General features: G+C 33.5%; 5 protein-coding genes across 8 annotated transcripts; 3 read left to right on the forward strand and 2 right to left on the reverse strand.

Moving 5' to 3' along the window:
• Positions 1–6,844: 6,844 nt before the first annotated feature.
• On the forward strand, positions 6,845–9,338 carry Hsp83 (Heat shock protein 83). The gene has a single exon (XM_085202033.1). The coding sequence runs from the start codon at positions 7,034–7,036 to the stop codon at positions 9,191–9,193; it is 2,160 nt and encodes a 719-aa protein (XP_085058159.1). The 5' UTR covers positions 6,845–7,033; the 3' UTR covers positions 9,194–9,338.
• Positions 9,339–13,691: 4,353 nt separating this feature from the next.
• On the forward strand, positions 13,692–15,854 carry LOC146529559 (heat shock protein 68-like). The gene has a single exon (XM_085202034.1). The coding sequence runs from the start codon at positions 13,813–13,815 to the stop codon at positions 15,700–15,702; it is 1,890 nt and encodes a 629-aa protein (XP_085058160.1). The 5' UTR covers positions 13,692–13,812; the 3' UTR covers positions 15,703–15,854.
• Positions 15,855–19,261: 3,407 nt separating this feature from the next.
• On the forward strand, positions 19,262–26,661 carry LOC146529560 (facilitated trehalose transporter Tret1-like). The gene is made up of 3 exons (XM_085202035.1): positions 19,262–19,414; positions 24,205–24,340; positions 25,229–26,661. The coding sequence occupies exons 1-3, from the start codon at positions 19,376–19,378 to the stop codon at positions 26,554–26,556; spliced, it is 1,503 nt and encodes a 500-aa protein (XP_085058161.1). The 5' UTR covers positions 19,262–19,375; the 3' UTR covers positions 26,557–26,661.
• LOC146529561 (facilitated trehalose transporter Tret1-like) lies at positions 26,656–39,256 on the reverse strand. Its single transcript, XM_085202036.1, has 5 exons — positions 39,119–39,256; positions 30,567–30,708; positions 30,057–30,192; positions 28,878–29,050; positions 26,656–27,926 (listed from the first exon to the last, which is right to left on the reverse strand). Exons 2-5 carry the CDS (start codon positions 30,639–30,641, stop codon positions 26,817–26,819), a joined length of 1,494 nt encoding a protein of 497 aa, XP_085058162.1. The 5' UTR covers positions 30,642–30,708; positions 39,119–39,256; the 3' UTR covers positions 26,656–26,816.
• A 4,491-nt stretch (positions 39,257–43,747) lies between these two features.
• Positions 43,748–55,675, reverse strand: LOC146529562 (uncharacterized). 4 transcript variants are annotated; one of them, XM_085202037.1, is made up of 6 exons: positions 55,420–55,675; positions 51,861–52,169; positions 47,226–47,276; positions 46,307–46,421; positions 45,441–45,623; positions 43,748–44,736 (listed from the first exon to the last, which is right to left on the reverse strand). In XM_085202037.1, the coding sequence occupies exons 2-6, from the start codon at positions 52,074–52,076 to the stop codon at positions 44,363–44,365; spliced, it is 939 nt and encodes a 312-aa protein (XP_085058163.1). In that variant the 5' UTR covers positions 52,077–52,169; positions 55,420–55,675; the 3' UTR covers positions 43,748–44,362. The 4 variants fall into 4 exon arrangements, with proteins under 4 accessions (XP_085058163.1, XP_085058164.1, XP_085058166.1 ...); XM_085202038.1 differs by having other exon boundaries at positions 55,615–55,672; XM_085202040.1 differs by lacking the exon at positions 47,226–47,276 and having other exon boundaries at positions 55,420–55,674.
• Between the last annotated feature and the right edge of the window lie 1,727 nt (positions 55,676–57,402).

Consider the following 57,402-nt stretch of genomic DNA (forward strand, 5'->3'; position numbering starts at 1 on the left):
TTTAATTATGTAGGTATAAGTAATGTATAAGTTCTTAACATAAGCTTCATGCAGAATTCTGCATATGGCAGGGTAAGCAGAAGGGGACCTGGGAATCTAGTGTTAAGATACTTAGTTTTTATGACATGCGGGACTCAATGCCGCGCTTTGCCTTGTTACCAGAGCGAAGAAGTGAAAATATTAAATAGTTCACTCCCTCTTTGAGTGGGAATCGAACCTACAATCGTAATGGTGATAGTCATACGCTAATGTCACTGCACCACGACGGCCTAATCATAATACAAATAAGGTATTTTTGTACGAGTATATGATTAGAATTAATTTGGAACACACTCATCCCTTGTGCTAATACCGCGTAAATATCTATTTAAATTTAGGTAAGTAAGTATTTTTAGGATTGTTGGAAGACTTGGTTAAAAATAACATGAAATAGGTTGGTTTTTTTTTTAATCACAATATACTACTTATATTATAATTAAAATTAACCCTAATTTACAAAACTATTTTCTAATAATAATATTTTTTTTAAAGATATTATTTATGTACTTAAGAGTATAAAAATATAGATTGATTTTTTCTTTTTAATTGTAATAATGTAAGCTTAAATGATTTACTTACTGCCTTTACTTTGACTTACGTTAAAGGAGTTCAAGTACACATTACTTAAGTATAATTATTTATTCATTTGTTATTTCCGTAATTTAAAGTCTGACTTATACAATATGTTATACAATACTTGATTCGTGTGAACTGTATTAGATATACATTTATTTTAATATTCATAGATATTTTTATATTGGTTGTATTTATTATTATCTATTATATATACATTTATTTATATATATATAACATATCTTTTTATTTATATATATTATTATTTGAACATTACTTAAATTACAATAAGTTTATTTATATATTAGTAATTTGTTTGATAATTTTTATTATTATTTGCTATTATATATACTGCTGCCATGTATATTGGACATAATTCTGAATGTGATGACTCACATGACGACGTTTTTTCTCAATGTAGTTCAGATGATAGTTTCCAGAGTATCCATTCCTTGCCACTTAATTCAGCATTAAATACGACTTTTGAAAACCTTGGGAAAAATTTTAATGTCGTACATATAAATGCACAGAGCATACCTGCCCACTATCCCGATTTACTCAGTTCATTTGAAGCAACGAATATCCATGCGATCCTGGTTTCGGAAACGTTTTTAAAACCATGTTTACCATCGACATCGTTTGCATTGCCAGGGTTTCACTTAATACGCAACGACAGAACTGAAAAGGGTGGTGGAGGTGTTGCTATTTATATGCGCAGTCATATTCCTTTTAGTATACTGGACAAGTCGCCATCACCGTACTCAAGAACATCTGAACATTTATTTATCCAAGTACTTTTCGGGACCTTCAAACTGCTACTCGGAGTATTTTATAGCCCCTCATCTCAAATTAATTACTTCGAGACATTTGAAGAATTACTGGAAAATCACGTACCAGATGCGGATCACGTTATAATAATGGGCGATTTCAACACCTGTCTGCTAAAAAATGATTGGCGTACAAAGCAGTTGTCAAATATCATAAAAAGTGTCAATTTAGATATACTTCCTTCCAATCCTACTCACTTTTTTCCACACTACCCTCCTTCTTTACTGGATTTAATAATAGTATCGTCTACTGATAGAGTTCTAACGCATGGACAACTGGGAGCAGAAGCTTTTTCGTACCACGATCTTATATACCTCTCATATAAAATTCGCCCGCCAAAACAAAAACCAACAGTTGTGATGCGTAGAACTTTCAAGAACTTCAACAACGATAGTTTTTTGCAGGATCTGAACCGGCTACCTTGGGATACTGTTCTAAACGCACCGACAACTGACGATAAAGTTAGTATATTTAACTCATTGCTAATTGACCTTTTCGATGTACATGCTCCTTTACGACCTGTCAAGCTAAAACATTTACCAGCTCCCTGGCTTACGGATGATATTAAAATTCTTATGTCGAAAAGGAATAGAGCAAAAACCAAATTTAAAATAAGTCCTACGGATGCTAACCGCTCCAAATACAAAAAACTACGGAATCGATGTTGCAAAGTCTGTAGGGATGCCCAACGAAAACACATACAGTCAGTCAGTCACTAATAATAGTCCTGCTAAAGTATGGAAGTTTCTCGATTCTATGGGTATTGGGCGACAACGTAAAACTACACTCATAAACGACAGAATGGATCTTGATCAACTTAATAAGCATTTTACTGCTGTGAACCTCTTAAGCCAGAGAATGAAATCCAGTACTCTCTTGTCACTTTCCTCACAACCTTTCCCGTCTTTTACTCCTTTCAATTTCTCTTCAGTTACTGTCACGGATGTTAGACGGCATATTCTTGCCATAAAGTCGGACGCAATTGGCGCTGATGGGGTGAGCCGTAAAATGATTCTTATGACATTGAATGTTGTGCTTCCTGTACTTTGTCATATTTTTAACTGTTCCCTTACTACCAATTCCTTCCCTAGCTCTTGGAGATTTGCTTATGTTATCCCTATACCTAAAATTACCAATCCTACATCTTTCACACACTATAGGCCTATTTCTATTCTTCCTTTTCTATCCAAAGTTCTCGAGAGAATTGTACATCACCAACTCTCGCTGTACCTAGTGAAAAACAATATATTATCATCTTTCCAATCTGGTTACCGGCCGGGACACAGCACTGTTACAGCACTTAACAAAGTATGCGATGATATAAGAAGCGGAATAGACAAGCAAAATATTACCATATTAGTCTTATTAGATTTCTCTAATGCCTTTAACACAATTGATGTCGATATACTTTTAGCTTTACTTAAATCTATTAATATATCGCAAAACGCTATTGAATGGTTTTATTCTTACCTCGTCGATCGTGAACAATGCATTCGTGCTAATGACAAACAGTCCTCATACAATCGACTCAGTGCTGGGGTACCTCAGGGTGGTGTACTTTCTCCGTTACTTTTTTCTATATTTATAAACTTGTTAACTCCACTGCTGACATTGTCCTTTCATCTTTATGCTGATGACTTGCAGATTTATACGACCACGGCAGTTGATGATATTGCTGATGCTATACGGCATATCAATTTTAACTTAAGCATTATTAGTACCTGGAGCAAATCATTTGGTCTGTCGATAAATCCTACCAAGTCTCAGCTGTGCATCCTCGGTAACTCAAAGCAACTCTCCAAAATTGACTACTCCCTCCTTCCTTCCGTAATGCTTGATGATTGCAAGATGGAGTTTGGTACTTGTGTGAGGAATCTGGGTATCAGGATGGATAGTTCTTTGACATGGGTTCCTCAAATAGCAGAGTTAAGTCGAAAAGCTTTTGCTGCTATTGGGAGAGTAAAGAGATGGAAAAATTTATTGCCGCTTAAAACCAAAATATCTTTAGCTCAATCCATTCTCTTTCCCATTCTGGATTACGCAGATTCCTGTTACCTAGATTTGTCACAGCAATTGCTAAACAAGCTCGAACGTCTTCAAAATGTAATAATTAGGTTCATTTTTGGATTGCGGAAGTATGACCATATTACTCAACATCGAGTTCAACTTAAATGGTTGACCATCAAGCATCGACGCAATTATCATGCACTTATCCTTTTATACTCTATCTTGTATCTTCCTTTAACTCCTTCATACCTCAAACAAAGATTCACTTTCCTGGGCTCCCACTCTCAGTCTTTCAATCTCCGTTCAAGATATGACAACGTATTGGAGGTTCCACTATGTCGCACCAAGTGCTACAGTGAATCATTTACCGTAAAAACGGCGAAATTATGGAACGAGTTACCCAGGTGTATCAGGCAGTCGACATCAGTTGGTATCTTTAAGCGCCGGCTAAAGGAGTACTACCTATCGTTATAATCTATGTATCTGTTTTGTGCATATGTATATGTAAGTATTGTATCTCTATATGAATGTATATATGGTATCTATGTGTGTATTTATGTATATATGTATGTATTTATGAATGTATGTATGTATTTATGTATGTATGTATTTATATATGAATAGCGTATGTTTATATGTTTGATATAATAAAGTACAAAATATCTTTATGCAAAGTTAACCGCCACCAATTGTATCATACTATTAGTTTTTGTTAAAAAAAGGGTTGCCTGTAAGAAATCACTTACAGTGATAAGGCCGCCTATGCACTGTATCTAAATTACAAATTTAACTGTGTAATTTAAATCTTCTTTGTGCAATAAAGTGTTTTTGATTGATTGATTGATTTTTTTTTCAGTTTTAAGCTGTCAGTGCCCCGCATGAAGCAGGGTAGGCGGAAGGAACCTATAATAGAGTTAAGACACTATTCTCCGCTAACCAAGACAATAGTCGCTACGTTTTATCTTAAATTTAAAAGAAATATATAAATATTTTTTTTCATTTATAATAAATAATAAAATTTATTCTTTTAAATTTAATTATTACTTTACTACAAATAGACTGCTTCTTGATATATGGGTTAAAATGTGAAATAAATTGCAAATAAACTATTACTAATTAAAAATTATGTGTAATAATATTATGTCTTTTAATGTCTTATTATATCACATTATAGATATTATAACGTTTTATCATTTATATAATAATAATAAGAATTGCAAATGAAAATATAAAATAACTAAGTTAAAATTATAATTTTTGATGATCGGTTGGTTGACTTATCTATTCAACGATAAACGTACATTTTGAGGTTATGTTACACACACCGGCAAATGATGAAACAATATCAAATATATGTATAATTATATCTATTTATGAAAGAATATACTGTAAAATTAAAATAAGAGAGATATTAATTTAGAATATTATAAAAATGGCGCTTTTTTAAATTATATTTGTATAATTTAAGCCTTGTAGAGTATTTAAGGTTAGATTTACACAATTTTTTCGTATATTTAGTCATAAGATGGTGATTATTAATAATAATTATAAGCAAAAGTTAATTTATATAATGTAATATATTTTTTATGTACTTTGAATATTTTTATATTCCTCTCTATTTTCATTCAGTAATAACTAATAATGACACGGCACAATCTTTGGTTTTCTTTTTCATAATAAAAGTATTGTTTTAAGTTAAATACAGTTAGAAATCAATTAATAAACTTATATTAAAGTATTTTTGTCATTTTTATTCTAAATTATGTGAATATTTATATTTAAAATGCTTACTCTACAGTAAATAGCTTTGTCTAATGCAACAACATGGTAATATTGGTTCATATAACAAAATAAATGTATAAATGGTTAATATAGCTAATAATACATTATATATAAAGTGCATACAGTCATTTTAGGCTTTTATGCACAAAAATCAATAATATCTTGGTATAAGAGTCTAGAAGATTCACGCCGGTAGTTACAGTAGAGGAAATAGGAAGTCGCTAGCGCTCCAAGCGGCGGGAAGACGCAACACACACCGGATATAGGCCGAATGTTCTAGAAGAAATGCTTATTTTATTATTTAAATTATAATTTTAAATGAAGTATCTTCAAATAATATTATTTAGTAAAAGTGCATGTTAAAATCTATTTATATGTATATTAATATCAATACATTTCGTAGTTGAAGTGTATTTTTAGAAAATATTCATGGAAAGATCTCGAATGTTCTAGAATGTTCCATAGATTTGTAAGCGAACGCTGGTGCTGCAATGTGGTTTTGAGTAGCGGAACTAATAAATTTGTGTTCGTTGTAAGTAACCTTTTTCTAAATGATTAAAATTTCAATATGTTTTGATAAGGATGAAATTATGTTTAACTTCATTTATATTCAATAGAAAAATGTGTATTTTTATCCGCAATAATGAATTATATGTTTTTGTTTTCTACATTCTTTATAATTATATTAAAAAAGCTTTCAAAAAAAAATATTTGGAACATCAATATTACATGGTTATGATTTTTTTATATCTCTACACTATATATGGTTTTTAATAACTATGTTTTGAGTTACATTACATTTTTCAAACGTGTCATTTAATGAAATTTATTTACAAAATATATAATATGGAGATTTGAGAGAATATTATAACATCAGCATTCAGCATAATATTTCTTATAGAATTTACCTATTATTGTAAAACAAATACTATAAAATGGTGTGTATTAATTTTCTTGTAAGTCTATTTATGACGTTTCTTAACTCATGATTTATACTTTATAGTTTTATAGCATTAAAAATATAAATTTCAAAAGATATCAATTTAAGACAACACGAAAATTACTGATATCTGTTATAATAGACATATACCTATTAAAATGTAGTTAAATCCATACCTATATTATAAATTCGAAAGTAACTCTGTCTGTCTGTCTTTTACGCAATCAGGGCCAAACCGCTAATTTAATTGTGATAAAATACTCATAGAGACTTACTTGAGGGTCTCGGGATGAACTATTTTTCTCATATTTGTAATATTTTCGATATACACCAATATATTAAAATACTTATTAATTTGACATGCAATTTATTCCGCTATGTTAATAACAGCACCGTTGCTAAGCAACGATTTGGAAAGTTTTTGTTAGAAAACGCCACCCAAAATAAGCTTGCTTGACGCATCTCTCTATTGAAAACTGAAAATAATTTCATAAATATATTTAATAAATATTCGTATAGTTGAAGCGGGCGTAGCCGCGTTCGGGTCCACTAGTTAAAATATATATATATTCATAAAAATAATACTAAAACACTTATTAAAAGTGTTGCATACATCTGTAAATAAAGGCGGCAAGTCCAGAAATTTCTATTCGTTCACAGATGTCGCACCAATGCGCACTGTATATAAGTCCATGAGGTATCGCGCCGGCGTCATTGAGTAAAATTGAGCTGCGGCAACAGCGTTTCAAGTGTTCTGTGATAATTATACACGTGCGAGTACAAACCACGCTACGGATACGAAGCAAGAAGTAATTCATACAACTTTCAAATCAGTTGAAAGGTATATATTTCTTTATTCTATAAATGCCAGAGGAAAAAATGGAGACTCAATCCGGTGAAGTTGAAACCTTCGCCTTCCAGGCGGAAATTGCCCAGCTTATGTCATTGATCATCAACACATTCTACTCTAACAAGGAGATCTTTCTTCGTGAGTTGATATCCAACTCTTCAGATGCTTTGGACAAGATCCGATATGAATCTCTCACTGATCCATCAAAGCTCGACAGTGGAAAGGAGCTGTACATCAAGATAGTGCCCAACAAGAGCGAGGGTACCCTCACCATCATTGATACCGGTATCGGTATGACAAAGGCTGACTTGGTGAACAACCTCGGTACTATCGCGAAGTCCGGCACAAAGGCGTTCATGGAGGCGTTGCAGGCGGGCGCCGACATTAGCATGATCGGTCAGTTTGGTGTAGGTTTTTACTCCTGCTACTTAGTCGCTGACCGCGTGACTGTTCACTCAAAACACAATGACGATGAACAATACATGTGGGAATCTGCTGCTGGTGGTTCCTTCACCGTCCGTTCTGACCCCGGTGAACCTCTGGGTCGCGGAACAAAGATCGTACTTCACGTGAAGGAGGACCTCGCAGAGTTCATGGAGGAACACAAGGTCAAAGAGATAGTCAAGAAGCACTCTCAATTTATCGGTTATCCAATCAAACTTGTAGTTGAGAAGGAACGTGAGAAGGAGCTCTCTGATGATGAAGCTGAGGAGGAAAAGAAGGAAGATGAGAAGGAGGACGAGAAACCCAAGATTGAGGATGTAGGTGAGGACGAGGATGAGGACAACAAGGACAAAAAGAAGAAGAAGAAAACCATCAAAGAAAAGTATACTGAGGATGAGGAACTGAACAAGACCAAGCCCATCTGGACACGCAATGCAGATGACATTACCCAGGAAGAATATGGTGACTTCTACAAATCTCTCACCAATGACTGGGAAGACCATCTAGCTGTCAAACACTTCAGCGTTGAGGGTCAACTTGAGTTCCGTGCCCTCTTATTCGTTCCTCGTCGCGCTCCCTTCGACCTCTTCGAGAATAAGAAGCGCAAGAACAATATCAAATTGTATGTACGCAGGGTGTTCATCATGGACAACTGTGAAGACCTTATCCCTGAGTACCTGAATTTCATTAAGGGTGTAGTTGACAGTGAGGACTTGCCTCTCAACATTTCTCGTGAGATGCTCCAACAGAATAAGATCTTGAAAGTAATTAGGAAGAACTTGGTTAAGAAATGCTTAGAGCTCTTTGAAGAGCTGGCTGAGGACAAAGAAAACTACAAGAAGTATTATGAACAGTTCAGCAAGAACTTAAAGCTTGGTATCCATGAGGACTCTCAAAACCGCAACAAGATAGCTGACCTGCTCCGCTACCACACATCTGCCTCTGGTGATGAAGTTTGCTCTCTCAAGGAATATGTTTCCCGCATGAAGGAGAACCAGAAGCACATTTACTACATCACTGGTGAAAATAGAGACCAGGTGGCCAACTCATCCTTTGTCGAGAGGGTTAAGAAACGTGGTTATGAAGTTGTATACATGACTGAGCCTATTGATGAGTATGTAGTTCAACAGATGAGAGAGTATGATGGCAAAACTCTAGTCTCGGTAACCAAGGAAGGCTTGGAACTCCCAGAAGATGAGGAAGAGAAGAAGAAGCGCGAGGAAGACAAGGCCAAATTCGAAGGCCTATGCAAAGTAATGAAGAACATTCTAGACAACAAAGTTGAGAAGGTAGTTGTATCCAACAGGTTAGTCGAGTCACCCTGCTGCATTGTCACTGCTCAATATGGTTGGACAGCCAATATGGAGCGTATCATGAAGGCTCAGGCTCTCCGTGACACATCCACCATGGGCTACATGGCGGCCAAGAAGCACCTTGAGATCAACCCTGACCATTCCATTGTAGAGACACTCCGTCAAAAGGCCGATGCTGACAAGAATGACAAGGCTGTCAAGGACTTGGTCATCCTATTATACGAGACTGCTTTATTGTCCTCTGGCTTCACCCTTGATGAGCCTCAAGTGCACGCTTCTCGCATCTACCGCATGATCAAGCTTGGTCTCGGAATTGATGAGGAAGAGCCAATTCAAGTTGAAGAAGCCAGCGCTGGTGATGTTCCCCCTCTAGAAGGAGACGCTGATGATGCGTCCCGCATGGAGGAAGTAGATTAAGTTCCCCGCCTACTCCTAGCCATGTTATAATGGTATCTATGTGTATTGCAAGTTTTTTTTGTGCACTGGTGTACAGCCAAAGACTGATTTTAGTTCAAATTCCATTTAATTAATAAAGGATTACATTTAATGTAACTAATAATAATTTTGTAGTTTTATTTCCTTATTTCATTTAAGATATCTCTGTAAACTACTAAGCCTTAACTATTATTGTCTAGCTGTTGTTGCTTAGAATTTCAAGTCAATAAAGAATTTTAAAATATGAGTATATCAACATGTTTTACTTGTTTTTTATTATTATACTTGATGAAAATTTAATTATTAGTATAAATTTTTGACAGTATTTTATAAATTTAATAATATTTGTAAATCAATATAATTTTTAAATAAACTAAAAATAAAATAATATATATTATAAAATTTAATAACTTTCCAACTTATCATAATTAATATTTTAAAAATTTTAAAATGGGTACCTACATAAACTTATAATTGGCATTTGACATATAACATTGTCAGTAGTTCAGTGCATGCCTCAACAGGTGGCAGCACATGTCATGAAAACATTTATGCAGTCTTCGGTTTTATCTACAATCGATAGTACATTTTTAGTTTTCGTATTTAAAGGGCAAAGAAGCATCGCCTTGCTCTTTCCTTTTCTTTGAATTATTGTTTGTAATGATTTTGTGATTCTATTTATAAATAAATAATAATAAAGTATTGATATGTTATATTCCAATCATATCTTTTGAGCTTCGTTCGTTTTCGTTGTATATACTTTCGATATTTTTATTATTTCTATTAAAAGATCTGAGAATTATGAAAATATAGATTTCTTTCGAAGTTAACTTTACTAAAAAAAATAGCAAAATCCAAAACAATCGAATTTGCCTCGATCTCATATCCATAATGTAATTAATTATTTAATTTTCATATAAAGGTAGCTTATACAGGTTAAATCTTCTAGAACATTCTCCATATTTTCGGGAGTTCCACCTATCAGTATCACCTAGGCACTGCGCGTGTCTGACCTAGATGCAGGCCATCGATCGGGGCCCGCCCAGATTCATTTAGCATGCAACTTCCCAGTTGATTGAATTGCTTTATAACGCTTAATTAAAGCTATTTGTAAAGGAAATTGATTTAAACCAACAAATCAAAGGTACAGATATCCATGCGTGTAGATTCTCATTGGCTTGTGTAGGTTCTGTAGGTGATATATTATGAATTATAATAGAAATTAGGCCGTTGTGGCACAATGGGATATCGACTTTTCGACTAACGCCGAGTTCTGGAGGCATTGCGTGTTGAGTGGCGGAACTCAACGCCGCGCTGTGCCTCGACGCCAGAGCGAAGACAATAACATACAAATGTAAATAAATATTTCATTTCTTTGAGTGGGGCTCGAACCCACAACCAGTCTTTCACTTTGTGCTCGCTCCTGTGCGACGACTGGTCGGAGTCGAAGTTGGATTATGCTAATATTTTTTATTTGTATAAGTCTTGCATAACGCTGTGTAACCTGAAAGGGCGTAGTAAGACATTACTGCGTTTCTGCATTGCCCATAATCGAGAGTAGGAATCGAACCTACATATACGTATGTATACTTCGATAATATTATTTTATTATTGTCCTTGCCCACCTTTAATTAATAATGAGCATAGAACGACGTTTGTGGGTGTATATTAGTGTAATTATTATTATTACGTTCAGAAACTGGCGAGTCTCCACATTTATATGTGGAGATGACTGCAATTATTACAAACAGTGATTTTGACAAACTAATTCACTCGTGGTTACAGTATATTATTAAAATGTTGAAATAGCTAAATTAGTAAATATTTAAAGCTAATAAAATAACTTATATTTCCACTACTGTGCGGTTTCGTAGGAAGCCTTCCTTTTTTCCTTCTACACGCCACACCTCAGTGGCAGAGCTTAACGCCGCGCTTTGCCTCTACACTACTAAATATTTCACTTCCTCGAGTGGGGATGAAACCCAAAACCGCGCGTTATAGTCACACCCTTGTGCCGATACCCCACGACGGCCTTAATAAATAAAATTATAGCCTCTTAATTTTTCCGATAAATTTCCTAATCAGAAAAATTGTTTTTTGTTAGGGAGAGATCAGAATAATACATAGGATACAGTTTATGTAAAGATTTTGTATAATTTGGGAAACCACGCAAGCTCGCTAGTTTGTCCATATTCTCGAAAATAATATTTAGAGAGAAAACAGAAAAATTAACAGAATAATTTTTATAAGCGTATAAACGTTATAAGAGGTGAAATACAGACATAGTCCATAGATGACGACGAAAATAATTCATATATGCACCTATGTACAGACAGAGTTGTTTTGAAATATCAATTTAATCTTTATATTTTTAGAACATTATGATTCATTCACCCACGTTACTAGCTATTTGTGTTCAACTAGTGTGAATTCTTATGGTTATAAACATAAAGTTTATTATTCCTTAAATTATATTTTAAACGACCTATTTCGATGTGATGAGATTTCTTTACAAACATCTAATATTTTATAGATACGATACAAATGTATACAATTTAAAAACGTAAAGGAATTAAAAATTAATAAAGTTAAAAGTTTTTTTATATTTAGTAATATTTTATTGTTATTGGAACATTTTACAATATAGTAAAATCTATACGGTTGAACGTGTAAATCTCAGGAAGTAATTACTACGAGAACCCGTTGTAAAAATTTGTAGGTATCTGTTTTTTTAAATAAAAAAATAATTTAAAATATGTTTTTATTTTTAAGGATCTGCAGTTTTTGTAGTCGGATTTTAGGCAAAATTTTTGCGTTTGATACTCCATTTATATATATATCGATATCGATGAATGCTTTATGTTATATAACATCACTTTAATTCTTTCTATATATAAATGAAATCTACTCTATCACTTAGAATATGTCATATGAATGTGTCATGACGGCAAAGTACTTGGGAGGCGATTATTTTATAAGTAACAAAAATAATTTAAGATATGATGCACAACTGATCTACTGTTACACTATTCTAGAAAAATCTACCCTTACTGTTATTGAACGTGAGTGAACATGTTCCTACAGTACTTACAAAAGCGATCCCCCTCACCCTAACTTAAATTTCAAGGGCAAGTATTAAGAATTGACAATCGATTTTCTAGATTTAGATTAAAGAACTACATTGCTATTATTTAGTATTGTAAATAAACTGCAATAAATTATAATAATAATGCTTTTTTAAAAAAACATGGTTGGTAATGGGTTAACTTTATTAAATAAGTACTTGTAATTTCAGTATCATCTACTATTAAACAAAAAAATGACTAAGTTAAAAATATTTTAATTGTTTGCATAATGCCTATAATATAATCAATCTACATCATATAGGTAAATAAATATTTTATTTAAAAAATAGTTTACACTTAGGTATGTTTCATTTACATTTTGTACACGAAGGAACATATTGAAAAAAAATAGTCTTTTGATAGATATTATTTAAAAAATAAACAAAATTGTACCATAGGTTTATCTATCTATCTATAAGTTTATTATCTATCCATAAGTTTAAAAACTAATTAGATGCACAGATTAACACTCCATGTAAGAATATTTTAAAATTAATAAATTTTAACAATGATCTAAGATCCCATTGCATAAGGTTTTTCATTGCGATACTATTTATTGCTCACTGACATTATTTTATATTATTTTGAATTATTCCAAATTGTAAGAAAATAAATTTACCTCTATAAAAATCAAAAGTTTTATTTTAAATTTCATTCAAAATAAAGATAAATCTAGAATTTTCCAGTCCTCGATCCTTGTTTGTTACCATAAAAGAGAAGAGACGTGATGACGTGTTGCTGTCTCGCTCTTACACTGACGTCATGACTGGAGTTTTCTTTGGTGTTGCCAGGTACTGTTATGATTTTAACATAAGAATATGATACATAAAGTGAGTACTTAAAAAGTACCAAATTTCAAATAATTATAATTTAAAACGTTCTTTGAATTATTAAAGTTCATTGTTTTAATTAAAATTATTATATATCTAAAAATTTATCTAAAAATTAAATCTAAATAAATTGATTTAATATAAGTGAAACTATACTTTACATTTAAAAAAAATCTATATAGTTTTCGAAATATTTTGTAAATTAGGTTAAATAAAAATCTTAAGAAATGAAACTACTACTAATTATAACCAAAAAATGTATAATATAAATAAATAATATTAATTTGCTGACACAAATAAAATACAACCATTATTTACATTCCTTACAATCATGGTAGAAATATTATGCTGGTAGCTCTATAATGCGATAAAAAATATTGCTATCTCATTCTACCGCGATTCTATTGGTCACTGGAATGACATTCTAGAATATTCGACGATTGCTGTGACCTGATTGGTTAGTTCTAGTAACTTGTAGAATGTTCGAGATCACCCATTTGCTTAATATATAAACGGCCGACTTGGCGCGGAAAATCAGAATAATTTGAAATACGATACAGTGAAGACGTGAGATTTCGGTATACACCGAAGCTATTTTACTAAGAGTATTATTTATACGAGTGTGTTTATAAGCAATTACATCAACATGCCTGCTATTGGAATTGATCTTGGCACCACATACTCCTGTGTTGGTGTGTGGCAACATGGTAACGTGGAAATCATCGCCAATGACCAAGGTAACCGTACAACACCTTCATACGTCGCTTTTACTGACACCGAGCGCTTGATTGGCGATGCGGCGAAAAGCCAAGTGGCTTTGAACCCCAACAACACAGTTTTCGACGCGAAAAGGCTGATCGGACGCAAATTCGACGACCAAAAGATTCAACAGGACATGAAACACTGGCCATTTAAGGTAATCAATGATTGCAGTAAACCAAAAATCCAGGTTGAATTCAAAGGCGAGACCAAACGATTTGCCCCTGAAGAGATCAGCAGCATGGTTTTGACAAAGATGAAGGAAACCGCAGAGGCATATCTTGGCACATCAGTTCGCGATGCTGTCATCACAGTTCCCGCTTACTTCAACGACTCCCAGCGACAGGCAACCAAGGATGCTGGAGCCATAGCTGGCTTAAACGTCCTAAGAATCATCAACGAACCCACCGCTGCAGCTTTGGCATACGGCTTGGACAAGAACTTAAAAGGCGAAAGAAATGTACTAATCTTCGATCTTGGAGGAGGTACTTTTGACGTGTCTATTTTAACAATCGACGAAGGTTCCCTTTTCGAAGTCAAGGCAACCGCTGGAGATACTCACCTTGGAGGCGAGGACTTCGACAACAGGCTCGTAAATCACCTAGCCGAGGAATTCCAGCGTAAATATAAAAAAGATTTGAGAACTAATCCACGCGCGTTGAGACGCCTCCGCACCGCCGCCGAGCGTGCCAAACGCACTTTATCATCGAGCACTGAGGCGTCTATTGAAATTGACGCATTATATGAAGGAATTGACTTTTACACAAGAGTATCACGGGCTCGTTTTGAAGAGCTTAACTCCGACCTTTTCCGTGGTACTTTGGAACCGGTGGAAAAAGCTTTGAAAGATGCGAAAATGGATAAAAGTCAAATTCATGACGTTGTGCTCGTGGGCGGGTCTACTCGTATACCGAAAGTTCAGAACCTACTGCAGAACTTCTTCGGCGGCAAGAAACTTAACCTTTCAATCAATCCTGACGAAGCCGTAGCGTATGGAGCGGCTGTACAAGCGGCCATTTTGAGTGGCGAAACTGATTCAAAAATCCAAGACGTCCTCCTCGTCGACGTGGCTCCACTATCCTTGGGTATCGAGACCGCGGGCGGAGTGATGACAAAGATCGTTGAACGCAACAGCAAAATTCCGTGCAAGCAATCGCAAACCTTTACTACCTACTCCGACAACCAGCCGGCCGTGACCATTCAAGTTTACGAGGGCGAGCGAGCCATGACCAAGGACAACAACCTGCTTGGTACGTTCGACTTGACTGGCATTCCACCAGCACCTCGTGGAGTGCCAAAGATTGACGTGACATTTGATCTTGACGCGAATGGCATCCTTAATGTATCGGCTAAAGAGAACAGCACCGGTCGTAGCAAGAACATTGTCATAAAGAACGACAAAGGTCGACTTTCTCAGGCTGATATTGACCGAATGTTATCTGAAGCAGAGCGTTATAAGGAAGAAGATGAGAAGCAGCGTCAGCGAGTAGCAGCGAGAAATCAACTTGAATCCTACATCTTCAGTGTTCGCCAAACATTGGATGACGCTGGAACCAAACTATCTGACGCAGACAAAAGTAGTGCAAGAAGCGAATGCGACGAAGCCTTGCGTTGGCTAGATAACAATACTTTAGCTGAAAAGGAAGAATATGAGCACAAGTTGAAGGAAATCCAGCGTGTCTGCTCCCCAATCATGAGCAAGCTCCATGGGGCCGGCAACCCCAACCCCACCCCCGGAGCTCACGCTAATGGACCCACCGTAGAAGAAGTCGATTAATCTTATTTATAATTATTGTTTATTTACTTTATTTACCAGTATTTTTGTGATATTATGTGTTAAGACTGATAATTTATGATCTGTTGAAATTTATTTTTCTTAAATATTATCTGTTGGATTCATCAATAATAAATAATTATTATTTAGGTAAACTTTGGATTTATTTTATTTATCCCTACTTTTATTTGAAGATTTAAGAACTGAAAAGAAGTCTAGCATTAAAATGACTGAAGATTTTAAATATGAATGCAATTAACACTTTTGATTGTAATATTTTTAAATGTATTCATTTATATATTATTAAATAACATTATTTATACCTATCTCCGCCTATCTAAGCCTGGTCGAACATGTGAAGCGAGAATTTTTCACATGCTGTTGTAACTGAACAAAGATTTGTCTTTTTTGGGTGGAAGTATAAAAAATAAAATATTTTTAATTACTGTTCAATAAATATAAAATCTATTAAAAATATTTCTTTTGCGATTATTATATGTGGTTTGAGAATTGCAGTCTGCATTAAGATATAGTATACCTGTTTGCAATTACTCGCTCGGCCAAATGACGTGATTGACATGTGACTACTAAAAAATTGAAAATGAAAATTACTGTAACATTATTCAATAATAAATTATATGGCCACTACTGGCTTAATATACTTATTTTACTTTCTATTCAAAATAATAAAAAGCTAAAAGTTATGAAAAAATCAAATAAATAAATTTAATAGATATAGAGAGATATCAATTAAAAAGTATTCTATTTATTGTAAATATAAAGTTTGTGCTATCATGATTTATATAGATTAAATTGGAGCGCCACCTAGTGAGGAAAAGCGAATTTATTTTCACATACAGTTTTGCTATATTATAATAGATGGTATTCTTTTATAATAAAACAAAAAAAAGTGACTTCAAAACTATTATATTAATGTAAGTACTTAAATACAGTGTGTTACCGACAATCTGTAAAATTTGAATTCGGTAACCATAGCTCGGCAATATACAGAATACTGAAGATGTAAAACGTGCCTTCCTGCTGAACCTACTCCACTTTGCACTGTCTGTTACGTCTTCGGTGGTTGGCTCTCATATTCTGCATCACCGGCGTTGGGCGTCCGGGAGGTCTAACTCCAGGAACAGACAGCAAGGCACTTCCATCCGACATAGTTCCTAGGTCATACCATCTCAGGTATACGAAAAATATATTTAATTTAAGGTACATTATTATAAAAATAAAATCGAAGTTAATTATTTATCTAATCATGTCACTACATTTGAAACACATTTCACACTCGACGAAGTGGCTATTATTAATAAATCTCAATGAAATGAAAGCCCTTGCTTTGTAAACTGATAAACATATTGATTTAAATCTTAAAATAAGTTATCTTATCGTACAATACATGCTTGAATTTCGAGGACATTAGCAGACCTAGACCAGTACTACGTAATACACAAAGATCTTGGGGACAAGTGGGGACAAATGCACTAGCAAGCATGCTTAGCTATATACTTATACAGCGAGAGCTGTATTCCATATATAGCACGGTATGCAGAAGGAACCAAGTGTTAAGATACTCCGTTCCCGACTCGGCGCCCGATCCTTGTTGCCTAATAATTATTATTAATGAGATCTACTTTGAGCTACCCAACAAGAGTTTTACAAGGGTTGAGTAAATCCTGATAGATCTTGTCAATAGGTATGTTCTTTCTGTATAACCTGCCATGTTGTAAAAGCATGAAGTTATTTTTTCTATTTTATTGGTTCCATGGAATCTCCCACTCATTAGCAGGTTCAGCAGAGAGAACCAATTATTAAGTTATTCTATTTTTGCCTTTACGCCTAACTTTGGGATATTATCATGGAAGAACCTAGCCGTGGTCAGGTTTTTCTGGGGAGGACACTAAGATTTCTAACATTTTAATAATTTACCAACAATTAATATACAGTAGGTACAACAGTACTGTGCAGAATATGTCAATATTTTCTATACAAATATAAAATTATTCTATTCACATGAGATTTAATTAAATATAATTATTTAATACAAACTTCATACAAAGATTGTTACAAATTAATTTTATGACTTCGCTCATTGGGATCAACACGACAGTATTTACACATTTTGAAATTCTACAGTTCATATTTAGGAACTTTACCTCTGAAGAAAAATTGTTCTATAAAAGTGCAAATATATCATGCAATATGCAATATGCGCTGTTGAACCAAATGAGAATTTTAGGTTAAAAAGTAACACGTTTTCCAATTGCACTTTATATCTAAAATAAACATAAATTAAAAAATAAAACAGTTAAGTCGTTTCAGTCAAAACAGATTAACCTTGACAATGACAACCAATAATATGCCACCATCAGTTCACTTTCCTTTCCGAAAAACAGAAACAAAAGTTTTACAATTATTGTCTGTCTGTCCTTTTGTTTGTACGGGGTAATCTCCTAAACAGTTAAACCGTTTATACGGGACTTTCACTGGAAGACAGAAAAGGTTGTAAAACAACATATAACATAACTTTTGTCCCGGAGTCTTTTGTAAAATAAGGGAAAGGGATGGGCAACATATTTTTTTCCCATAAAACTAGGGGATCAAAATCACGCCTTTAAAAAATATAATGAGAATTCATATCGAATCTACAACATAAGCGAGGTAGCGGGTGAAAACTAGTTTTAATATTCTCCAGCTCTATATATTTACTGCGAAGTGCTATTTCAGCACCACGAGTCACGATTACTCGTCCTTTGTTCTCGACAGTTAAACAAGTGTCTATACAAGTGAGATTATCTTCAACGAGATAAAATCATTTTTAAATGACCGTCGCGTCGCGTCGTTATTGCCATATTAAATAGCGCGGTTTTGCTATACAGGTACTTATTATTTTAAATTTTAATAGCCAAAATGTAACGTTGTTACTGATTTGTAAAATTTTTATTTTTATAGATTCGATTAAAATCACGAATAGAAAAGCGCGGGTCCGTCTCGCCCACTGAGGGTTCCGTACAAAAATTGGAGGGTAGAGCACTTTCATCTGTTCCTCACTAGAACTAGCGGCTTTAATACCAAATTTTGCCTTCCTTGTAAGGCTATTCTTTTTTAAAATTTAACCACAAATGTATAGTTTTCATATTTCTTCTAGGAAGTACTACCTGTAGATTCTTGCTGCCTAATTTCATAATTCTAGGTTACCCAGAAGTACCCCATTAATTTAGTAGGACTGTCTGCAGGCAGCTATCATCGGCCCGGCATTTGTTCTTCCGACTTTGAATTTTTCTTCTACATTGAAGAAATGTTTGTTCTTACATTTCTCACTATCCGTCAAATTCTGGAGGTATTACGTGTTGAGTGGTGTCAACTTCTTTCTTAACTGTTACTTTCTTTTCATTGGTGCTAAACGAATGTGACATCAGCATTGTCATTACTATCATCATTACTATCATGATAATTATCAATTGATTATTTTATCACCGGATTTAAAAAAAGTAAACTATTAAAAATTAAAAAGTAACACTATCAAACGCACACACAATCAACAAATTATAATAACATATTATATCTAATCACTTTATCAATATCATTGACATGTTCAGTCTTTGCAAGGATACGGTAGAAGGAACTGTATCTTAGAACAATGTTGGCAGTGTGATCGTACTTCAAGATGGAGGGGAAAAGGAGTTACGTGCCTTTATTACGACAGGTAATTTCTTTTTACCTCGGGTATAAGGGTACCTAGTATTAGCGTCCGTTCCCTACGGCTCAATTTTTCAAATTAGGTGTTCAGTGGCGTAACTCTACACCGCTCTTTATGTTCCATTTTGGGGAAATAAAAATATTTATATATTTAATATTTATAAATTTTAATACAGTCATTCCCACGAGTAGGAATTGGATGATGACGAGTAGAAATCCGAAAGCCACCTCCAAAAGTAGGTACTTATGGTTGATATAATATGAAATATTTCTTTATATTATATTTTTATTATAATACTGAAAGTGGTTTTTAACATTGTTTTGTGGAGAACGGAGTGTCTTAACATTTGGTTCTCGGCTGCTGTATGTCGGTGGCTATTTTAATATGTTATTATTAATTTCATGTTAAGTTATTTATTAATATTAATAGTGAAATATTAATTACTGCAGATATATTTTTTTATGTATGTATGTATATACAAAATTATAAGTATAATATTTAATATTATAGATAATAGGCAATTTATTCGCGGTTGTTAAAGGTTCGTCACTTAGGTGAATGTTTTTTGTTTTTTTTTTTGTCTCGTTGATGTTATATCGACACAAGATTATTAAATTTCTAAAAATACAGGTACATATGTAGGTACAAAATTACATTGTCCAAGCTCTAAAGTCTACATATGGTCATTGATTTAAATTTCTTACAAGAAATATATAAATATTTCTAACATTAGTGTTTCTCAACAAAACATAAATACAAACTAAGCATTATCTTTATTGAGTTCCTATGTGAATTATGAATCCTAAGTTTTATTGTTTAATTACAACGTTATATATATATATATATACAAAACAAAGAAACAAAGAAAATAAATGTCAATATGAGGTTTTTTTATGCAGCGTTAGTGATACGTAGTTATTTATAGAACATTTTTAACGTTTTTAAATACTTATAAGGTCATCTTGGCGTTATGGTACTGTGACTTATTATCAACACAATAGTTGTTGAATCTTCTCCACTCAACACGCAGTGCTTAAAAAATTCGGCGGAAATTGGGTAACAGAAGTGTCTTAATGGAGACAGAGTGTTTTAACACTAGGTTAAAAAAGGAATCCTTATAAGATCTTCTCTAAGAAGTTGACCTAGACATATGAAATTTGGCAGCTGGCATCCACGGGTTGTTGTTAAACCCTAAAAAACAATAGCCTTAAAAGGGGGGCAAAATTTGGTATTTATGCTTTGGTAATAAGGCTTGTTATGTATATTAGTTTTGAGCTATCCGCATTTGAGTCACCTACCCTAAGGTCGTTGTCATTAAGCAAATGTCATAGTCAAACATTAAAATGATCCTTTTATGGAAGTCGGTTAAAAAAATACAAGATATTGCCACTTATCTTACAGTATTATGATGCAGATTGTCCTAAGTATTATTCTATAATTCGACTACAGATATAGTGCTTAGTGGCAACAGTAGCATATTGATATCATACATTGCATTAGTAAATTATTGTTATCTGCTGTCAATTTCATAATAATATATATGTGTAATAAGTACACGTGTTACCCAAATTTACCTAACCGTATAGGTTTCAATCTAAGTCTAGGTATTCTAAATAAACAAAAAATGTAAATTCAAGAGATATTAAACTAGACTTTTTTTTGTGACGTCATTTTCTTCTTCATAACTCTGTAGTATGATCAATAACGTCTTTCTGCAATAATAATAGATTTTTTTTACTTAATTTAACTTATTGAAATTAGTTTTAAACAAATTTATTTTTTATTGCATAGTACGTAGGCATTATAATCTTATTTTCATTGTAATTCGCTATCGTATAAGCATGTTTTTTACATTTACTTCATAACCACCCAGCAACCGATAATAAGCTGTAAATATATCTATAGGTGTCTTAGATAGGTAAAATAAAATATAACCTGCCAATTCTTCTCCTTTTAACTTTTTTCCGTTAACTTTATGTTAATTCGACGATTCATAACGTGTTATTAACAGTCTGTTTGTGAGATAGCATTAAGTATATGATTATCTATAACTTTTTTCGTAAACGGTGACAGTGGGCCTAGACTTTTACCTCGTTATTCAAAGCGATTTCTCATTAAGCCAAAAAAGAGCATCTCGATAAGAATTAGTTTTCGATAATTTTTTAACAACCATACATTCGTAACCTACTTTTTTTTTAATTGTAGATAGGCAAGCATTCGTCCACTATCTCATCTGATGGTAAGTAACGATGCGAACGATGGTGGAGCATGCTTGCCTAGGTAGTGCCTATTCACTTGTTCTTTAAAGAGGGCCAGGTTATCCTTGTCGGAGAACAGTTCAGCAGGCAGAGAGTTCCACTCCTTAGCCGTTCGCATTAGGAAAGTGGAGGCGAAGCGCTGTGTACATATATCATGATACTCATATATTATCCAATTCCAACAATATTACATAAGTAGATATTTCCATATAGACCACACTGATAACCTCCTTTTTGAAATTAATTGAAAAGAAATATGTCTCATTTATTTTCCAGTTGCAACTAAACAGCTTTATATTATCAATTTAAATAACAATTAACAATTGGTAGGCAAGATTAGATATCTGTTGAACACGTCTCAAGATGTTATCTATACCTATGTGGATTTATAAAATAAATCGTAGCATATCAATCAAGATTGTCAATTTATTCTAAATTATTAAGTACGTATTCAATTGACACTTATGTATACTTTTTAAGTGTTATTTTTTGTTGGCAGTGGCAAATGCTTTTTTTTATGTTTACCCTGCTATGTAATGTCTGGATGTACCAGGGAAGGCAGAGGGAACCTGGGAAAATAGTGTTAAAACACTCATTTCACATTAGAACACTTCCGTTTCCCACTTTCCGCCGAATTCTGGAGAAGTTGAGTGGTGAGTGGCGAAACTAAAGGTTAAAATTAAGTATTTCATTTTTTGTAGTGTAAATCGAACCAACAGCCTGTAGCGTCACACGCTACGCCACGAATTAAAACGATCTAAGCTTAAAACATTTCTTTTTATAACATTTTTTGGACATACTTTTTATGTCTTCTTCCCAATTCAATAATAAAGAATCGAAAATAATAAATTACTTAACGAGCGCCCATCAAAGCTCGTTTTTCTTCAGGGGCGAGAGTAGCTTCCCGCCCGGTGACACTGTCAAGACCAGTCCAGGTTAACATCAATAAAGCCAAGTCGAAAAAAATACATAAATTTTTGACTAGACCAGAAAAAATCATCATATACGAGGGGCATTCAAAAAGTAAGTTTCGCTGGTCTGGCATTTTTAATGAGCACCATGTAGCGGGCTCACACTGAACATAGTTTCAGTTCTGGGTCTGCTGGTAAGATCGGCACCGATATTGATGACCAAAAATAATTTTTTTAGCAATCTATCCTTGACAACAATGGAGGTATCATTGGAAAACGTGTCCAATATTGAATTGCGTGCAGTTATTAGATTTTTTACTGCTAAAGGACTAAATGGAAACGATATTCACAGTAAATTAGTGCAAGTTTACGGTGACACTGCATGAATGTGCAAATGTGCGACGATGGCGTACGATGAACAGCGAGCAAGACGGCCAAAAACAGCCATTACGGACGAAGCTATCGATGCTGTTGAAAAAATCATTCAAGATGACAGACGACTGACTATTGATGATATTCTTGAATTGATTCCTTCTGATATTGAGATTTGCCGAACTTCAATCTTTACAATCTTGAGAGACAAACTGGGTTACCCCAAAGTGTGTGCAAAACAGGACACGTCGTTTTAAAGGAAGGTTTGCTTAAACTTCAACACAGACATAAAAAATGTATCCAAGTCGAAGGCGACTATGTAGAAAAATAGTTTATGTTTCAAATAATAAATAAATATGCATTTTTTAACCTAAAAATTGTTTTTAACATCATTTAAAAAATAGGGAAACTTACTTTTTGAATGCCCCTCGTAGATATGATGAAACAAAAAGTAACGTTCAGTTCCTCCAATCAACTTGTAATATCTGTAATTCAGAAGAAAATAGAGAAAAGTAAGGGTAAATGTTAAAAACATTTACATTTTCTTTTCTCCATTCTCCCTAAGTTCTTTTTACCTTATTCTATTTAAATGTCTACAATAATGGCGTTCGGTGCCACATGTTATGTCTACGTCACAAATTTACACGTTTTTAAATTGAATATTATTAAATGGTTATAATTGTGTAATTTATATTATTTATGATAACGTATCTTGAATATAATATTTGTAAATTACTTAATAATTGAAACTATCGCTTTACATTGAAGTAATGTCTGTTTGTACACGTGTTGGCAGTGGTGATGACACAGAGGCACAAGTTTGTGACTACAAACGCGACTGGTCGTGGGTTCAATCTCCAGTCGAGAAAAAAATATATGTATTTAATTTTATATTTTCATTTCTTCGCTCAAAGCTCACAGACATTGCATTCCTTATTAAGATAAGGAATGTTGTATCTTAACAATTCCCTATAAAGATACATTTCCTAATATAGTGTTAAACAACTACATTATCTATTAAGATAGAGAATCTAGTACTTAACACTTAACCGTTCCCCATTTTTCGGCAAATTCTTGAAACATTGCGTATTGAGTGGCGGAACTTAACGCCGCGCCTCAATGTCTTGACACCAGATCTAAGTACTCATAATAATTCGTTTCCTCGAATATGGATAGAACCCACAAGCGTTTACAGTCAGACAAATTTACTTTTGAATATTGACTTTAGTATAATTTTTATATACATATTTTCCAGTGTCTACTAACAGCAAGTGTGGCACTCAACATCACAGCGCATGGCTGCGTCATCGGGTTCTCAGCTGTACTGATACCAGCGTTGCGACGCCCTGAATCTCATATCCAAGTCACTACTAGCGAGGAATCATGGATTGGTGAGTTTATGTATTATTTGAAGTTTTATTAATTTCTAATTGGTAAAAATGTGGCTCTAATAAGAATAAAGAGGCTGTCGTGGCGCAGCGGCACAAGGGTGTGACTGTAACGCGCCGGTTGTGGGTTCAATCCCCACTCGAGGAAGTGAAATATTTATTTTTGTTTATATTTCCATTTCTTCGGTGTTGAGGCAAAGCGCGGCGTTGAGTTCTGCCACTCAACACGCCAAGCCTCTAGAATTCGGCAGAAAGTTGGGCCCGGAGTGTCTACACTAGGTTCCCTCTACCTACCCTGATATGTGCGGGATACAGCGTGAAGCTAATAATGAGAATAAATGGAGAACATCCATGCAATAAAGAAACTGTAATTATTTTTTATTGCATGGATGTTCTCCATTTTTTTCATAAAAAAGATAATAATAGATAATAATATATATTATATAATATTTAATTATATTTCATAAGATTTGCACTGAGACGTTGTCCCCTTTCTCCTCATTACAATTTTTCCGTAATGTTTCAAAGGTTGTCTGGTGGAGATTGCTTAAAGCAATAAGACCGCCTTTGCATACGTGTTTTTCTTTAAATTTTATTTGTGTTGTTCTTTCTATATATTTCTTTTATGTGTGCAATAAAGTATATTCTATTCTATTCTATTCTATCTTGTGGGCTGGGTAATTGAACTAAACAACATTCTATGGTATTTGGTAATGATAACTACAATATTTTATGTGAGAGCCTTTCAAATTATTATTGTTTTACTCAGATTATTACAAATTGGTGAATTATACAATGATGTGTCGTTATACAATCAAAACTAGATGTAAATCAAGCATATGTAAATTAAATAAGTATTTTAAATATAAATATATAAATAAATAATTTCAGCTTCCATCGTCGGATTCGCGCTGATCGTGGGGAACTTCATAATCACTCCCTTGATGGACACCATTGGCAGAAGGAAGTCACATTTGCTAACAATATTACCAATGTTCATAGGATGGTATATGCTCCTTCTCGTAAATACTGTTGGAGGACTGATTGCCGCTAGGTTTCTCCAAGGGATTTCCATGGGAATGCTTGGACCCTTAGGTTCAATTATTATAGGAGAAATGACAGATCCTAAAAATCGTGGTGCTTTTCTAACTAGTGTATCCCTATCTTTAACAATGGGAGTCATGACCACTCATGCCCTGGGCACCTACTTTAGCTGGCAACAAAATGGTCTAATATGTTCTTTTATTACGTTCACAAGTCTTGTACTTATAATATATTGTAACCCTGAGTCACCGTCGTGGTTAATTTCCAAAGGCAGGTATCAAGAAGGAGAAGAAATATTTTTATGGCTACGCGGTAAAGGCTCAGAGCAAGAAGCGGAATTAGAGGACATGATAGCAGCTCAGAAAATGCTAAGGAAGTCAAGTTTAACTGATCAAAAAATACCCCTAGGCGTGAAAATCAAACGATTTTTCAAGTATTTAAGCAGCACTAGAAAAAAGCCTGAGTTTTACAAACCGATTATCATAATGTTCTTATTGTACACGATGTTCCAGTTTGCAGGAATCAACGTTATAAGCTCATATGCGATGGATATTATTCACAAAGTAGTTGGACCTGACGCTAATGCTAAGTTTATGATGGTGATGCTGGATGTGGAGAGAGTTGTTTGTAACATTATCGCGGTATTCCTTATGAGATCATTAAAAAGACGGACGTTATTATTCAGCAGCGGAGCTGTTTGTGTCTTATCGTATATTGGTAAAAGCTTATACGTTTATGGTAGGCAAAATGATATGCTGCCTTTCGACCACCCGTTGATACCTATCGCGTTGATTTCCTTGTACATGGCGTCTTTGACAGTTGGAATATCGTCAATCCCATTTGCAATTTCAGGGGAAATTTTCCCATTGGAATACAGAGGGTTGGGTGGTGGATTGAGCATTTTGGCATTATCAATGAACTTTTTCATAGCAGTCAAATGTTTCCCCGTACTTACGACCGCTGTTGGTCTTCCTTTGACATATCTAATGTATGCTGGCGCTGTGGTGCTATGTTTATCTATATTATATTTCATGATGCCAGAAACAAAAGATAGGACCCTACAAGAAATTGAAGACAGTTTCCGCGGAATTTCATCCGCCGATCGAAAATTTACGGAACCTTTAAATGGTAATGTTAATGAAATGCGTAGATGTAGCTCACATATATTGTACTGATAAAAGTTTGTGATACAGGATATTAACGTATTGTGTGAAATAATTTATAATAGTTTTAATATATCTCAAGGTATTTATGTGATTTAAATAAAAACAATGTTTGTATTATTAGTTTTATTGAAGTTTACAATTCTTTCAACAAATCCTTTCAGAAATGTGTCGCAATAATATTTGCTTATATTAAACGTCATAAGATCTCCTAACTACGGGGCCAGCTCTATAAAGCTGGAAGGCGTTTCCTATGTGTTCATTCTGTACGATCATCCCTCCTCCACTTTCTGTAACTCCAACATTTTATCTTTTTCTGTATCTTTAGTTTGGTTTTGGTCATTCTTAACGCCTTTAAAATGGCATTCTATTTCGTACAATGTTTTGCCTTTAGTCTCTGGCAGAAGAAAGAATAAAAAGATCCCACAAATTGCTATACATAACCCATATACGCAAAAAGTTCCCTTCACACCAATTTGCCTAAACGAAGTTGGTGCAGTTTTTACAACAACGAAGAACATTATAGATAAAAACATTCCAGAAATTCCACTTCCCAAAGATCTATAGGCTAAGGGAAATACTTCACCAGCGATTGCCCAAGGTATAGGCAAAATGCCTAGCGTTTTACCAAAAATGTACAATAATGTTGGTATAACCGGAGTCCATTTATATTTATCGGGTATGTAACCGAAGTCTCGTAAATATAAAAGAAATGAAGTCAAGAATAGAGACACCACACTAATATATATGCCCAAAAATAGGACAGTTCGTCTCTTAAACTTATTCACTACATAACATGCTAATATTGCTGTCGCAAATCTCACAAAGTCTACCATTAACATGCTGGTGTAAGACTCAATACCTTTCCCCGTCACTTCCTCCATCATGGGCACTGTATATGAAGGAACGACCGTCATACCAGAAATTTGGAAGAGCACAAACATAAACATCATAATCACCGTTGGCTTATAGAATTCAGGTTTCATAATGATTTCAGTGAACATTTTAAGTTTGGATACTTTAGTAGTAACCATCTTTCGTTTTTGACTACTGAGAAGAATTTCCAATTCCCGTTCTGATTCTTCATTGTAGCCTCTTAACCAACGGAATGAGCTTCTACACTCATTAAATTTACCAATAGATGCAAGATACGGTGGGGTTTCGGGGGTTAGAGAAATCAAAATTAGGGATAGTACGTAGAAGCTCCCACAGGCTAAACCAGCTGGTCTCCAATATAGCAAAGTACCGAAGATATGTGCCACCAACATACCAGTTGCAAATGAAAATGCAATGGTCGCGAGAAAAGCTCCACGATATTTAGGAGCAGAGTATTCAGCTATCGAAACCGGTGCGCAGGCCGCTTGGATGCCCATGGCGAAGCCCTGAAATAAGAAATAAGTATCTATAAAATATTAAATATTTATTTTTTCCTTCACGTTGTTACCGCCCATAGCATGGTTCGCACGGGGAACCTGGGCACCTAAAATATGACACTCTGTTCCCATTAAGGCACTGCCGTTCACCACTTTCCGCCGAATTCTGGTGACTGGCGTGTTGAGTGGTGGAACGCAACACCGTGTTCCCAAAAATTACTGAGTAACCTTTGCTTACTCTGCTGTAAAACATATTAACATAAATCCAAAACTAAAGATTTTTGTATATAAATCTATCAATAGGGAATAATAATAACTATTATTATAATATAAGAACAGAATCAAACACAAGGCTGCTCGTATGTTACAGTCTGAGGTAGGTACCCAAAACCGCAATCCTAAGTACTGGCTAGGTATATTAATCTAAATGGTGGTAATATTATTTATTCAAGTGTCCTACTTTAAATACAATACTTTATATTTTATTGGTTTTAAATAGGTTTTATAAAGCATAATAATTTAAATTGGTTTGTAATTTAAAAATGACTTATACATATACCTAAGTCTTTCCATATTTCTTGTTTTACATTTATTTATAGCACCTGAACATTTACGTTTACGTAACAAAAAACCGGCTATAATAACCAAAAAGTTATAGCCTAAGTACTGTATAGGATTTGAATGTACAGCCAAAATAGTCAAAATAGTATGTGATATTTTCTAATCTCTAACTAAATAAATTTCTAATCTAATGAACTTGCTAATCTCAGTAACTACCTACTGGTTCGAATGGAAAATATATTTTTGAGTTTAATAGTCCATTTATCTAGACAGATTGTAATAGGCTATGTAAGACCACGTTAAAACGTTTCTTTGAAACCCAAATACAGCTGATATACAGCTCTTAGTTACTTTATCCATTTGACTACGGGTTCAAAGTCAGTAAGCACATATACACACCTGCAAAGATCTGCTAACAAGCAGAGTGATAGGATCCTTAGCAGCTACCAAGAGAGCCCACCCGCCCACTGCTGGAAGTGTGCTCAGTTGGTTAGTCATACGACGTCCCAGCTTTTGTAGACAGAATGGTGCTACCAGGATACCCGAGATTAGGGCCAGACCTAGGATTGATGCTGAAATAAAACAATATATATTTTAGAATAGAAAAAGTTGATTTAGATATACGTATATTAAGAACAAGCAACTTGTTAAGTTATTGTATAGCTTATGTGTTTTTCTCATGTGTAATTTTGTTTTATAATATTAGTATATCTCTAGTGTATGAAGTTTATTTAAAATATATTATAATTTATAATTTTAAACTGACGGAGTTTTCCTTGCTTTACATATTCCTTGTACGTACATCTATGTAATATTGCAGTTTATAATTTTCACTATGTTTTTCCTTTATATTATTGAATATTTATAAATGTTATTTGTACTTGTATTCTATATTATATATATCTATTTATGTATGTTTTATATTTCAGATTTCGCAATGGGTAGTATGCAATAATTAACGATAACAACAACAACAACAAATAACTTGTACTTATTTATTTACGTCATACATAAAAAAAAACTATTTTTTTAGGAGTAAAATGTTTGTTCCAAAGTGCCAATTTCATATAACCTTGTATTTTCTTCTTATAATTAGACATACGATAAATAAATATAATTTTTCTAGAAGTGAGCAAGAAGCGTTTAATATAGCATTTATAAGAACATAAAATTATAATTTATACTACATGTCGCGGGTCAATTATATATTATTACTCGAATTGACTCGACATAATGACACCGGAAAAATCTCATAGTTTTTTATGACAGTAATTTTACAATAATTTTTTACTTGAAATAAAAAATGTAAGGAGTAAAAAACTACTTATATAATATATTAGTCATCCCCTATAACTTCGCTAACGTGATCTATAAAATTATCAATAAGGACGAAGCATACAAGAAAGAAGATCGGGATTTACCTTTCGAAGGTCTTCTAAATTATTTCAGTCACGAGGCAATATATTAACATTAAAGATCAAAAACGGTAAGGACAAACTAACACCGCCACCACCGTTTTGCAGAAATTTCTAGAACTCCTTTAAAAAAATAGCGTTGTTTAAAATAGAAATAACATACCAAACCAAGATTCATGTTCCGCGGTCATACGCACGGCGGTGTCCGGCTGCCTTAACTGCTGGAGGAGAACTCCTGGATATGCGATGTTAGCTCCAGTGCCGATCATGTACATTACAATTCCACTGACTGCTAATAGCTGGACAATAAAGATGGATGAGTTAGTATAATCAAGTAATAATAAGGCCCTGAACCCGATTTTCGTGGATTCAATTCTCATTCACGGAAATAAATTATTTTCATCGGCACCTACTCTTGTAACGAGACACATTCGAAAATTCTGTTGGAAAAAGTTCCGATTTGTTGAAAACTGTGAGCTGAGTAAATGAACTGTTCCCTCTGCCTGCCCTGGTAAAACACAGTGATGCAGTAGGGCAGTGTCTGTTTATGTGATGGTCGTGGATTTTTCTCCTATTCTTTTTTTCCCAGCTCCGCAATGTCATGTCATAAACAACTCTTAGTTACTTGAATTTGCAAACGCTAGTGTATCTTTTTAAGGAAGAACTTACGAACCTGTCTCATGAACGGTGAAAACCGTTGTTTCTCATCGATATCCCCCATCGCAATTTCCAATTTTTTCTCCGCCATTCTACTATTTATGGTTTTCTGTGTTTTATTTAGACTTAATCAATACATGTTTTGTTTAAAATTTTCTCTGAAAAGAAAATATTTTTATAATTATTAAGATTTTTCGCAAACGATTATTACACAAACATAATACCAACAATAATTTTATTTTCATCTTCATGCTTTATCAGGGCGGCCACGATTTGAACATTTTTAGCTTCACGCTGTATCAAGTACCTAGTGATAACACATTTCTCTCCCCACTCTCCGTCCAATTTTCATGAGACATTGAGTGGCGGATTTCAATGCCGCGCTTTGTCTTGTCACAAAAGCGATGAAATAATAATGAATTCCTAAGAGTGGGAATCGATCTTATAACCGTCAGGTTTACAATCAATCGGCCTCATAATTGTACAAAGTTCTAATTTTTATTATAAAAACTTGTTTTGCAACCCAAAATAGCAATACAATAGAATTAATTTGTAAAAAACAAGTTAATTTTTGAGGTCGCTTTTTTAATTTATCGCCAGTGTTTGAATTATTCATAAAATTAACGTAATGCACCTATTTAAATGTAAAATATTTACTAGTTCAATAATGTTGCAGTGAACTCAAGTTCATTTTTTAGTAAGGTAGATAACCTAACCAACCTAAATAGTGTCTAAACATTCCGTTTCCTCGTTCCCGCCGCGTTTATAGCGGCGAGTTGGTTAAAGATATAAGTAAATTAGATAAAACCCTAGTAACCCTAGAACCCTAGTTTGTACCATCTCCAAAGAACAATATACCAACCATTTAAACTATAAATTGTCGTTTATAATTGCTGTCATCAGTTAGTCATAAATCATAGTGATGTTATAGGCAGATCAAATATCACGTTCCGATTGCATTCACTATTTAAATATACATTATGGTATGGTAGTGGTACAGTAGTGAGGTATCTTAATTTATGGGAACGTAATGGGTTCAAATTCTCATTATTAATATGACATAGTGACAGTGTTTTATTTAATGTAGCAAAAAAATAGAATTTTGTCAGCGTTGTGGGTTCAATTCATACTTAGGGGATTGAATTATTTTCATTCGCTCTGCTAGCATGGTCAAGTGTGGCCTTAAGTTTCACTCGAAAAGTGGAGAACGGAGTTAAGAGTAAAGATAAAAAAGATATAGATAGACCTATGCTAAAAGTCTAAAATCCAGTCCCTGTATATAACTATCTGGCTGTTTATTGCTGTATATTTGCAAGTTAATACAATAGCTACTCTATTTATTTATGTACGTTAATGCAAGCTTGACCCAAATAAACATTGAATCCACGACCTCAGAGTTATAGGGCATATAGTTCACACACACGCTGTATCCCGCATGAGCAGGGTAGGCAGAGGAATGAAAACATTAAATGATTAATTTCCCCCAGTGGGAATCAAACACACAACCGTCGTTAACAGATACACGCTTGGGCCACTGTGCCACAACGGCCACGGCCAAGGGCATAATTTTTATTTCTTTGTATATTATTTACACACTTAATTATTATTACAAGGACACGTACGTCAAGACAGAGTCACGAGACGAACGCACCTTTCTTTATTCAGTAGCTCGTTTAAAGATGTTAAACAATTGTACAATTGTTTGTGCATATTTACGCAATACTGTATAGGTACAGTATACACTGCAGGCAGTGGAGGTTTCTAAAATATCCTTTCACTTTGCCATTTTAAAATATCATGGCATAGTGTAGTGATGTTATAAACCAAAAGATGTGACTAAATTACTCAGCCGTCGTGTCATGGCGCAGCGGCTCATGTGACTGAAAGTGTCAACGCAGCGGTTAAATCCCACTCGGGAATACCGGGATACGAGGGTTGATGTTGAATTCTTGGGCTTTTGTACTATGCAATTAAACTGGATTGAAAATGTATATAGTGGAAAGTAGACCCTACACCACTTTGACTATTGTTAAGTAACAATTACTAAATTTGACCCAAACAAATAAACAAACGGGGTGAGCTAAATAAAACCGTTTAAAAAAGGTTAAAAGTGTTATTTATTTTAATTCGCAGTAAGACATTTTTTTAGACCTTCGTTGCGCAGAAACAAGGGTGCTTTTGTAAACGCGACTTATACACGAGAATGAAATATTTATGAAGAGCCTCAAGAACTGCCGGTGAAGATGCCTGCCGGATGAAGAATTCGGCGGAAAGTGCATGACAGTCTCTTAATGGAGAACGGAGTGCCTTAACACTAGGTTTCCAGGTTCCCTTTGCCTACACTAATTGTATGTTACACTGTTAGATACACACTAACTTTTCCTCGCAGCTCCGTCCGCGTGGTCAAATGGAAATAATTAAGTTGTGTTACACACATATTATGACACATCCTATGCACAGGAGGTAGCTTCGAGAGTTACAGACATTCTCGAAAAATAGACTAACAAACACAAAAATTACGTTTCCATTTAAACCATTTCTGAGATAGACTAAATGCATTGTGGTTGGTATCTATGTGTCCCAGTTCGTTAAATATTAGGAAGCTTACAGAGCTTGCAGAAACTTGTCTAACCCGTTCTTTAAGGATCAGTCGTTGAACTTATATTGTATTGAAATTAACACAATTCTAGGTCCTTCTGCATGTATGCATGCATACTATATTTTAAAACTAGCTACATAACTAGTTTTAAAATATAGTATGATCATTTAAATCACTTTATATATAGTTATGTCAATGTTAATAAAAGAGCTCAGTAGTTTTTGCATTATAATGTAATATCTTTACTGTCAAAACAGGATCTACTTTTTTTCTCGATATCTCTCTCTCTGTCTCTCGATATCTACTAGTAAAAATAATTTTCAGTCTGTGTGTCCATCTGTAGCAGTCGTGTTCCGTCCAGTTGTTTTTACTTGATGGATTGCAAAGCAGGACTACATCTGCCTCGATCGGGACAATTAGTTTTAAACTTAAAATTGGGGTAAATTTGGTACTACTGGTATCGCTACATATGTCATACAAAAGTCTAAGGCCCGTATTTAAATGACTCTCAGTACTGAGATCGATCTTGGGATGACGTTTTCATTCTTAGATATGTCATTCATGAAGGACCACGGGGACGAAGGACATTCCGTTCCTATTAAGACACTCATTCCTCAGATTCCAAATTTAAGTTTTTTTTTTGCATTCTCTCCGCCAAATTAAGTGAACGGCGAAGTGTCTTAACACTGAATTTTCTTTCTACCACAGGCTATAGCTAAAGGATATTACTACATCGGACTCATATACGTATATATGCAATTATATACTATTGACAAACCTTGCATCAGAATATTGCACAATAACTTTTAATAAATATATCTTGTTCTATAGACCGTATAATTAAATGTCACAAATTGTTTATAATGAAGTCTAATTAAAGTGTATAGCGTAATGTTTGATGGCGTGTTAATTAGTTGTAGGTTCGATTTTTTTTGTTAGGTATCTTGTATAGGAAATGATTAAACCTCGTTGTGCCTGTTGACTTTCCTGTTACTTTTAACTCGACGACGTCTGTGTGTTTGTCTGTTTATTTGTGGCATTGTAGCTCGAAAACGGATGGACCGATTTCGATGTGGTTTTTTTAGGAAGCCCGTCCTTTGGAACGTTCTTAGCTGTGTTTGGTAAAAATTGGACTACCTGCATGAAGAATATAATATCTTTTCCAAAATAACAAAAGGCTTTTTAAACGGTTTTATTTAGCTCACCCCGTTTGTTTGTTTGTTTGGGTCAAATTTAGTAATTGAAATTTAACCCTCTTCCCGTTAACCGATTGATCTGAAATTTGGTATACGCCTTTGATTCTGGTGACAATACAATTATCCATATTCAATATTATTGTGAATCCAAGATGGCCGCCGCTACAAGATGGCGGACAACTTAGTTTTTTTCAATTCCATCAATATGGATATCAAATGAAAGGGCTTGTCAAGTAGAATTCAGTGGACTATACAAAATCAAAATCCAAGATGGCCGCCACTATAAGATGGCGGACAAGTTAGTTTTTTTCAATCCTATCAATACGGGTATCAAATGAAAGGGCTTGTCAAGCAGAATTCAGTGGACTATACAAAATCAAAATCCAAGATGGCCGCCGCTACAAGATGGCGGACAAGTTAGTTTTTTCGATCCCATCAATATGGGTATCAAATGAAAGGGCTTGTCAAGTAGAATTCAGTGCACTATACAAAATCAAAATCAAAGATGGCCACTGCTACAAAATGGCGGATAATGTAGTTTTCAATCCCATCAATATGGGTATCAAAATAAAGGGCTTGGTAAGTATAATACAGTATACTATACACAATTACAATATGAATCTCCCACCTAAGTCAAGATCTGGTATCCTGTCGAGGACTGTGTGGCTATAGGGTGCCTAAAAATGATACGTCGCTAGGGGTACCACCCAAGGTAAAAGGTAAAAGCGCGCCGAGAACTGTATGGCACTAGGTGGATAAAAATGATATGTCGTTAGCGTTTTCCCCTCAAGATTCAGGCACATCTTGTTGTACATAGCCTTGTCCCTCTATTGGACCTCTGGGGGGGTCGTTCGTAACATTCTCCATTAACCTTGCAATAATGAGACATCGAGCCTCATTTCAACGAATTGAATAGCATGAGAAATAAAAACTAAAAACTTAAAAATAAAAAAGTATAAAAAATTTTTTAAGTTAAACGGTTTTATATTGCAGATAAATGTACTAAAAGCTAAAAAATAATTTCATAGAAATTATGATTACTAAAATAAAATCGTGGGGACACTTGCTACTTACCACTAGGTGGGTGAAGTCTCACGCTATGTCTTTCAATTGTAGATATTGGACGTGCCCCACGATTAAATTTTAGTAATCATAATTTCTATGAAATTATTTTTTAGCTTTTAGTACATTTATCTGCAATATAAAACCGTTTAACTTAAAATTTTTTTTATACTTTTTTATTTGACATAAAATTTAGTTATTTTTTGCTTCAGGGTTTTTTTAATTTCGTGTTATTTGCGATGTAATACTTATACAGGGCAAGTACTGGAAGCGTTAGCGCTTCTTTTACGGGAACAGCATATAGGGCTAAATATTTCAAACCCATACTTAAAGAAAGTAATCAAGATACCTCAACAGTTTTAGTATTTAATTATTAAATTCTTATAGTAATGGAAGCCGGAGGTCGACAATTAGTAATATGTATAAATAAAACAATCGAGATATAAAAACTGAAGGCCATACATAAAAATGTTTAAACTAAACTGTCCACTCATGTCTCGTGACATTTGACTTTTTAATATCCATATCGTAATTACGTGATAAGCGTATAAATCTATACAGCCCATGTCTAATTTAAACGTCTTATTTATAGATTTTAAAGAGTTTTTTTGCTTTAAACACCTAAATGTCTTAATTAAGATAATATTATTAATTGCTGATGCACTACTGCAACGGTAAATTTTGACCATGAAGTCAAAATAAAAAAGGATTAACTCCAAACATAAAATTGCGCCAAAAATAATGACATTAGAGCCTTTTAAGGTGTATCTGTCCTTGTCATTCTAAGTATGTCTTATTCATTTTAAATTTTATATAACAAAAAATATAATATATTTGTTACATAGAATTTTATAATATTTAAATATAATAACCTTGAAATCTTTATTAAATGATATTGACAGAGTAACGTAGATAGTAATAACAATAATAGATCATAGAAATATGTATAATTTTTATAATTACATACATACATAGACTGACAAACATTTATATGCTGCCCCACAACCTCTCTATCTTTCAGTGAAAATCCCACAAAAATCGGTTGAGCTGTTCCGGAGATTAGCCCGGACTAACAGAAAGACAGAGACAGATAAAATTTTAAAATTGTTTGTTTTTTTTAGTATCGCGTAAATAACTCCGTGCACTCGAAAAAAACACGGTTATTTTAAAATCACAGACAGACACTTCCAATTTTATTTATATGTGACTGTGTCTAGAACTAGATGTATTAAAACAAGGTACATTATTAAAGTAATGTCTTTAAGCGTCATTAAAATATTTTTGGAATTAGCATCTGTTATACGAGTATTAACCAATTGTCTTTAATCGTTAGCATAATATAATAGATAATTACTGCATAAATTTCTATTTAAAAGATGCACCATCATTTACGGTAGGTACCTACAATGTATAATCAATAAATAGGATCATAGGTTCCGATCGAGGGAATATTTATTATAACCGAAAAAACAACCAGTAGAAATTTTCTATTCGACGCGTAGGTATATAGTTTATTTTTGATGTATTTTTTTTCGTTTTTTATCAGCTACAGTTTAGCCTAGAATCTAGGCCCTAGATTATATCAATACTGATAGTCATTTTTAAAAACAGCTTCACGCTTTTTCTGTAAAGAACTCTTAGTTTTAACTTTGAGAATTTCTCTGTCTCTCAGTTTTCGAGATACTAAACGTTTTATTCACGCTACTTTATTATATCTCTGACAATCAGTGCTCTAAGTTCTAGATTTATTAAGTTAAAACTAAAATAGGAAAGACAAGACTACTTCCTGTCACCTAAACAAAAACAATACAATAACCAGTATCAAACAAGGTTTTTACAGTTGATAAGTGTCGGCGGAGAATGGCAGAATTCCGCTTCCTTTTAACTATAACACTGAAGGTATAAAGTAATCTAAGTAATCTAAGCTATACTAATATTATAATACTAAAAAGTTGGTTTTTGTTAGTTTGGTGGTTTGGTTAGTTTTGATGTTACTCTTTGTAGTTTCGATATTGTCATACAAAGTTTTTAGTTCTTTCTATTTGACCAGGCATGGCTACAAGTAAGAATGAATTGGAGCACCCGGTATAGGAAAGTACCTATATATATTTTTTTAATATTACGTGTACTCTTTATATTTTTTACTTTGAGGTTTATTTGGTACTTACAGTATTCCCCGCATAGTAAAGAGTGTCTTAACACTAGGTGCCTACACCACTATATCCGGATTTGAATATACAATGATTAGAAGCAATAAACATGACAACTCATACTTAAGCTTAAGTAACACTTATGAAAACATTCCATAAAAGTTCTAGGTATTCTAATAAGTAGATATGATTCGAGAAGAGGAAAACATATAATATTACAATTATTTTATAGATCGGGAATATTATTTGAATGACATACTTTATAGTATAAAAGAAATAGGTTCCTCACTTTCCGCCGAATGTCGAGTGGCGGAACTCAACGCCGCGCTTTTATCTCGACAACAGAACGATTAAATGGAAATATAAATTTAAGTAAATATTTCGTTTCCTCGAGTGGGGATCGAACCCACAACCAGTCGCTTTTAAAGTCACACTTTGTGCCCCTGCGCCATGACTGGCCTTAGATTATAATTGTATTTAAATTCTCATACATATATTATTCTTATGTATTAATTTTCATTATACGTATTTACAATATAATAAATCAGTAGAAAAAATTGTCTCTTCATTATGTATATTTAAGAATAATAAAACACGGATCTACGATTTTTTTATTTTTTTTTCAATCTTTTTGTCTTCGAACCTAATGTAAGGACACTTGATGAAGGTTCATAGTAAGACTTTAAGAAATAATGAAACTCCGTCTAAACAAAAGATCCGTCTTTTCAATGATTGTCCGATATCCGATGTCCTGAATTTAGATAGAATGTGGAGGAGTGTTCTGACACTTGGTTCTTTTGGTCTACTTACTGTAAGTTTTAATAACAACTAGTGGTAAATGATAAAGGTCATAGGATTCATAACAATAAATAAAGTTGCGGAGAGCCGACTTTTTTTATGGAAGAAGACAAGCCAACTCCTAACACTGAATTATAACACAAAATATTGTTTTCCAAGTTTTAACAATTATTTTTTATATTGTTAGTGTGTATATTATGAAAAAATTAATTCGTTTTTTCTTCCAATGACCATGTGAATAATGGATATCCATCCACTGGTATTTTAGCCAAAGTTTACATTGTTTTGTATAATAATTAGTACGTAGGAATATTTTTGTGATAAACTTTAATTATTGAACCCATAACCATCGCGTTTACGGTCAGTCAGAGCCTGCCCCACTGCGCCACGACTGCCTTGTTATTTTTTTATTGAGTTTTTAGCTTCCCATTCTATTTCGTATATAGCAGGGTAGGCATAGGGAACGGGGAACCTAGTGTAAAGACATTGGTTCCCAAAACACTTCCGTCCCCCACTTTCCCCTAAATTCTTGCGGCATTATGTGTTCAGTGGCGGTATACTTATTATATTATATTAATATAAAATTAAATTAATACTATCAATCGACAAATATTTCCGCACATAATACCCGTTATCATTGCACATTGCTACGAATTAACATCCACGTTTCTTTTTTTTTGCAAAAAATTCTGATTAAATATAGCGTCTGCATAATAACTTAAAAAAAAAACAAACAATAAATTAAAGATAAAATATAACTTACAGATTATTTGCAACCAGTATGTTAATTTAATAATAATTAATAACACTTAACGTATGGTAACACTAAGTTATTTATAAAATATAAGTTTTGTATTCGCGTCCCATGCGGTCGGCCATCGACGACACACTGGCACTGTAGCGGACGCGCTTGTGTGCGTTGGTTATAGCAAAAAACGGTGAAGCGTTTTATGTTATCGATTTGGTGTGTTCCGTAGCGCGTTGAATATGTAGTCAAAATTAGGGTAGGCAGAGGGAAACTAGTGTTAAGGCATTCCGTTCTCCATTTTCCAACAAATTTTAGAGGCTTTGCATGTTGAGTGGTGAAACTCAATATCGCGCTTTGCCTTGTTACTAGAGTGAAGAAATGAAACTATGAATAAATAATAATTCATTTCTCCGAGTGGGATTAGAACCCACAATTGTCGCGTTTACAGTTACAAGTTTGCGCTACGACGGTTTCATCGACCTTAAATAGCATTTACCTTAATAATACATAATAAAATGAACTTTATAAATAATTATTATTCTGCTCTGTTTATAATTTAATTAGAATTAGCATTAAAACTTTAATTGACTGATTTTCCTTATTTAATAATAATTTAAATATTAATTTAATAACCAGAAATTTTACATATTATCAAATAATAATAAAAATATCTTCGATCAAAATACTTAAATGGTCCATCATAGCTTAACTCTAAATGGTTTAATAATATGTGAACCCTAATTTTGTACCATATTATTATTAAAACGGAATCACAAGACCGCCTTTCAATGAAGACTATAAGTGTACTGCGTTTATTTGAAATCATTGATATTTGACCACATTCTATTCATAATAAATCAAAACTTATTAATTTAAGCATAGGCCATTGTTTAACAAATACCACGTGCCTTATTGATCTGGTGATTGTGGGTTAAAACCTCAAATACTGGTCAATAAGTCTTTAATTAAGTAAATAGTGGAAAACTGAAGTATATTACTATATTTTAGATGCAGTTTTACCTCCGTAGTGAAATGATAATAACTAAAAGTCATATATTCTCGAGATAATTCTAACTGCAGGCACAATGGCTTATATCAAAACGGTTAACATTGAAATATTTCCTTCCTCGATAAACTGGACTATTAAACATAAAAAAATGTCACACACACCGTTCCTGAGATTTGCGTATTTAACCAAACAAACTCTCAAATGTCAGCTTTATTATATTATTATAGATATAGCTTATACTAGAATTCCGGTTTGTTAAATATACCGCAGTGAGAAACAATAAATTATAGATAAAAATACAATATATTTATGCATACATTGCTAGTGATACATTTTAAATTTTATAAGTTACTGCCTTAATTCGGGTGTAATGTGCTTCATTTAATCCTGTTTTTCTTCTACAGAACAATACTTTCGACATAAAAGAAAAATTATTAATTCTAAAATCATTCTGACAATAATTTTATATGGTACGAGTAGGTATTCGTACTGTGTAGTACTTTATATATTCCAGGTAGATAAAAAGCAAAGAACAGACGAACAAAAGATCACATTGTAAAAACATTTTCTGCCTTCGTAGGAGTCAAACAATTTTTTTGATAATTTTATTTTATTAACTTTACATTGTTCTCTACACAAAGCAGGATTAGCAAAAGGAATCTAAGAAGCGAGACACTCTGTAGCTATTAAGACATTTCGTTTCCCACTCTTTCCCTCGTTACCAGAGCGAGGAAATGAAAATAGTAAATACCTCATTTTCTCGAGTGGCAATCGAACCCACGGCCTGTAGTGTTTACAGTCACCCGCTTATGCCCCTGCGCTACTATGTGATATAGTTAAATATATTAACACGCTCTTATAAGACTTTTTTAGATTAAGCCAGTAAAGTAAAGAGAGATTTTTTTTTATTTTTTAACTATATAATATTTTTGTCCCATAAGTAAACTCAAATACATCAATTATTGAATTATCATTAAATAACATAAAATATGCAAATTGGTATATTTGTAATCTGTACTGAATTAATTTTTATAACACGCAGGTTGTCGACTCTATGTGCTGCTGTGAATTATATCAATATGTTAATTAAGTGACTTATGTAAAGCTACAGAAAATATTTGAATTTTTGAGAGTCCTACATATTTTACAGGGAACCCTGAAATCAAGTTGCCGATGAAAGTTCGTGCGGAGATTCTGAGAAGTTTATTACTTTGCTTTTTATTTATAAGTTTATTTTTACAATTATATTATTGAGATATAATTGTTAAATAAAGAGAAGGCAGACCCTGGCAGTAGCCGGGATTCATGCCAGGAGGAAGAAGAAGAAGAATTGTTAAATAAACTTATTAATTTTGAGTGCATTGCAGCACAGCGCCACAGCGTCTAGTCTGTCTGATGATTTTGATGGCATTACGTGTAGTGGCGAAACTCAACAGAATCATTATTATCTAAATAAATCATTTATATTCTATGAAATTTTACTCTTAAATCTTATTTATTCATACCAGCAATATTTTTAAAATAAAAGCCAACTTTAAAACTTAGTTTATATTTTTGTATTTAGTGACCCCAAATTAGTAAAATAATAAAGCATTTATTTTAAAGGAAAACAAAAAAAAAAACAATTTTGTAGACCAGTGTTATTTATTTAAATTAAGTAGTACAAAAGTAAACGTAAAGGAGGGTCTATTGTATGAGTACTTCAAGATTAGACTATTATATCTAATTTGAATAGTAAGGTAATCCACCAATCCAATTCAATGACCAGCGTCTCAAAAATTAGGGCCGTACATGTGGAACGGACTGTCTTCACTTACTCTGCTATATGGGGGTTACAGGTGAAGCTAAGTAACTAACTACATATAACACTAACAAACTATTCATAGTTCAACAACAAAAATACCTAAAATCCCATAAAAATCTTATCACAATTGGTAAGAAATTGTACGCATTGAAGTTTCAAATTGTATTCTTATCGGAGTCGTAAAATTCGCATGATGCAATTCAATATCGTTTGATAAATATAAATCAGTATATACTCGTAGGTACTCCAGGCACTTGTTATACTTGTATGACAGGGATCACCAGGTCAATAATATGTTTTATTTGTCTGAATGTTGACGTCTAAATAAGAATTAAGTATGACGCTAATAAACAATATAAACTGGGGTAGATAAAATTGAGACAGTCGACCGTCGTAGCGCAGGAGCGCAAGTATGCGACTTTTAACAGTACACTTATGGGTTCAATTCCCAGGGGGAATGAAATATTTTAATATTTTTATTTCCTCGGAAGGATAATCGATTAGGCTAGTTCAGTGGTATTAGTTATCCACTTTCTGAACAAAATATGTTGATAAGCATTAAAGAATATAAATAAATATTGATTTATAAATACGTACGAGATCCCGTTGTAAAAATCTACTGGTGTCTATTTTTTAATGATTCTTTTTTATAAATTATAGATATTATAAGAATAGATTACACATTCTTTCCTCCCAATATATTTCCGCACTAATCCTTAATTTAATTTTTCCAACCGCTCTCAGTTCTGAGATCAATCTTGAGATGCCGTTTTCATCCATACATTATAATTTATGAATGAAAACTGCATCTCCAGATTATTTTACAGTTGAAAGCGGGTAATAAAGAGGATATAAGTGTAAGGGCCTTCGCCCACGACCAGCAACGCCACCACCTAAAATCGTCATGTATCCTTAGTTAAACTCTACCCACACTAAAATGGCGTCAAAAAGATTCTAAAAATAAAATTAGTCAACAAAAAGCCTTCGTTAGGAACAAGTTACATTATTTAGCAAGTAGAGCTTTTGCAATACATCATTATACTAGTACATTCAGTTGTGACCTCGGTTTTGCGAGAAATAATGTAACCTTTCAAAATAAACAGTCAAATTAGTGAGTCGTGACTGCATATCGTATATGAATTATTTAAATTAGAGACAATCATTATCTGAGTGGGGCCAAAAGTGTATGTTATTATACCTACAAATTACTTGTGATAGTGGAAAATTATTTAATATTCAGCATTAAATAATAATAGCATCAATACTTGTAGTAATCTTATCGCGATACCGGCAGTCACTCGAAACTTTAAGGCCCAATATTTTAAAATCTCAAAAAAAATATTTTATTTTTTTGATTATAATTAACTAACTCCTGCAAAAATATTATTACAATGTAACATAGTAAGAAACTGCTACCACAATTATACCTGTAGCGAGAAATGCCTACAACTATACATTTTTTTAGGCAGAGGGAACTTAGTATTAAGACAACTAAGACACTCCGTTTCCCATTAAGACATTTCCATTCGACGGAAATAAACGCCGAACTTTGCCTCGTTACCAGAGCGAAGAAATAAAAATGTAAAGTAATTGATTTCTCCAAGTGGGAATCGCACTTTATTTTATCTCTAATATTTTAAACTTTATAGATACAGTATTAATTGACACAGTCAATTTGAAATTTGAGTGATGTTTATCATTTTCATTGGAACAGAGCAATTTTCACATTTACATTTGTTACTTATGGCAAGGTAACTTTTAAAGAAAGGATCCTTGGATGATATATGCTTAATTTTTTTTTATATTTTGAGAGTCAAATAAAACAAATTCATCCATCAATTAACTTTATTTTATTTATTTTTTAACAAAAATACCACAGACACATCAAATAGATAGTATTGTATACAGATAAAATTATCAACAACTATAGAAACAAGTATTCTTATTTGTTATTTAGGAAAAACTATATTAATGTTATATTAAGACAATCGTATATTATTCTGAAAATAATACAAACAATACGGCCAATGTTTATTTCTATTTTAATTGAAAAGGTAAGTTATCAATGGATATTGTTTATGAAAATTTAATTTAATTTTATTCCCTCATAGTATAAGAAACAAAATTTTTAATTATTCATTTACCTTATATTTGTTTTTCAATAACCATTATGTCGTTTATACAATAAATAATAGTATGACTAGTCAATGGACTAAAATGTTAAAACAGCAAACATTTACGATACAATTAATAATAAATTATAAACATAAATTATTCATCTTAAATACCTCTGATAAAACGCGATCAACCAAAAATCGAAATTTGTTTTATTTACATAAAACTCTCAAAAATTTCGAATTCATTATGAATTAATCTAAAATATATTACACTGAGTATCCATTAAGGCACATTATGTAAGGCCTTGATCTTAAAATATATTATGTAATTAATAATCTGTGTAAGGTGTCGCGCCGCCAACGCCATCTAGCGAGACTGGTCTGTAGTAATCTTTCATTTCACCCCAACCGCGTGGCGCTACATTGAAATTCGGACCACAGACGAGCGGCATACGCGGGCTTTTTGGTGAAGCATAAACATCATTTAACTTTGTAGGCGCCAAAGGCACTGGCATTTCTACGTTCTGTACGGTAATTGTTGGTGGGGTGACGGGAAAAGGTTCCATTTTTGGTAAATTGGAAGTGTGTTTTAATGCCGATTTGGGATACGTCTTCTGGTTTCGGAGGCTGGACGGCGGGCGGTATGGCGTGTCGTGGTTGGCCACTGGAGTTGCTGTTGTGCATGTGTTCGATGTGTTACGTCCTGAAATAAGAAACATAAATACTCATTATTATCATTATTTTTTTTGCAAAGAAGAGCGTTGTTTAAATTTAATTAATCTTTTTATTTTACAAAAAATGTCCGTCACTTATTAATTGAACTTATCATTAATTAATCAATTTATTAATGAAGGTGACAAAAATCTGTATATAAACAGCTAATATTAAAAGAGCTAAGTTTTACTAAAGTAAACCAGGTGAGATAAGAGAGCGCTGTCACTTGGTAGTTAGACTTAGGTAGTTGGTGTCCTGGATTCACTGACTGCATTATAATGTGATGAAATCGTTTTTTACACGTTTAAACTCTATGTATCGTATATTTGATAATTTACACACTATCTCTGACAGACTTAGTAATAAGACTGATCTTTTTTTCTGATCCGCAAATAGGGTAGGTGGAGGGATTCCTTCCAGGTATTATTATTAAATATAGTATTGTTTAAACACTCGATTCTCCACTTTTCACTGAATGCTCAAGGCATTGCTAGGTGTTGAGTGGTGGATATTGCTTTTCGTTCACAACAACCTGTTTTGTATAATGTGTTTAGTCTTTGGACTTTGATTCGAACTGAACTTCAAATTGAACTGGCAAATTTCATGCAGGCAACGTTGTTATTTTTGAAAATACAAGGAGCATTTTCAGCAATTACTATTCTAATAAAATCTTAACTTATGGCTTACACATACCTCTTCCTTCATGTACCCATTTGACGGAGCGTTTCTTTCTGTTCACATACATGCTCTGGCCCTTGCTCATGTGGTTACTGGAATCTGACAATGACTTGGAGATAGCTCTCGCTAGGTCCATCTGCTCCTTCACAGTGGGGTGTACTCCTGGCACGTAGAATGCTGACGATGCGAAGGTTTTTTCTGAGATGTAAAAAAAAAAATATTATTTGCTAGATATCTATTATATCATAACTTTTGGAGTATTTTTTATTATTACGGAAACATATTTAATAAAAATATATATATTTTATATTGAGAGAATTTGTATTTGGACTGTATGGTATTCGTACTCCGACTCAGTGCTAGTTTTTTGCGATTTGCACTGTGCTGTACTGGACTATATCTAAATATTTTTTTTGAAATTAGTACGAAAAGTATAGGCAATTAATAATTGTAAATCACTCATTTAGATTGCTATCATTAACAATTTTAAAAAAAAGTTTTAGTTTTTATTTGCGCTTGCTAGGACGCGACGCGTCGCGTAGTGTTATAGCATGTTGCCTATTAGTCAGGCATGTTCGAGTCACTTCTAGCCTTGAAGGTTAGAGAGTTCATCTATTAATACCACCGCGGTGATGCAGTCCAACACTCGCCTTGCTCTTCGATATTCAACAGAGTTGGCAAATGGCAGTCACTTATTCTCCTTGGAGCACTATTTAGAATCATTACGTCGGACAATACATAGTAGATGGTAGATAGGTACCTACATTAATTTCTAGATACTACTTGGAAATTCTGCGTAGAACACATAGAAGTCTAATCCCAAAAAATATAAATCAACAAGACTATAAAAATAACAATTGCCTTTTCAAATTTATCCTTACCAAATTTGCGGTCTTTCTTAATAATGTGTTCTTCAGCATCAGATGCTGGAGTGAAGATCTTGTTCAAATCAACCTCCTTATCGCCAACGATGATAGGTTTGTTCTCCAAATCCTCCTGTAATACAAAACCATGGCAAGTATTAATAATTATATTGTATATGTGCTGATTTAATATGTCTTTCATACATCAAAAGTTAATCAAAATAGTGATACTATTTCGTACAAAATGCCAGTTAATTCGATGTAGGTGTCATTTAGTTCTTATTTACATTTTATCTCTTTTTTTACTCTACTCATTTCTCAAAAAAAGAAAATGGGATTCATTGATCCTCAGGATACAACCATATTTGCACATTTGTACCGATGTATATTGTTTTGAAATCATGTACAATGTATGAAATGATAATAATTAATTTTATGTTCATCAATACAAAAATACAGTACAGCAGAAGAGCAATGGCCGCACTTAAATTAGTTAGGTTATTATTTATTAATTTCTTCCCCAGTATGGTAATGTAAAGAAGTTCACAAAATTTTAGCTTTAAGACGGCCACGACGTACCGGCCGTACTGTTAGCCCATTTCTGTTTCTATGTAACTTTCTATATGTGAAACAATAAAATGAGAGACAAGAAATATTAAAAAAACACTAAGATTTTTGAAAAATTGTCCCAAATTATCTCGAAGCTGTCAAAATGTCTTGAAGTTTTGATTTAAATACAAAAGCTAGGTAAGTATATAGCCAATTAGATATGAAATATATACAGAAAAGTTAATTTAAAAAGCGATATTGTTAGTATAATATAGACTAATTTGAAACAAAGTAACAGAAAATCACTCAGAAACTAATCTATGGTGATATAAAAAACAAATATAAATGAAACTAAAAGGAAAATATTCCATTTCGAGTATATTCTTACAGTAAGCAGGTCCGGGGGAGGCGATGTAGTGTTGGGGACTTCCACGTCGTTCTGTTATAGTAAACTTATGTGAGTTTTATACAGAAATGTACGTAGTGAGCACTAAATAGTAATATATAAGAATCACTACTAGTGATTATTAACTTATAAACAATAAATAATAACTTAGAGTCACTAATAGGAATCACTAAGTAGCGAGAACGTAGGAAAAAAATGATCCAATTCAATAATTAGTTGGCAAATTTCTCAATATACACTGCTTACTTGATTCTTAAACAAATTCCTTATAAATTTGATTTAAAATAATTAATATAAATGTATTATAAATATATATTTGTGAATTTATTAAAAACATAACGTTTGAATGAAGATACTTTTGTAAGACAACTCGTGATATTAGACGATAACCTGATTGGAAATTTCTATAGATAGCGAAATTCTTATGTGGCTACAACATATATATATCACGCGTCTCTATAATATCTTGTGGTGGTCATTACAGTGTGTTCTCTCCCGACTTCATTAGAGATCAGAGATTATGTCAGAGAATAGACAAAATAGTAACGATATTGAGAAACAATCTAGGTTTTGATGTAATGTCATTTCAGTAAAATTGTTACTGAAAAATCCATAAAAGATACCGGACGGTGGCCAATACACCAGAGGCCGATCTCTATTTTTGTTTTGGACATGGAACACAGGAAAATAAATTGTCTTTGGAGGAATTGAATACATGATCTATCTTATAGTAATATGCGTCATTCATCATCATCATCATCATCATCATCATCATCATCAGCCTGTCCTCGTCCACTGCTGGACATAGACCTCTCCAATGGCACGCCACTGAGCTCGATCTTCAGCTCTTCGCATCCAGCCGCTGCCCGCTACTTTGTGAATATCGTCACCCCGTCTAGCTGGAGGACGTCCTACATTACGCTTGCCAAGGCGTGGTCTCCACTCTAGAACGCGCTTAAAGTCGCTCAGCGTACTATGGAAAGGGCTATGCTTGGAGTATCTCTGAAGGATCGAATTCGAAATGCGTCATTAACAGTTTCTTAATATGTATTAAGATTTATTAGTTCTGAAATGTTACTAAATTGCAGCATCCAAAGAAATATTACATGTGGAAGGCCCAAATAAAAAATATGATTTGACGTATCTTTTGGCACATTTCCAGAGGAACTAATTTATGATTGGGATCAAGCGTGTATTTTTCAATTTTGAAATTCAGGTCGCTTAACAACGGAGCTCCTTTGATGAATTTAGATGTATTTTTTATAGGAAGTCATGTAATGGATAAGTCATAAACAATACTGAAATATGAAATATTAATTTCGTACACATTGTCTAATTGAAGAAAAACTATGATAATAAATTAGTTGTGTTTGACACATGTCACGTTCTTAGTGTCGGAAGTGCGCAGACCAAAGAGTAGTTACATTAAAATGATTAACGTAATATTAAATGTTAGATAATAGCGCATTCAATTCCCGTTCCCATTAAGACACTTCCGTTTCCCACCTTCTGCCGAATTGTGGAGGCTTTACATGTTCAGTGGTAGAACTCAACGCTGCAATTTGCCACGTGATCAGAGCGAGGAAATGAAGATATGAAATATCGAGATATCACTATTTTACAGTCGCACGCTTGTGCCTATACGCCACGACTAGCCTCAAATAATTCACATCCAAGAAGGAGATGAGAGATACCCTGACTCATACCCTGGTATATATAGTATAAAGCCTGAAGCTGGACAAAAAATCCTCATTAAAGTATAAACGCGTTAAAATTTCAGTACTAGGATATAATTACGCAATGAAGAACAAAAAGCAAACAAACATCTAATCCATTAGTGTAATCCCTCATCACACGGCACCAGCGATGCTGAGCCAAGAGACTGTATCATTTGATACTCATTAATCTTCCATTATAATTTAACTCATATGATGATATACATATAACAGAGGGGTTATAGGTTATAGGTTCAGTTCCAAAGGGGCAAAAGGATTTTTAATATTCAATACATTTCTGGGAGTCCGTAGTGTTTTATCGGTGCTCTCTGTACGGACTCTAACACTCTATTTCACTCACTCACTTAAGATTATTTTTTGCGAAGGCTTGTGCCTGAATACTTGGAAATGAAACGAAAACAATAACATCTTAAGGAGATCTCTATTTACACGATAAATTCATGGTATATTTAAAGGAAGTTAATATAATAATTACATATAATTTTAATGTATTTTCAGCTACGACGTTATGGGAAAATCCTAAATCAAGATAAAGGAGAACGTTCTCGAAATCCATTAAGCCTTGTTTGAAATAATGATCGCTTAATTTTTTGGTAGAGTAAGCTTAAAATGAATCAATAAAATTTATCAATTTGGAGGTAAATTATAAAAACTATTAATCTTTACAAAAATACGCTATCTTAGATGGATTTAATGGAACTTATTATCTTAATTGGGTGATGAGAAGAAAATGATAAAGAAAGTTCTAAGAAGAAGTATTTAGGTTCTTTTTATTTGATGTAGAGATCTTTCTTTCTAAGTTAACTTCTTCTAATCTTTCATGTCTATCTTACCAATTTCTCATACTATAAAATGCGGAAAAACGTTGGTATTTAATATTTACTAAATTGAACACAGTAATTAACCGAAGTATCCATTTTTTGCACCATAATATACAAGTTTTAAATTAACGCAAAAAAAAAACAAACAAGTCGCGTCATGTCATTGTACGTAAATAAAAAAAATACACTTGACATTAGCATATTATTATATGCAAATATTTTGCAGTATTTTTCAAAGTCGCGTTGGCGGCCACAGGTTCAACGCCCAGCCGGGAATGAGAACGTTAGACCGCCGCCGACGGCCGTCCACTTACGTTACCATTTGGAGCTTCTAAATCAATCAAAGCTATATTAGAATGATGACTTTAGAGGAGATACTTGAATTTAAAAACCATTACACTTATTTGGCTTGGTTAGTCATAATTTATTTTAGATTTGCAGTTAATATGATAACTGACGTTTTCAGGCCATCTAGGCGCATGGATACAGCATTTAAACGCGACAGTTGTAGGTTCCATTCTTTAGAGTGAATTTTTCATTTTCTCGTTCTGATGTTCTGTAGCTTTAACAATTTAATAAACATTTGTTTTGAATAAACAGTTTTTTGTAAGTGTTCTTTCATACAAATTGTTTATTTTACTATGGAAACTAATTTCTTTTGCAACTCAAGTCATTTCTACATGAATATTCTGGCATCATATAAGAATTTGAACAATTAAAATTGTTTAAAATGCCCAGACTTTTAGGTTAATCTGTCGAGGGGAATGTTTAAGTTTTTATATCTTTAGTTTATAACGCAGCAGAATATAGAAGAGCTATTTTTATTTTCCGAACGAGGAAGTACAGTGACATTTTGAATATTCGCCAAAATTCTATAGATTTTCACGATATTTCGACACATTGTCTCGAGAAAATTTATCTATTATCATTTTGTTACCAATATTATAAGACATAAGGACGTCATGACACAGAACCCAGACTATTCATTCCCCACGTATTTTGTAATACTTTCCGTGTTGAAGTGGTGGAATTCAAATTCAACACATCACACATAATATGTATCCTGTGTGTGCGAATCATATAAAATATGGTCAATCCATCTTGAAAACAAATAGAGAACCAAGTGATAGGCACTATTAGTGACAGGCACCATACGTGATAAGTAAGGGATACGTTCGATGATGAGCCGCTTTGATCGTTAGCAATTTCGACGAATAACATTTCTGAGGGGTGGACCAGTAATCGCTTGGCGTGGAAGGCAGTTCTGCTGAGAAGCGCCGGCAAAAAACTCAACAGTCGATCTCATCAGGCATACGTCTGATGAGGTGAATCGAGCCACAGTTTATTTATACCAGACGTCAGTTTGTCATTAATCTGCCCACATAATATAACGATTGTTCGATCCCAACGCGTTCAAGGAACAATCTATTTCTACAGCCACCTGGAGTGGAGCCAGATACGTTAAATGCAGTCGTATAGAGCGATAGAGCAGTAAATATTATACTTAATTACAGATTTTACGAAAATTTCGACTAATATTTAGTTATTATGCACTTAAAGGTAGTAAAATATTGAATGGGTTTCATAAAAATGTCAATGTACGTTCAGCTGCCTGTTGCAGCTGCTCCAAAATGTCCCAAAATCTAAAATATAAAAGTTTATAAAACATTACGAAGTAGATACCCTTATCTGATCTTCTACGGAGTAATTTATTGCGTTTAAATATTATTTATCGCTTAAAATAAAAAAAACTTATTTCTCACTATCAAATAAATATTCCAATATTTATGTAATCGTCTAATAATTGAGAAGTTAAAAAATGTAGGTAGAGATTCAAGAAAATATTTAGAAAACTTGCACCTAGTTTGAAGAACCCTGTAGCTCCTAAGACGCTTAAGTAAATAATAATAAAAATATATAAAAAGTTAGTTATCTAGTAAATCTAACTACAATAAATTAAATAAATAATATATACTTTAATACATATAATAAATAAATACCATATCCCGAAGCGACCATCGAAGCTTACGACTAAAAATACAGCAACTTACCCAACTTACAGGAAATAATTTGTAGCTCAAATTGGTGAGAAATTCTTTTTTTTTCGGATCATACATATCGGAGGGTTTGAACCCACGCTTGGTGATCAGGGAGCTGTTCACGCTGGAGGAGCTCTTCACGTCGTCGAAGCTGTCACGGTGTACCACGCGGTCGTTGATCTTGTGGATGCTGGACATCTTGTTGGATGAGTACTGACTCTCGCTTATTGTCATCATTTTTATCACTTAACACTTGCACTTTTAATTTATATTATGTTTTGGTTTGGTATTTTTTTCAAAAGTTCGTTTAAGTTGACTAGTTGTTTAAATCTGCAATGAATTATGTTTATTAACCGACTTCTGTAAAGGAAGAGTCTCAATTCGATTGCATTTTATTAAGCACAGATGTGTCAAGAGGCGATTGTTTTAGGTTGAATTCCTACTTAGGGATAGACGTTTCTAAAAACAGCATCTAGCCTTGGACAAGGAAAACAAAGTATGTGAATATTATTTTTTAATAAGTAAATATCAATATATAGCGATTTGAAACGCGAATTTAAGTAATAGCGTCATTTTACTCACATCAACAAATTAAACATAATATAGAAATATGATCACTATGTAAAGAAAAATAAGGTGTATATTATATTGTGATATTTTTGCTACACAAATAGCTTTCAAGCGGTTGCCGGGCGAGCTTTACACGTTGTTTACGCGGACTGAGGCCATTGAGCAACAGTTTGCTTTTCGAACGAGTTGGAAATATGCTTAACCCTAATGATGATTTTAGCCTTAATTTTCTTTTAAATACACAAAGAACAACAAAATTCGTACTTTCTCTAGGAAATATTTGACGTTAAGTTAAAAAATAAAGGCGCTAATGTCTTGGCTAAGTGAATTTAATGACGCTAGTCGTGGCGCAGGAGCGCAAAGTGTAGCTGTAAATGCGACCGGTTGTGGGTTCGGTGCCCACTCGGGGAAATGAAATATTTATTTAAATTGTATATTTTCATTTTCTAGCTCTGGTGTTGAGGCAAAGCGCGGCGTTGAGTTCCGCCATTCAATACGCAATACCTTCAGAATTCGGCGGAAAGTGGGGAACGGAGTGTCTTAACACTAGATTCCCTCTGCCTACGCTGCTGTGTGTGGGTAACAGCGTAAATCTGATATTTTTGTATTATCCTTAATGAGAACGGAGTGTTTTATTACTAGTTTCGCAATATGCGATAATTAGTTTATTATTGAGACTAACATTTGATGACATGACGCATACTAAGAAGTCGAGGTCTAAGTTACATTGGGCAAATAATTAAAACTAGAACTCATAAGAATCTCTAACAGGTACTGCTTAACTTTGAAAACAAAACAATGTACCCTATAAGTAAAGAAAGGATAAAAGGTATTACAAATATATGAGTAAACATATATTAAATTGAATTCTATTATATTATTATTAATAATTCATGGAATACATTAAACTATTCAACAGAAATATTATTAGGTTAATCAAATAAATATCATTTTACGCGAATTGTTTAAATTTACTAGGTCACTTGGTTTTCGTGAAACATAAATAATAATAATAAACTAGAGATATGAACGTAAGGTGACGTCATTGTCATACGGAAGAGAAGTTGATCTGAGTATCCACGACATAGCAGGTAGGCAGAGGAAACTTATTGTTAAGACACTTGCTTCTTTTAGTGGCGGAACTTAACACTGTACTTTGTCTCTTATCAGAATGAGGCAATAAGAATTGTTTATTTTAAGTTTCCCACAACCGTTTACAGTCACACGCTTGTGCCACTGCACAACGACGACACTTTTTTTCCTATATGTAAATAGGCGCCAAAAACGCTATATTTTTAAATAGTAGAGTGGTGCATCTCTATTTTTTTATTCCTTATCTTAAAATAATCAACGTATCTATAACTATTTTTCCATCCAAATCCATTTGAAAGTACTTTAATAATAAAAACAAAATAATAGAAAAAGATTATATAAGTAGGTAAAGATATGTAGGTATATATCAAGTAATGTTAATAATAACTTAAACTTAAAGAAGAAAGTAAACACTTGTTAATAAATAACGAACTTATAACGGTTACAAAGCTTAGAACAAAAACCGTTAAAACTTTTGTATTCACAAAAAGTGACCTTGCATGACTATGTCTTAAGTTCATTGGCTCTATATTTACATATGATCGGTTAAATATTTAAATTTATGAGTTAGATTTCTACCTTTCTCGTAATAAGATAAGCGCGGCGTTGAGTCCCGCCACTGAACACAACTAATGTCTTGAAAATTGGATGGTGCCAGAAACGAGGTGAACGCAGTGTTTTAATCTTAACAAAAGGTTCCCTCTGCCCACCCTGCCATATGGATACTGTTTAACTTCTACTATTTTTTTTGAATGTTATTCTTCTAAAGAAAAGGAATAAAATATTGGGTCATTCCAAATTGTATGGCGTTGACGTTCCCTGCTGTAAAGTCACATGTCCTCACCTACGTCAATTCTTTACATTTTATATGTTTTTAAAATTTTCGTTATTAATGTTTTAATTTTTATTTTAATAATAAAAATAATAGTGTAAAATGAGTGTAGTGAGAGCTGAGTGCTCTGAGTACGTACTGAGTTACTCTGTATACATAGTAAATATTGAATATGTAAAAACTAAAAAGCTTCATGCTGTATCCCGCACAGAGCAGAGTAGGCATAGAAACCCTGTGAACCTAGTGTCAAACACATCGTTTCTATTAAGCCCCACGTTCAGTCGAATTCTGGAAGCATGTTGTGAGAGGACGAAACCCCACGCCGCTCCGCCTCTCCACCAGAAGGGAGTAATGAAAATATAGAATATTTAATTTCCTCAAGTTGGAATCGATCCCATAACCTGTTGCGTTTCTAGAGACCCCGCGCCGTGAACGGCCCTAACCTCAACTTATATTTAACAAAGTTATATATTTTTCAATTTCTCTCGTTGGACCCAATTCTGAAGTTTACACTGTAGTCGCGGACAGAAAGCAATTATAAAATAACATTACAGTCACGAATGTAGTAAGCATCTATGAATAGTTAGCTCACGATGTTCACCTACAAACATGTATTGTTTCTTATAAGAAAAATGAAAAATTTTATATATAAAAAACTGGAATACAAATGAGCCTGTCTGTCTGTACAGCTGTCCTCACATTACTCAGCAACTCTAGTGTATAAAAAACTATTCTTTGAAGTATTTTTTTTAATGTTTTGTAATGAAAATTTTAGGAAAAAAAATGTTTGATACAAAATATTAGCTTTGGCTACTGTTCTGATAGTTTTACTGGTAATTATAAAAGAATGAGGAAGGTTAAATATAGAGAGAAAAACTTTTATTATCACTGGACTAATTTTTCCGACGGTGAATGCGGGAGATACATGAAGAAAATAATAAATATTCTTGATAGCCTTATAATAAACAGTGAGTATTAAAAATTTAATTAAACAAAAAATAATATATCTAAAATAGCTTTTTTAAAAAATATTGTGAATATTTATAAAAAATTTCGAGTCAAAAAATCGACGCGAATAGTACTTACTGTAAGCTTATAAAACTTTAAGCTATAAAAAGCTCTAAATATATAACCTACTAAATACCAAAGAGCGAGCTTTCATAGAAATCCAAAATATTTTTTATCCGAAATCAGAAACAATTAGTCACATAAACGTTAACGAACTTTTGACTGTAATTCAATTATTATCTATAATTATTATTTTACTGAGTGATAACTGACCACGCACTTCACTGACACTGACAGCACTGACCTGACTGACGCGTACTGACCGACTGGTGCGTCTCGAGCGTGGTTGCATAACACGTAGAAAAGCTCCGTTTTGCGTATTGTAACAATGATACAGAGATTTTCTTGGATAAGTTGTTATAAATTATAACAAATAATATATGTTTTATAGCATCACACTGTATCACCCTTTTATCAGGATATACAAGGAGAACACTCCAATCCCCATTAGGTACACACCCAATTTTCGAGTCTTGAGTTGAGCGGCGGAACTAACCGCCGCGGCTTGTTTTGTTATCAGAGTGAGGAAATTAATTTATAAGATGATAAAATATTATTAATTTAAGTATTATTTTATTGTTTTAATATTTGTCAAATGATAATTCTATAAATGATATACTTATCACTTTAGGTATGTTTCTCTTTGTCAATATCATGTAGTATTTGATTAGAAAAAAAGGATAGCTGGTTTTTACAAGTTATTATTAAATAATTCTATAGACTATGAATGCGACATCCAGTTTTTATTTCAAAAAATTCTTGTCCGATTCCTAAAAAAATCAACCCCACAATGATCCAATGTAGTATAAGTTACAAATTGTTAAAAATATTTTTGCCCTACTGATACTAAAAAAACTAATTGGTTCATAATTTTTCTATCCCGTATATTTCGCACATATGGTGATAGTAGCCAGGCGCGTCCAGTGCCAGCGTCTAATTTGGTCCGCGCGCCGCCTCAGCCGTTGTTTCGCCATCATACACCGAATCATATTTACAGTTTTACTGAAAACGTTGCCATTTTTCATCTATACATTCATAGGTTGTTTTTAAATTGATTCATATCTTATATTTATTTAAACTAGCGACTCTTTTGCGGCTTCGCCCGCTTTTACTACTGGATTATTCATATAATGTATGTTTGCAAAGCACTTAAGATAATGTGAAAATTAATTAAACCCAAATGCAACCCGCATTTTCGTAGTTTCAATAAGGATTTTCCAATTGTTTTACACAGCAAGGATTTTTTAGTAGGTACCGTAATTTTAAATCTGTTCTACTAATCTTTTCAAGTACTTATTAAAATATATTTCAATAACTATTTTTAGATAGTTAAATGACAATTTTTAAACGGAAGAAATTATAAACAAAAACCTACCTACTAATAACTACTACAAAAAATATGAAAGCAAATATATCGCGCTTAAATAATACATTCAACTCCAATTATCCAATACGTGCAAACGCATCTAAATTTTCATTGCTATAAAGGCAGGCGGGTTTTTTTTTTCGAGCTTGTGGTTAATGCTGAAGAGGGTATTCTGTCCCTGATGAAAAGCAAGCACTACGTGGCTGCCTGTAAGGAAAATTAAATAGAATGCATCAGCCGGGAATCGAACCCGCGCCGCCCGCGTGGCAGGCGAGCATTCTACCACTGAACCACCAATGCGTGTAATGCAGGCGGGCGCGGCGGACGCGCTTGTATAAGCAAAACGTCGCGGGACGCGCAGGGACGCATGGCGAGTGGCGAGCCATTTCGCAGCAAGGATTTTTAACAACTGAAGATATTGTAACAACTTCTAAAGTACTTATTAAATTGAAAAACAGTAAAAGACAATTTTGATCTACATTAAATGGCCAACATAACTAATATACTTATTTATATGCTGAGAGTAAGGGATAAGTGAAACTTGACTCGATACAGCTGATGTGTGAACGGCGTTATTTGTTAACAATTAAATGCGTTTTTCTCTAAAACTATTCGCAATTTCGAAATAGTGTAAA

Source organism: Heliconius melpomene, chromosome 18 (genome assembly GCF_056956725.1).
Source record: "Heliconius melpomene rosina isolate 202511_hmr_F chromosome 18, ASM5695672v1, whole genome shotgun sequence".
NCBI lineage: Eukaryota > Metazoa > Arthropoda > Insecta > Lepidoptera > Nymphalidae > Heliconius > Heliconius melpomene.

Coding starts and splice junctions, on each gene's coding strand:
- Hsp83 (XM_085202033.1), top strand. CDS start 7,034: ATGCCAGAGGAAAAAATGGAGACTCAATCCGGTGAAGTTGAAACCTTC.
- LOC146529559 (XM_085202034.1), top strand. CDS start 13,813: ATGCCTGCTATTGGAATTGATCTTGGCACCACATACTCCTGTGTTGGT.
- LOC146529560 (XM_085202035.1), top strand. CDS start 19,376: ATGGAGGGGAAAAGGAGTTACGTGCCTTTATTACGACAG. Junction 19,415..24,204: donor ACGTGCCTTTATTACGACAG/GTAATTTCTTTT, acceptor CATATTTTCCAG/TGTCTACTAACAGCAAGTGT. Junction 24,341..25,228: donor TAGCGAGGAATCATGGATTG/GTGAGTTTATGT, acceptor AAATAATTTCAG/CTTCCATCGTCGGATTCGCG.
- LOC146529561 (XM_085202036.1), bottom strand. CDS start 30,641: ATGGCGGAGAAAAAATTGGAAATTGCGATGGGGGATATCGATGAGAAA. Junction 29,051..30,056: donor GGAACATGAATCTTGGTTTG/GTATGTTATTTC, acceptor GTTTTATTTCAG/CATCAATCCTAGGTCTGGCC. Junction 27,927..28,877: donor TTGTTAGCAGATCTTTGCAG/GTGTGTATATGT, acceptor TTCTTATTTCAG/GGCTTCGCCATGGGCATCCA.
- LOC146529562 (XM_085202037.1), bottom strand. CDS start 52,076: ATGATGACAATAAGCGAGAGTCAGTACTCATCCAACAAGATGTCCAGC. Junction 47,277..51,860: donor TGAGCTACAAATTATTTCCT/GTAAGTTGGGTA, acceptor TTACTATAACAG/AACGACGTGGAAGTCCCCAA. Junction 46,422..47,225: donor CTCCCCCGGACCTGCTTACT/GTAAGAATATAC, acceptor TTTGTATTACAG/GAGGATTTGGAGAACAAACC.